General features: G+C 36.9%; 1 pseudogene; it reads right to left on the bottom strand.

Moving 5' to 3' along the window:
* Positions 1-47,498: 47,498 nt before the first annotated feature.
* Positions 47,499-48,256, bottom strand: LOC110299592 (large ribosomal subunit protein uL30-like 1 pseudogene; annotated as a pseudogene).
* Positions 48,257-72,089: the final 23,833 nt, after the last annotated feature.

Raw genomic sequence — 72,089 nt, 5'->3', positions numbered from 1 at the left:
TCCAACTCTCCGTAGCTCCATCCACTGTTTGGGTGTGAATCTCTGAATCTCTTTCCATTGGCTGGAGACTCTCAGAAGACAGTTATGCTAGATCCCTGTCTACAAGTATAACAGAGTATCATCCATATTGTTGGAGATTTGTTCTTGCCCTTTAGATAGGTCTCAGTTTGGGGCAGTCATTCTTGGTTGGTCATATCCTCAGACTCTGCTCTCTTTGTCTTTGCACATATTGTAGGCAGGACACATTCTGGGTGGAAAGTTTTATGAGTGGGTTGCTGTTCTACCCTCCTACTGGGAGTTTTGCCCAGCTACAGAAGTAGGCACTTCAGGATCCATATCCCCCACTGCTAGGAATTTCAGCTAGAGTCACCCCCTTAGGCCTTCCTGGGCCTCTCCCCAATGCAAGTCTCTGGCATGTCCTAGAGATTGCCCTGGTCTCCAGGTGATCTCCCTTTTCTTTCCCCTGTTCTCTCTATATGATCCTGCCCTGTCCCCTCTTAGACCCATTTCCCCCCAACCATCCATCTTTGCTATCTATTTGTTTCCCCTTATGAGAAAGAGTGAACTATCCTCCTTTGTGTTCTTCTTATAATTTGGCTCATTGGAGTCTGTTGATTGTAACATTCTTATCCTGTACTTTATGGTTAATAACCACTTATAACTGAGTAGATACCATGCATGTCCTTTTGGGACTGGGTTACCTCAATCAGGATGATATTTTCTAGTTCCATCCATTTACCTGTGCAATTCATATCCTTGTTTTTTATCAATCAAAATTCTTAACATAAAACTAGACACACTTAATCAAACAGACAGAAAATGGGAAATATCCTTGAACTCATTGGTAAAGGAGACAAGTTCCTGAACAGAATATCAATGGCTCAGGCACTAAGGTCAAAAATTAATAAATGGGACCTCATGAAACTGAAAAGCTTCAGAAGGGTAAAGAACACTGTAGAACAAATCAGCAGCCCACAGATTGGGAAAGGATATTCACAAACCTTACATCTGACAGAAGGCTAATATCCAAAACTTACAAAGAACTCAAGATGTTAGACATTGATGATTCAAATAACCAAATTATAAAAATGGGATACAGAGCTAAACATAGAATTCTCAACAAAGAAATGTTGAATGACTGAGAAACCCTTAAAGAAATGTTCAAAGTCCTTAGTCACCAGGGAAATGCAAATCAAACCAACTTTGAGATTCTACCTCACACCCACCAGAATGGCTAAGATGAAAACCTCAAAGGACAGTACATGCTAGCAAGGTTGTGGAACAAGGGGAACATTCTTGGTGGGAGTGCAAACTTGTAAAGCCACTTTGGAAAAATATCTGGTAGTTTTGCAGAATATGGGAAATAGTTCAACTTTAAGACCCAGCTATACCACTGCTGGGTATATACCCCAAAATACTCCCCAACATTACAAGGACACTTGCTCAGCTATGTTCACAGCATCTTTATTCATAATCGCCAGAAACTGGAATCAACCTTAATGTATCTCAACTGATGGATGGATACAGAAATGTGGTATATCTACACAATGGACTACTACTCAGGCAACATCTTTCATTTTTTACTTTAGCTTTAAATCATTTTCCATTTGGACTATAGTGCACTGCTGTACTGATTATAAGCAGAATTTACAATGCCATTTATTGTCAAATGGAGACACTCATCAGAATGAAAAGAGATGATAAAGGTAATTTTAAGCTAAAACTGCACTAAGATTTCTCAAACTCAGGGTCATGCTTATTGCAATGTAGGTATCAGGAAAAAAATGGAGATATAGCACTGTTCATTTACATGTGTACGCATACATACACAAGTCAATCATGTCACTGTTGTTCTTAGGTCTGGACTTACTGGTCCATATAGTTTCATTTCTCTAAAATAGACACTCATTCACTCCCTACTTTGGTCTCTTTCAAAATCTATTCTGACACATTTGAAGTAAATTTATACATTTTGTTTGTAGTATGGAGGATATCCCTAATGATGTCTCTCTTAACGCAGACTATATGTCTATGTTCATTTCAAAAGGAGATAATTATGCTTTATTATTCATAAGTTGATAACAAAAATACAAAAACTGAATTAATTTTCATCTTTTAATGATGTGGTGCAACTAAAGCTTAACACAGAGCAGTGAGACTCACTACAAAGCTAAACATATAATCCATGATCTTTCTATAAAACTAAATACGTTTCATTTTTGTATAGCCTTATGAATTACAGTGTTAAACAGTAATGTTGTATCAAACACGTCAATACTTAATATCACATAAATAATCTGAAAAAAAACAAACAATGAATGGGTGAAAATACATACTCAAACATATTTCTATCATCTATTTATTGATCTTTCTACCATCTGCAATGTAGACTCCTATTGAATATATATATCATCTGAATCTAAGATTAAACCTATTATGATTTTATTATCACAGTGGCCGAAACCAGTGAATAGTGATAGGAAAATACTGAATGTTGCCTCTTTGAACAAGATGTACACAATATATGTTGAAATAGAGATCCAAATTCTTGATAACTTTAATTATGTGTTAGGAGAGTTTATTGTTCAGACTTAATTTATATATGTGTATATGTGAGTGATTTCACAGTACTTATAAATATTGATCTACATTTTAGAATCAAAAAGGAAAGACAAAATTCTAAATTCACAGCTATACAAAATACTATAGAATGTAGATCACCAAATATACTTATATTTTTATTCACCTACAAGTGATGGACAAATGATAAGGAAAATCAAATATCAGAAAACTAGCCAATAACACAAAAGTAAAACATTATTAGCAACATATCCTAAGATTAGGCTTATATCTCAGAAAGTAATTCACTTGCCATGTAGCATGATGTCTGGCTTGAATTCATAGATCCCATGCAAAAACCAAAGGTACACAGTGACCTGTGCTTATAATTTCTATTCTGGGAATAGCAGGGTTAGAAACAAGCTGATGATTCCAGAGATTCATCGGCTCATCTGATTTCCCAGTTTCTTTCTCAAAAACCAATGAGGACAGCAATTGAGGTTACACCTAAAATAGATTTCTGGATTCCATATATAGAACACATACATGAATTTCTATCCATATGTAGATGACACATGTGCCCACTCACGAACATACACAAAGAAAAATTCGTTGTCACAGAGGTTACATTCATTTTACAACATATATTTATATAATAAAAAGAACTACTGAGAAATCTCTTGAGATGTTACAACATTGAATTCTGCCTATATTAATGAAAGTAGGAATACTGATATATATGATATATATATGAGTATATATATACATAATTTATGTAATTCAAACACATATCAATCTATTGTTCACTGAGTTTTATGCTACATGATAATCCTGGTGTCATCATTTTTGCAAGGGAATATTTGGAAATATTAAAATTTTAAATATATGTTCAAACAAGTTATTATTGTTAATTTATTAGAATATATATTTATATGCACCATGCATAATCAAGAAGTTCTATTATCATCATGAGAACCATAAGTGGCATTTCATGTATATCTATAATTATCTCTATGAATATTGTTTTTATATTATTTTACTTTTTATTTATGATTTCTATGAATGTAGAACTAATTTTTTGATAGTGAAACATCATTCTCTCTGAAAATCTTTTCCATTGCACTGAGACACGGACTAAGTCACCAGGAGGAAGCCCAGCCAGCAGAATAACCTTAGTATAATTCAGTGTTTGATATGCACCATGGGTAGGGAAATAGTGTCTAAATAGGTGAGTCCAGTGCAGACTTTGCTTTTCAACTCAGTGCTTCCACAGCTAATTATACATCTTTCAAATATCCCAGGAATAGCCGAGGCTCATAATGACCACTGTGAATTTTGTTTTCTTACCCAATATTGTCACAGTATTCTGATACAACCAGTTAAAGGATTTTATTTCAATTACTAAAATATCATCCTTCTCAGATGAAATGGAAATGTAGGGATCAGCTCTTTTTCACAAATCAACTAGACCTTCAAGTAGTGACCACAGAGCAGTGAATCAACACCAAACTTTCCTGTGTGCAGAGCACCATGGGAAGGCAAATGTCACACATTCCAGTTGCAGGAAATATGAGTCCTTTCACCTTAATTTCTTAAGTACCTTTTAGTTTTAGTGACTTAGGGCACCAGGACAAAACAAACACACACACACACACACACACACACTGTGATATATATATATTATATATATCCATGTGACCTTCAATTGTTTGGATTAGTGAAACAAATTCCAGAGAGATTTATCATTCCAACCTTCTTTGGGAATAAATGTTTTGAATTAGCTCCCATCATTGTCTCTGAACTAACCAGCAGCTCTGCCAAGTGCCTATCATCTCTTTGCCCTAAACTTACTGATACCACCTCTTACTCTTACTCGGGGATTCCTACTTTCACTCTGGAGTTCATGTACATTCACTTCTATCAAATATCAGGGAAAATTTTAACTGTATACACACTCCAGACTGTATCTCTTCCTGCCATCTAGATGGCCATAGAACCTACCTCTCACTCTAATAAAATGAGCCTCATTTCCCAGAAATATCTACTTTGATGCTCAAACTAAGATACAATATTTCTCCAAAGTCATGGCCTCTGTTTCTTCAATTTTGTTCCAGAAAAATAGCATACATTTAGATGTGTAGATCAACTACCAGATGAGAAAGATGACTCAACCTCAGAGGTCAGATTTCCAAAGCCAAGAGGTGTCTCTAAGCAGGAAATTTCCCCATAACCAGCTTCTTCACCAGAGCCCTAGTCAGGGGTGCCAGGGACATTTGCATAAAAATCTTAATATGTATATTTATATATAAATACATTTCTTTTGCCATACATTTTGGTTATTTCAAACTATAAGAAATATATTGCTGACAAATTAGCCTGCTTTCTTCTTAGTCTTGAAAGCCATATTTTAGCAAAGATAAATTAGATTCATACTTATTTATGATTATATCTGTTTTTCAAGGTTTGGGCCATGCCGTATCTGCAACCTTACCTACAAATGGCACTTTCTGTATTGCCTTTCTAGAAAATAGCAACTATGCTTTAGTTTCAAAAGGTTACTATGACCACAATGTTATAGCATGCTGTTATGAATACCTTGTTATGACTACATTGAAAACATATTTGTTTCAGGATGTTGTTATAAGGAACTTGTTATTCTTGTGTTCAGCTCTTGTAACCCTGCATGCTTTCATACCAAATCTGCCATTTTCTGAACTAAAAACCCTTATCTTACTCATGTTGATCTCACCTTTAGGGAGAGATGTACACATGAACATGCATACTACACACACCACACACCACACACACACACACACACACAATCATATAAGTGGGATTAACAATTGTGTTACAGATGATCCTCATGCTGCTCTAGTTCAGGCGATTACCAGTTGTCTTGGGGCTACCTGAATGTACTGGCTAGTTTTGTGTCAACTTGACACAGGTTGGGGTTATCACAGCGAAAGGAGCTTCAGTTGGGGAAATGCCTACATGACATCCAGTTGTGGGGCATTTTCTCAATTAGTAATCAAGGTGGGAAGGGCCCCTTGTGTGTGATACCATCCCTGGGCTCTATAAGAAAGCAGGCTGAGCAAGCCAGTGGAAGCAAACCAGTAAGAAACATCCCTCCATGGCCTCTGCATCAGCTCCTGCTTCCTGACCTGCTTGAGTTCCAGTCCTGACTTCCTTTGTTGATGAACAGCAGTATGGAAGTGTAAGCTGAATAAACCCTTTCCTCCCCAACTTGCTTCTTGATCATGATGTTTTTTTAAGGAATAGCAACCCTGACTAAGACACTGAAGCTATTTGCAAAAAGACTATGAGGTGGATACCAGTTAAGTTACATCAACACATGATTAAAACCCCATGTTTTCAAGATTGCCAGCTTCTTTTTCAACATCCTAATCTGATACAAAATCTAGGAAGTTTTAAAACAAAAGCCTTTTAGGCTTTTACATCTGCTAGTGGCCTCCTATTGATGGACTGGCTCAAAAAATTAGAGACTTGATTGGAATATGATAATGCAGCTGTTGTGAGCCAGGCAGCCACTGTCCTTCAAACTGACAATCTCTAAATTAGGGGGGCGGGGAGGGGGAAGACCATTCAAAGACTTTAAAACCCAGACCTGGAGAAGAGTTGGATTTTCAGCTTCCCAAGCACCCATTCTTCATGACTGAAGGTTCTTTTCTCTGTGTGCTTACTGGATGTAGTGTGTTTTCCTGATCACCAAAAATGCCTTTCTTCAACTGGTACAAGGAAATTCCTGAATTAATTAAAACCAGTCTGGATCTGTTAGTCAACTTGCACTGTTATATCATGGGGAATATCCACATTCACAGCAGGTCTTGACCAATCAATAACTTAAACTCCAAGCCAGTGAGATTTTTGGTACTGTTATAGTAAATTCAGCCCTTAGCTGAATATAGATAAATATTCAGTGATACATTCTTAAAATTGCATATTATTTAGAATATTATGGTGATATTCCTAACCCTAACCCTGTATTTTATAAGTAGTACATCTGTACATACCATATTCTCTAATTATCTTAGTTCATCTTTTTCAAGCAGTTTTAACTTTTTTTCAAAAAGAATCAAATAAAATAAATCAAATAAAAGTCACATCATTTCAATGGAGAATGTTAATAATTTTAGTGATCTATATATTTTCAAATAATTTTTAAGGAAATGATTCTATATCCAATGACTATAGAAGATTGGTTAACTGGTTAACCTGAGTCTGTTTAAAACAAGTTATAGTTTATTTTGCATTCATTTAAAATGTAATCATTTTGCTAAAATTCATCCTAAAATAATTTATGAGCTGATATTTAAAATATAAGAGCAAATTTTTATTAATCTTGAAAATTCTCTATTTCTCTGTCTGTCTCTCTGTCTCTGTCTCTGTCTCTGTCTCTGTCTCTCTCTCTCTCTCTCACATACACACATACACACAAACACAACATCCCTCTGTCCATACCTCCTTCCATCCCTTCCTTTCTCTTTCCTTCCATCTCTTTCTGGGACCTCATGTATCTGGGCTTGAACTTGATATGCAACTGAAAAAGAACTTGAATTTCTGATCTTTTTCCTCTATGTCCTGTATAGCAAGCTTGCTGTTAGGAGTCATGCCTAGATTTATTTGGTGTGGGGAGGTATAACTAGGTCTTCCTGCCTGTTAAGTAAGCATTTTACCAACTGAACTATATTGCTAGTTTACATTCCATTTATAGTATATCAAAGACACTTAATTCACTTTTATGAGTAACTTCTACTTAGGTTTAATGGAAAAGATCAAGAAAATTGATGATTATTGAGAAGACTGGGTGAGAAAAAAAATAAGAAGGACCCTCATTGAACACTGGCTCTCTTCAAAGGTAATGGTCCTTTATTTGCAATTTGTGGAGGTTTAGCAGTGTGGCCTTGCTAAATGCAGTATGCCACTTGAGTAATTAGAACATAAGGACTAGTGCTATTTACATTTTTTTCTACCTTCTGCTTTTGAGTTAAAATTATCCATCTATCATGCTGTCCATTTTGGAAATGTAAGCTCAAAAAACCCTTGTATAAGTTGCCTTGGTTATGGTGTTTTACAACAGAAACAGAAAAGTAATTAGTACAAAATTAGAGAAGAGAAAAGGTAAGACAAGTAAGGCAAGATGCAAAATGGTACAACCCTTGCCTTTTACTCACCCAAACATGTATATTAACACTACCTATGAGTTTAAGACCCGTGCTATGTGAGATGTAGCATATAAACAGCAGAGAGACATAGTTTCTATTACACAGCACCCACATGGACTTACATAACATCCTTGGTTTTGCTCACTGGAGCATAAAATAATGCTACACCATCTTCACTTGTTAAGAACTCAAAAATAGAGGTGACTGAGTTATATATGTTTGTGTTTACACAGATTTTTCAATGTCTTGTTTATTGGTTTATTGCTTTTGTTAATGGTGTACTGTATAATCAGTTTTCTTCAGAAATGAGAGCAAAAGCTTCCAAATAATTACATGTGAAAATGTATATGTGTTTTGTACTTCTGTCTGTCACAGATAATTCACAGCATTAAAGTAAGGAATGGGGCTGTAGAGATGGCTCAGTGGGTAAGAGCACTGACTGCTCTCCCGAAGGTCCTGAGTTCAAATTCTAGCAACCACATGGTGGCTCACAACCACCTGTAATGAAATCTGACGTCTTCTTCTGGTGTGTCAGAAGTCAGCTACAGTCACTTATTTATAATAATAAATGATTCTTTGGGCCAGAGCAAACAGGAACTGACTGAATGGGGCTGACTAGAGCAAGTGGGGTTGACCTGAGTGAGCAGAGGTCCTAAAAATTCAATCCCCAACAACCACATGAAGGCTCACAACCATCTGTACAGCTGCAGTGTATTCACATACATAAAATAAATAAATAAATCTTTAAAGTAAGGAATGAAAAATCATTCATCAATGCTATTACATGCATCAGAAACTAAGTCGTGGCTCCAAAGTCAGGGCAGTTATCAGTATCAGAAGCTGCAAGTCTATTGAGATCATTGTCAAGACTGTTAGATTCCTGGCTCTGTGACTTGTCCATCTATTTAGACTTTGTTAATTTGGCAAATTCTTTTGGAAAAACAACAAAACAACAAAAAACACAAACCTATTTCATCTGGCAAGAATCAGCTTGGCATTACAAGCAGATCCTCTTTTGGTAAAAGTAGTTATTTCTTCTACATTATCTTTCCTCAGCATTGTTTAAATGATCAGAAAACAGCCTGCTTTCCCTCTGCCATTTTTAATGGCATGTCACATTCTCATTTAGAGTATATCCTGTCACTTACAAATATAGAAGGAGGTGAGGATTATGATTACTTAAGGTCTTTTTTAACATTATATCAAGAGGTGTAGTATTAAAGCCATGTTAAAATCAGTAATAAATATATTAGTGTTCTAAATAATAATACTCTGCCTATAACATTTTTACACAAGAAATGCCATCTATGGAATCCACACTTTACTGGATCATTACCATCAGAAGTCAAGAGAGAGTGTTTATCTTAAGTATTTTGTAAAAGTATAATTAAATTTCTGGTGTCTTCTACAGTAGCCTTCACTATGTTACCAGAAAATGTGTGAATAGAGTGGAAATTAGAACTTTACAAATTAGATTCAAATTCAGAATGGATAAATTTATGAAATAAATTTTCTAAGTTCAGAAAAGATAAAAATTAATAGCAACACACAATTTTAATGCAGTATAGTAGAATAGGATAGGAATGATTTCAGGTAGGTATAAATATATATGGTTATAAAAAGTCTTTATTTCTGTCATTTGTGTCTCATAATTTACAGTCCAGGAAAGCATACATTATTTTGAATAGAGTTGTTGGTTAGAATCCAAATTGAGTACTTTAAGAATTGTTTTTTGTTAATCTTTCTCCTTTGTATATTTTCAGAAATGTCCTTTTGATGAAATTTATGTAATTTTTGTAAATCTTTTAGTATTGCATGTAAAATCTTTGAACCTATTAAAATTAATGTTTTAAATAATGAATCAAAACTTAATATAAGTTATAGTAATTCATCCTAACATAGAGATGTGAGATGTGTATCATAACAAAAGGAATTGACAAAATAAAGTACTTGGACATAAGAATGAACTTTAATTTTTATTGAGAAACTAAATACATTATTTTTTGAGTACATTAGTTTGTAATGCAAATGGCTCTCCACTGACATGTTGAATCCCTCAAATGTCAGCAATTGACTTTCTTGTGATGTTACTTTAGATGTGCCTGTAGTGGTTCTAGTTAAATGATTCATTGTTTTTTGAAAACAAAAGAATATCATTTCTAATGGAGAAAATGAACAGGTATAGTATTTACAACTTGGTACAAATTTGCAGTACACTCTTCTTAAAACGAAAGATTGAACAACATTTGATAGGTCTTTTTTTTTTTTTAATTTATACATGGCTTCTATTTCAAAAAGCAAAACTAATAGCATTGCATCCTAGATCAATAGCAATAATGTTGAGTGGCTGAAGGAATTCTCTCTCCATGTCTTTGCAAAGCAATGTAAAGAGATGGAGTGAGCAAGCACAGCTGGCAGTATGACAAGACTCTGCTTGGGTTGACATCACAACCTCAAAAGCACATTAGGAGCACTGTTTGTGCCAGAGATTGCCACCAGCTCTGAATTACAACAATATCACTATTCCATTACAGAGCTTGCTTTCCATCTCAACACATAAGGTTGATGGTTATATAACACTTTATCAATAAGTCTCTAAGGTATAAATCCATTTACCTCATAGAACAGGAGATATTTATAGCACAGGAAAGGCAAAGGCAGAAAAGTAACCGGGGGAATACATTCTGTAAGAAATTAATGGAACACTAACCTCTACTTTTCTTGTGGAAGCATAAATTACTTTCACTAATATTAAAATCACAGTGTGACAGAATATATACTAAGAAAAAAAATCCATTGTGACCAAATCTAGTAATAACTGAGTATAGCTGCAGTCAATGAGTTATCATTTAGTCAAGATCTTTAAGCTACTTTTAAAGCTAATAAAAATGAATTAATAATTAAGAAATTTAAAAACTATGTATGTTTATGGAGTACCAGGAGATATTTTCATATATGTATACATTATATAATGGCCCCATTAGATCACCATTATTCCTTCATGTGTTTTGTATTTGTTTTAATTTTTTTTTAATTTTAGCTAGCAGATGAGTATAAACTGCATATAATAACGGGTACTATTTGGTGTTTTATACATGTATCTGTATGAGTACACACATACACACACACACATACACACACAGATACACACACACACACTACATACCACACATCAACACTATTTTACTAAACTAGCACAATCACTAATTACAAGCTAAATACTTGTCCTTTAACCCACAAACAAGTGTAGTCATTACCCTCAATCAAGGAAATTTCTCTTTTTAACAGAGCCTATGCAGAAAACCACAGCTGATCAAAATGCAGAGTCATGGAAACCACTTCCAACTGAGACAGAACAGTCCTGCATTTATTGATCAGGGAAAATTATGGGGTAGGGGTATTAGAAGAGTGAGAATAAACAAACAAACAAACAAACAAGCAAGCAAAAGTTAAAAAGATAAAATTAGCCGGGCATGGTGGTGCAAACTTTTAATCCCAGCACTCGGGAGGCAGAGGCAGGCAGATTTCTGAGTTCGAGGCCAGCCTGGTCTACAAAGTGAGTTCCAGGACCGCCAGGGCTACACAGAGAAACCCTGTCTCGAAAACAGACAAACAAACAAACAAACAAAAAAATAAAATTAAAGAAGATATTTTTAAAATAAAAAAAAGAAGAGTGAGAGAATCAGGAGTTTTCTCAGGTTGCATCTTCTACTTATGTCAAAACTGTAATCACAAAATGTCACTAACATAACTGCCTGAACATTAATTAAAGACAACAAACAATAAGCATGCTAAAGTGGACAAAGGAGAGACCAAGCCTGCAATCCTACACAAATAAAGATAGGTAACTAAGACTTGCTGAGAGTAGAAGTAGTCATTCCTGGGAAGAATTCAACGATGGATTATCCAATACAAAAAGCTCAGACCTGAATAATACGTACAAGTAACGTTATACAGATTAAGCATGTCATATTTTGGGATATACATGTATACTAATATACACATATGCATATAATAATGATTATTGAAAAAGAGCCATGAATAGGAAAGCGGAAAAGAGATATAGATGAGAGGGTTAGGATAGAGGACAGGGAGGCATAACTAATATAACTGCTGGAAGGTTAGAGAAGGATTTTCTCCTAATGCTTTCAAGTAGGAAGCACAGTGCACTGCTGCTATAGGCAGACGCTACACTGTGAAAACTCAACAGAACTTTCTGTTATATCTGTTACTTAGTAAACTTTTCCAGGCTTGTGCCCCAACTCCTCTTTAGCTTCTTTTAAAATTTTTTATTAATTAAATATTTATTTACATCACACATGTTGCCCCACTCGCAGTACCCTCTCCCAGAGTTCTTTCTCCCTCCCCCTTCCAGTTGCCTTTGAGAGTGTGTCCTCCTCCCCCATATCCTCCTTCACTGGGACCTCAAGACTACAGTATTAGGAACATCTCTTCCACTGTGGCCAGACAAGACAGTCCTCTGCCACTTATGGGCTGGGGGGCCGGGAGGGGGGCTCAGACTAGCCTAGGTATGTTCTTTGGTTGATGGCTTAGTCTCTGGGTGCTCCCAGGGGTCCAGGTTAGTTGACACTGTTGGTTTTTCTATGGGATTGCCATCTTCTTCAGCTCCCTCAATCTTTCCCCTAACTTGTCCATACAGGTCCCCAACCTCAGTCCAGTGCTTAGCTGTTAGTATCTATATCTGTCTCTGTCAGCTGCTGGTAGAGTCTGAGGACTCTAGGCTCCTGTCTGTCCTCCTACAGCATGACATCAATAGTATCAGGAAATGGTACATGCCCATGGGATGGATTCCAAATTGGGCCAGTAACTGGTTAGACATTCTTCAGTCTTTGCTCCTTTTTTGGTCCTTACATTTAGACAGGAACAATTTTTGGATCAAAAATTTAGAAAGTGGGTTGGTGTCTACATCCCTCCACTGGGGCCTATGTCTAACTACTAGAGATGATATCTTCAGGTTTTATCTCTCCACTGTTGGGCATTTCAGTTATGGTCACTCACATTGAGTCCTGAGAGCCTCCCTATCCTGGGTCTCTGGGACTTTCTAGAGATTTCTTCCACTCAGCAGCCACATATTTCCTTTCATTTTCCTTGCATCTTGTTTGAATTTTGCTTTTCAATTTCTTTGATCAACCTTTTAGATTTCATGTGTCAGTGAGAATATGAGTGGTTTGTCACTCTATACCTGTCTTACTTACTGGTTATCTTCCTCTCCACCCATGCTGCATAAGACAGGGTGTTCTTATTTTTGATAAAATAACTTTGCCAATGTATGTATGTGTCTTAATCTTTACAACCAATCACCAGTGGCCACTCATTTAATTTGTTTCCATTTCTTGGATGCTATAAATAATACAGCCAAAAACATGGTATACAGATGTCTCTTCAACATAGTAAGCTCATTGATATTGGATATATACGTAGGAGCTGGATTGCTAGATAACATATATATATATATATATATATATATATATATATATATAATCCTCACACTGTTTTCCATGCAGATTATACCAATGTGTACCTATGTGATGCATAGGGAAAGAAAGAAAGAAAGAAAGAAAGAAAGAAAGAAAGAAAGAAAGAAAGAAAGAAAGAAAGAAAGAAAGAAAGAAAGAAAGAGAAACACAGAGACAGAGACAAAGTCAGAGACAGAGACACAGAAGGGAAGACAGATCCTTAAAGTCCATTCCTATGGGTTCTTTTTTCAGTAATGTTTATCTTGATCATTCACTATAAGAACAAAAAGCCATACATTGTCCTTTGCATTTTCTTCTGCTTATTTTGTGTTTCATGGCAGTGAAGTAACTTACCTTGCATTAATTCTTGTACCAATCCCATTAATCTGTTAATTAGTGAACCTTTGTACTAAGCAAAGGTGTTAGTAAATCCCAGTCATTCACATTCCAAGCAATGTCAGAGTGAAGACTAGAACCAAGTGGACGTTGACAAGCAGGTCTTCTCAGAACTGGACACAGTAGATCAGATAGTGTGCTTCTAGTGAATATTTCATACACATGTATGGCATGATGGACTATGATTGATGCTTAGCAAGGATAAGGCACTGGGCATTTAAATCTCTCTGTACTTTATATTGGTATTTGAGACTGGGAAGGTAGTAACTTTTTTTTTAATTAGGTATTTTCTTCATTTACATTTCCAATGCTACCCCAAAAGTCCCCCAACCCCCCCACAACTTCTTGGCCCTGGCGTTCCCCTGTACTGAGGCATATAAAGTTTGCACGACCAATGGGCCTCTCTTCCCAATGATGGCTGACTAGGCCATCTTCTACTACATATGCAGCTAGAGACACGAGCTCTGGGGGTACTGGTTAGTTCATATTGTTGTTCCACCTATAGGGTTGCAGAACCCTTTAGCTCCTTGGGTACTTTCTCTAGCTCCTCCATTGCGGGCCCTGTGATCCATCCAATAGCTGACTGTGAGCATCTACTTCTGTGTTTGCTAGGCCCTGGCATAGCCTCTCAAGGGACAGCTATATCAGGGTCCTGTCAGCAAAATCTTGATAGTGTGTGCAATGGTGTCAGTGTTAGACGCCTGATTATGGGATGGATCCCCTGATATGGCAGTCTCTAGATGGTCCATCCTTTTGTCTCAGCTCCAAACTTTGTCTCTGTAACTCCTTCCATGGGTGTTTTGTTCCCAATTCTAAGAAGGACCAAAGTGTCAACACTTTCGTCTTCGTTCTTCTTGAGTTTCATGTGTTTTGCAAATTGTATCTTGTATCTTGGGTATACTAAGTTTCTGGGCTAATATCCACTTATCAGTAAGTACATATCATGTGAGTTCTTTTGTGATTGGGTTACCTCACTCAGGATGATGCCCTCCAGGTCCATCCATTTGCCTAGGAATTTCATAAATTCATTCCTTTTAATAGCTGAGTAGTACTCCATTGTGTAAATGTACCACATTTTCTGTATCCATTCCTCTGTTGAGGGGCATCTGCGTTCCTTCCAGCATCTGGCTATTATAAATAAGGCTGCTATGAACATAGTTGAGCATGTGTCCTTCTTACTGGTTGGAACATCTTCTGGATATATGCCCAGGAGAGGTATTGCAGGATCCTCTGGTAGTACTATTTTTATTCTTTAAAAATATACTACAAGTAGGATGAGTCACTGTCAATATTAGTTTTCAGTATCAACTTCAGAAGTTGAAAAAAATATAATGGGACAAATCAATTCTTGTGGTGTAGCTCGTCCTAAGACAAACTTGTATGAATTCTCGGCCTCTGATTCCGGACAGTACCACATTCAGCTACAAAGAAAGCCCTAAAATCAGAATGAAGACCTAACTATGCTAACACTCAGCTTGACATAGTTAACAGGATCCCAAGTACAAATTGGTTTTGAAATCTTCATTGATTTTAAAAAGTTTTACTTATTGTTCAGAATTTTCTCATTCATCTTATACACTCCGTGGAGTTGCCCTTTGATGAGATTGTTTTATCGTCAGGAAAACTATTTATGTATGTGTATGTCATAGGTGCTAAGAGGAGACTCCTGACATGAAGAGTTCTTCATAACTAGCACATGTGAGGTCGCAAGGTGAGCACTGTGACATCCTGAGCGTGCGTTGTCAGGGTTACAGGCCTAACCATGTGTACTTACACTATTTTCATTCCCTATATAGAAAACAGAAGGGATATTAAGAGGGATTTTGGTGGAATATACACTCTAAATGGAAGCGTCTAGTTTTTCTTTAAACAGATTACTCAATATGTATCTCAGCTGTACCACGATCTTGTAAGAAATAGTATAAAACTATCACAGAAATCATTAAGGAAAATAAATGGATGTCTAGCAGTTAATATTGAATTCATTTTAGCTGCAAGCCTTTAATGTTTCATTGCATGGATTATTTTTATTGCAAGCTTTCAAACATGCAGAAAAGAGTAGAGGATATTATTACTTATGATCCCATAATCTTAGCTCAGGTAAAATAAGCATTACAACAGTACAATCACTGCCTTAGATAGTCTATGCAATTAATTGTTTTCTAATCCTTTTTTGCTTTTCAATCTACTCATATTGAAGTTGAAGTTTGTCTACAATACAATACAATATGATACTAGTTTTAAATATATATATATATATATGTATATATATATATATATATATATACACATTTATTTTCTTGTGGTTTGATTTTTATTTAAGGTCGGGAACAACAGAAATTCTAAACTCATGGGCTTCAGTGGTAAATTTTTACCATCCTTAAGGCATCCAGAGAATGTCAAGCAGACAATGAATTTTTTTTATTTTTATTTATTAGGTATTTTCTTCATTTACATTTCCAGTGCTATCCCAAAAGTCCTCCATACCCTCCCCCCCCCACTCCCCTACCCACCAACTCCCACCTCTTGGCCTTGGCATTCCCCTGTACTGAGGCATACAAAGTTTGCAAGACCAAGGGGCCTCTCTTTCCAATGATGGCTGACTAGGCCATCCTCTGATATATATATATATATATATATATATATATATATATATATATATATACTGAAAGGACTCTGATACAGCTGTGTCTTGTGAGGCTATGCCGGGGCCTAGCAAACACAGAAGACAATGAAGTTTCTTAAAAGTATGTCAACCTATAAAGTGACAATACTCTATTTGATCTAGTACTAAAAGAGGCAAGGGAGATTTTTTAAAACAATTTATCTTGTGCACATACCCCTTACTGTCACTTTGAAAGGTACATTGCCATTTCACCATTACTCAGTAGAGGCTTACTCTTTAAGCAATCTTATCTGTTGATCATGGAAAATCAACTGACTTTATTCTTGCTTTTTATCTTTTTCCCTTGGTTCTATAGATTTAACATAGAGCTTTATTACACTTGCTAATCAAGTGATCTGTCACTAAGGTATGCATACATATGTCATTTCCATGTCAAGTGGCATGCTTCTACATACAAAGGGAACCAACAGTGCTAAAATGTGGTCTTTTTATATTGTACAGAGTTGAGAACTGAGTGCTTTAAAAAATTGCTCTGGTTGAGAACAACACTCCCATACAACAATGTTCTCTTCTTTTTATGGTTCCTAACATGTCCTTTCTACCAAAGAATGCAGGAAGAACATTATAATAAATTATTTTAAGAAAGGTCAATAATGCATTTGACTCTTTTCTGCACTGCTAGTCCTCTACCAGAACTTAAAGGTATTTACATATTTTAAAATAAATTCCCATTTTCTGTGCTTTGCTCTGTGGTTCTGAAATAAAGTTTTCAAACTATGGGTTCTATTTTTTGAGGGGTTGGTATTGATTTGGTGGGGGGTGTGATTAATATTTCTACTTAGAGAAAACTGAGAATATCTAGCTTTCCATTATTATATTCCATGATACATTAGAGTATATCATATATTGAAAAATAAGTATTGTTTCCAGAAACTTTGTTGGACATATGCATATGGAATAGTGGGTAGGCATCCTGGGTCTTGTGAAATGTAAGTCTAGGGTGAATAATCTGTGTTAGAATAAAGACTTTTATTCACAGAGATGCATTTATTTTTAACTTAACTCTAATAACATGGTACATTTTATTTGACAGCTTGATATTCCTTTGTATTCTCCCCATGGGTATCTTCCATGATTTAAAAAAATTCAATAGCAATTATTCGACATCAAAATGTCATTATCGCTGCTCATCTTTCTAATTTTGTTTGAAGAGTCCTTGCTTTCATAGTATTTACATTCCATCAGCGCTTTCTTCCTGTTCCCAGCGCTTTCCTTTCTAAGTGTCATTTTTGCCTACTGTTCAAGAATGGGTCAAGCTTGGAATGAAAGGAGTTTATTTAGGATTTATTCTAATTGACAATAAATGGCCTGGGGATTTATGTGCTGCAGCTGTCCCTTATTAGATCATAGTTCAGGTCATCAAATTAAACTAAGCTGTCCTAAATTCTGTACTGTACAAGGAAAGAAAAGAAACCCATTAGGCCCTCTCAGAAAGCCCTTTAGAGTGAATTATGTTGACGGCCTGTGTATAGAGTGAGCTAGATGACAGCAATGCTGCTGCGCCTGTCACTGCCACTCATGCTCATGCATCCTGCTTTGGGCAGGGGCACAACTGAGGTGCATAATGGCCTGGCTGTCAGCTTTAGGTCAGAAGGTCAAGGTGCATGGGGTGAGGTTCTTTCCAAGCTTTCAGCATGCTGTTCTGAGACTTCCGTTCCCAAAGTCTGAGTGTTATGAATTATGGAATGCTAGAGTTGTGTCATGTTCAGGTATTTGCCTCACTGTCTACTTGAAAACCATTTTACTTATATACAAAGTTCTGTAGGTGAAGCCTTTAGGAGATGTATCCAGCCTTATTTTGGTTGTAGGAATGCTATCAGGCCCTGACAATAAGTAAGGAATTTAAGATTAAAATCTAAATTTCTGGCTGCCATATTATTTAATACTTTTACAATTGTTTGTAAAAATTATATATATATATATGTATATATATATATATACATATATATATATACACATGTATGTATATATATGTATGTGTGTGTGTCTGTAAGTGTAATAATTTAAATATAAGTTTGTTATGGTGTATCTCTAAAGTAATTTGAAATTTCTATCCTTTTCTAGTATCCTTTGTAACTGCTACTGTCAGACAGGAGCAAAATCTTAGAGAAAGAACTATGTGGATTCAGGGCAGAAGGAGAGAGTTAAGAAACATGTTCAGATTTTCTCTAGTGGGACTACAATAAATGAGAACAACCAAAACAGAACTTTGAGGTAAAGTCTGGGAACACATTCAAGTGCTACCAAAGCAGCTGTTAGCAGAGTCCTGGACAGTTCTGCTATATGAACTACTTGCAATGAAGGGAAGAATGCAGTGTGCCTGGCTTACTGTTCTCACTATTGCCCAAATACTTCCATTTAATGCAGCTAACAGTTTTAGGAAAAAGGCCTTGTATTTAGGATGGTCTGATTATAGTTCAATATAATGATGGCATAAAGTCAAATAATCTTGTTAGCTGAAATTGGTTAATAGTCCAAAACAGTATACTGAATAACTAATTCTCCTTTGCTCAAGGTAAGCCGTGTAGTCACTGATGCATAATTATGATGTCACATGAAAAGCTAAGATTTCATTTGAGTGAACCTTCAATTCCCATTACAGTTAGAGAAAACATATAAAATCATAATGGAGTTTCCTTTTAGATTTTGTATGCCTATTTTAGTAGTACACACGCACGCACACACACACACACACACACACACACACACACACACTCACTCACACACGTTCTTCTTTGTCCATGCACTGGGATGTAGAAGCCCAGGAGAACGTGATTCTTGTCTATAAGACTCCCCTGAAACTTTCTCACTGACTTCCATATAGTTAGGTTGGTATAGAACTTATATTCTGTTTTATTTTATCCATTCTTAAATATATCTATCCTCAGTACTAAGCTTAATGGCAATGACTTACTTCTTACATGGATACTGGCATCTGCACACAGGTCTTTTACCTGCAAATCAAGAGCATTTACACACTTGGCTATATTTCCAGCATTTTTTTTCCATTAGAATATCTTAGCAGGTATTCTTGGTGGTTCAACTCAGTAAATCAAGTTAGAACCTAATTTTATACTGAATCATCATGGCAATTTTCAAAACCTATAACCATAACAAAATCATAGAACATATTGCCAAATAGCCAACACTATTTTGAACTGACTTAAACCTATTTGATTTTAGTTTGGGAATATCCTAAACATAAATTTGCTTTACATTTTTTTTCAATTTTCAAAAGAAGTTCTAATTTATTCAGTAGAAAAACTGTATATCGGCCCAAAGAATAACAACAAATTCACAGAATACAACTGGAGTACAAAGTGTCATGAAATGTTATTGGCATTAATGTATCTGATCCAATTGGACTGAATTTTTTTAAACTGTTACACAGTCTAAAACAGTACTTTTAAACTGTTCAAAATGTAAAATCTTATAACTCATTTTTGAATGCATAGTATTTTAGATCTTGTTTCACAAGTACTAGATTTCATTTTTTTCCTCATTTTCAAAATATGAAAGACTCGTTTCGGTACTGGTGCTTTTATTGGGCGGGTGGAGTGTAGGTTGCCCTGTGTTTGAACTCTGAATGACCTCTTTCTTCACAATGCCAAGATTTGTGGCTAATAGATTGTCAGCATGGACTTGAGCATTCTTGCCACTTGTGAAAATAAGTATTAGTCCAGAGTAAAGTGCAGTTGAATTCATAGTCAAGGCTTTTTTATTTGGGGGTCACAAAAGCTTCTGCCTCGATAAGTGACTATTCCCAACTTTTTGTGATACAAATATGTCATTTATTTAAAAAGGCACCGAATAGTGAGGGAGGGGAAGCTCTCATGTGAGTTTTTTAATTCTTTTTTTATATTAGATATTTTCTTTATATACATTTCAAATACTAACCCAAAAGTTCCCTATACCCTCCCTCTGCCCTGCTCCCCTACCCACCCACTCCCGCTTCTTGACCCTGGCATTCCCCTGTACTGGGGCATATAAAATTTGCAATACCAAGGGGCCTCTCGTCCCAGTGATGGCCATGAGTTCTGGGGGTAATGGTTAGTTCATATTGTTGTTCCACCTATAGGGTTGCAGACCCCTTCAGCTACTTGGGTGCTTTCTCTAGGTTCTCCATTGGGGGTCCTGTTTTTATTCTTATAGATGACTGTGAACATCCACTTCTATATTAGCCAGGCACTGGCATAGACTCATACAAGAAAGCTATAACAGGGTCCCTTCAGCAAAATCTTGCTGGCATATGCACTAGTGTCTGGGTTTGGTGGCTGATTATGGGATGGATCCCCAGGTGGGGTATTCTCTGGATACTCCATCCTTTTGTCATAGCTCCAAACTTTGTCTCTGTAACTCCTTTCATGGGTATTTTGTTCCCTCTTCTAAGGAGGAATGAAGTATCCACCCATTGGTCTTCCCTCTTCTTGATTTTCTTGTGTTTTGCAAATTGTATCTTGGGTGTTCTATGTTTCTGGGCTATTATCCACTTATCAGTGAGTGCATATCTAATGAGTTCTTTTGTGATTGGGTTACCTCACTAAGAATGATATCCTCCAGATACATCCATTTGTCCAAGAATTCCATAAATCCATTGTTTTTAATAGCTGAGTAGTAATCCATTGTGTAAAGGTACCACATTTTTTGTATCCATTCTTCTGTTGAGGGACATCTGGGTTCTTTCCAGCTTCTGGCTATTATAAATAAGGCTGCTATGAACATAGTGGAGCATTTGTCCTTATCACCAGTGAGGATTTATTCTGGGTATATGCCCGGGAAAGATATTGCTGGATCTTCTGGTAGTATTATGTCCAATTTTCTGAGGAACCTCCAGACTGACTTCCAGAGTGGTTGTACAAGCTTGCAATCCCACCAGCAGTGGAGGAGTGTTCCTCTTTTCCCACATCCTCACCAGCAAATGCTGTTACCTGAATTTTTGATCTTTGCCATTCTGACTGGTGTGAAGTGGAATCCCAAGGTTGTTTTGATTTGCATTTCCCTGGTGATTAAGGATGTTGAACATTTTTTCAGGTGTTTCTCAGCCATTCAATATTTCTCAGTTGAGAATTCTTTGTTTAGCTCTGAACCCCATTTTTAATGGGGTTATTTAAATTTCTGGAGTCCAGCTTTTTGAGCTCTTTGTATATATTGGATATTAGTCCCCTATCAGATTTAGGATTGGTAAAAATCCTTTCCCAGTCTGTTAGTGGCATTTTTGTCTTATTGACAGCGTCTTTTGCCTTACAGAATCTTTGCAATTTTATGAGGTCTGTTTGTCAATTCTTGATCTTACAGCACAAGCCATTGTGGTCTGTTTAGGAATTTTTCCCCTGTGCCCATACCTTTGAGGCCTTTTCCTACTTTCTCCTCTACTAATTTTGGTGTCTCCAGTCTTATGTGGAGGTCTTTGATCCTCTTAGACTTGAGCTTTGTACAAGGAAATAAGAATGGATCAATTTGCATTCTTCTACATGATAACCTCCAGTTGTGCCAGCAACATTTGTTGAAAATGCTATCTTTTTTCCACTGGATGGTTTTAGCTCCCTTGTCAAAGATCAAGTATGTGTGTGTATTCATAGGTGTGTGGACTCCATAGGTGTGTGGATTCATTTCTGGTTCTTCAGTTCTATTCCATTGATCTACCTGTCATTGTACCTGTACCATGCAGTTTTTGTCACAATTGCTTTATAGTACAGTTTAATATCAGGCATGGTGGTTCCAACAGAGGTACTTTTATTGTTGAGAATAGTTTCTTATCCTAGGATTTTTATTTTTCCAGATGAATTTGCAAATTGCCCCTTCTATCTCAGTGAAGAATTGAATTGGAATTTTGATGGGGATTGCTTGAATCTGTAGATTGCTTTTGGCAAGATAGCCATTTTTACTATATTAATCCTGCCAATCCATGAGCATGGGAAATCTTTCCATCTTCTGAGATCTTCTTCAATTTCTTTCTTCAGAGACTTGAAATTCTTATCATACAGATATTTCACTTCCTTAGTTAGAGTCATGCCAAGGTATTTTATATAATTTGTGACTTATGAAGGGTGTTGTTTCCCTAATTTCTTTCTTAGTTTATCATTTGTGTAGAGAAAGGCAATTGATTTATTTGAGTTAATTTTATATCCAGCTACTGCACTGAAGCTGTTTATCAGGTTTAGGAGTTCTCTGGTGGAATTTTTTGGGGTCACTTATATATACTATCATATCATCTGCAAATAGTGATATTTTGACTTCTTCCTTTTCAATTTGTATCCCCTTGATGTCCATTTTGTCGAATTGCTCTGGCTAGAACTTCAAGTATTAAATTGAACAGGAAGGGAGAGAGTGGGTAGCCTTGTCTAGTCCCTGATTTTAGTGGGATTGCTTCAAGTTTCTCTAGATTTAGTTTGATGTTGGCTACTAGTTTGCTGTAGATTGCTTTTATTATGTTTAGGTATGGGCCTTGAATTCCTAATCTTTCCAAAACTTTTATAATGAAGTGGTGTTGGATTTTGTCAAATGCTTTCTCTGCATCTAATGAGATGATCATGTGTTTTTTTGTCTTTGAGTTTGTTTACATAGTGGATTACGTTGATGGATTTCCATATATTAAACCATCCCTGTATCCCTGGGATGAAGCCTACTTGGTCATGATGGATTACCATTTTGATGTGTTCTTTGATTCGGTTTGTGAGGATTTTATTGAGTATTTTTGCATCAATATTCAAAAGGGAAATTGGTCTGAAGTTCTCTTTCTTTGTTGGATCTTTGTGTGGTTTAGGTATCAGAGTAATTGTGGCTTCATAGAGTGAATTGGGTAGAGTACCTTCTGTTTATATTTTGTGGAATAGTTTGAGAAGAGTTGGAATTAGGTCTTCTTGAAGGTCTGATAGAACTCTGCACTAAACCCATTTGGTCCTGGGCTTTTATTGGTTGGGAAATTACTGATGACTGCTTCTAATTCTTTAGGGGAAATGGGACTGTTTAAATAGTTAATCTGATCCTGATTTAACTTTGTTACCTGGTATCTGTCTAGGAAGTTGTCCATTTCATGCAGGTTTTCTAGTTTTGTTGAGTATAGCCTTTTGTAGTAGGATCTGATGATGCTTTGGATTTCCTCGGGTTCTGTTGTTATGTCTCCTTTTTCATTTTTGATTTTGTTAATTAGGATACTGTCCTTGTGCCCTCTAGTTAGTGTGGCTAAGGGTATATCTATCTTGTTGATTTTCTCAAAGAAAAAGCTCCTGGTTTGGTTGATTCTTTGAATAGTTCTTTTTTCTTTCCATTTGGTTGATTTCAGCCCTGAGTTCTATTATTTCCTGTGGTCTACTCCTTTTGGGTGAATTTGTTTCCTCTAGTTCTAGAGCTTCTAGGTGTGCTGTCAGGCTGCTAGTGTATGCTTTCTCTAGTTTCTTTTTTGGAGGAACTCCGGGCTATGAGTTTTCCTCTTAGGACTGCCTTCATTGTGTCTCAAGTTTGGGTATGTTGTAGCTTCATTTTCACTAAACTCTAAAAAGTCTTTAATTTCTTTCTTTATTTCATCCTTTGATCAAGGAATCATTGAGTAGAGTGTTGTTCAGTTTTCATGAGAATGTTGGCTTTCTATTATTTATGTTGTTATTGAAGATCAGCCTTAGTTTGTGGTGATCAGATAGGATGCAAGGCGTAATTTCAATATATTTGTATCTGTTGAGGCCTGTTTTGAGACCAATTATATGGTCAATTTTGGAGGAGCTACCATGTGGCTCTGAAAAGAAGGTATATCTTTTTCTTTTAGGATAAAATATTCTGTACATATCAATTAAATCCATTTGTTTTATAACTTCTGTTAGTGTCCATGTGTCTCTGTTTAGTTTCTGTTTCCAGGATCGGTCCATTGGTGAGAGTGGGGTGTTGAAATCTCCCACTATTATTGTGTGAGGTGCAATGTGTACTTTGAGCTTTACTAAAGTTTCCTTAATGAATGTGACTGCCTTTTTATTGGAGCATAGATATTCAGAATTGAGTTCATCTTGGTAGATTTTACCTTTGATGAGTATGATGTGCCCCTCCTTGTCTTTTTTGATAACTTTGGGTTGGAAGTCAATTTTTTTTTTTTTTTTTTTGAGACAGGGTTTCTCTGTATAGCCCTGGCTGTCCTGGAACTCACTTTGTAGACCAGGCTGGCCTCGAACTCAGAAATCCACCTGCCTCTGCTTCCCGAGTGCTCGGATTAAAGGTGTGTGCCACCACACCTGGCTAGAAGTCAATTTTTTTTGATATTAGAATGGCTACTCAAGCTTGTTTCTTCTGACCATTTTCTTGGAAAATTGTTTTCCAGCCTTTCACTCTGAGGTAGTGTCTGTAATTTTCGCTTGAGGTAGGCTTCCAGTAAGCAACAAAATGTTGGGTCCTGTTTGTGTACCCAGCCTATTAGTCTGTGTCTTTTTATTGTGGAATTGAGTCCATTGATGTTAAGAGAAATTAAAGAAAATTAATTGTTTCTTACTTTTTTGTTGTTGTTAAAGTTGGGATTCTGTTTTTGTGGCTGTCTTCTTTTAGGTTTGTTGAAGGATTACTTTCTTGCTTTTTCTAGGGTGTAGTTTCTGTCCTTGTGTTGGTGTTTTCCCTTTTTTTATCTTTTGAAGGGCTGGATTCATAGAAAGATACTGTGTGAATTTGGTTTTGTCATGGAATACTTTGGTTTCTCCATCTACAGTAATTGAGAGTTTTGCTGGGTATAGTAGCCTGGGCTGGCATTTGTGTTCTCTTAGTGTCTGTATAACACCTGTCTGGCTTTTATAGTCTCTGGTGAGAAGTCTGGTGTAATTCTACTAGACCTGCCTTTATATGTTACTTGATCTTTTTCCCTTACTGCTTTTAATATTCTATTTTCATTTAGTGCATTTTTTTGTTCTGATTATTATATGTTGGGAGGAATTTCTTTTCTGGTCCAGTCTATTTGGAGTTCTGTAGGCTTCTTGTATGTTTCAGGGCATCTCTTTCATTAGGTTTGGGAAGTTTTCTTCTATAATTTTGTTGAAGGTATTTGCTGGCCCTTTAAGTTGAAAATCTTCATTCTCATCTACTCCTATTCTCCATAGGTTTGGTATTCTCATTGTATCCTGGATTTCCTGGATGTTTTGAGTTAGGATCTTTTTGCATTTTCATTTTCTTTGATTGTTGTGCCCATGTTTTCTAAGGAATCTTCTGCATCTGAGATTCTCTCTTCCATCGCTTGTATTCTGTTGCTGATTTCTTTCCTAGGGTTTCTATCTACAGTGTTGTCTCACTTTGGGGATTTTTATTGTTTCTACTTCCCTTTTTAGGTCTTGGATGGTTTTGTTCAATTCCATCACCTGTTTCGTGGTATTTTCCTGTATTTCTTTAAGGACTTCTACCTCTTTAGCAGTGTTCTCCTGTATATCTTTAAGTGAGTTATTAAAGTCCTTCTTGATGTCCTCTAGCAGCATCATGAGATATGATTTTAAATCAGAGTCTTGCTTTTCAGGTGTGTTGGGGTATCCAGGACTGGCTGAGGTGGGAGTGATGGGTTCTGATGATGGTGAGTGGTCTTGGTTTCTGTTACTAGATTCTTATGTTTGCCTTTTGCCATCTGGTAATCTCTGGAGTTAGTTGTTATAGTTGTCTCTGGTCGGAGCTTGTTCTTCCTGTGATTCTTTTAGCCTCTGTCAGCAGACCTGGGAGTCCAGCTCTCTCCTGAGTCTCAGTGGTCAGAGTACTCTCTGCAGGCAAGCTCTCCTCTTGCAGGGAAGGTGCACAAATATCTGGCATTCAGACCTGCCTCCTGGCTGAAGATGAAAGCCTGAAACAGGGCCTGTCCCAGAAGCTGTGTTGCTTCTGTAGTCTGCACTCTCACCTGCTCAGGCTAGTCTCTGAGGGATCCGGGACCCAAGATGGCTCCCCCAGGTGCTCTGGCAGAGCCCTCCCAGGGAGACACCTCCTCTGTCAGGGAAGTTGCCCAGATGTCTGGAGCCCACGACGGGGTTTGTCCCAGAAGCTGTGTTGCTTCTGCCTGTCCCAGAAGCTGTCTAGCTTCTGTAGTCCGCACTCTCACCTGCACAGACTAGTCTCTGAGGGATCTGGGACCCAAGATGGCTTCCCCAGATGCTCTCATATGAGTTTTAAAGCAAGACAACAAATGCTTTAAAATACACATAAGACATGATTATAAAATCCACTAACTGAAGAATCCCAACTGAATCAACAGTAAATGCCATGTGTTATCAAGATAACTATTCTCCTTGTTAATTCCCTCAGGTGTGTGTCACTATACAAGAAACTGTAGGCTGATGGGAGAGAAAGATATCAAGTTCCTTTCTTTCTTTCTTTCTTTCTTTCTTTCTTTCTTTCTTTCTTTCTTTCTTTCTTTCTTTCTGTTTTTGTTTGTTTGTTTGTTTGTTTTTGGCTTTTCGAGGCAGGGTTTCTCTGTATAGCTCTGGCTATCCTGGAACTTACTCTGTAGACCAGGCTGGCCTCAAACTCATAAATCTGCCTGCTTCTGCCTTCTGAGTGCTGGAATTAAACAAGTTTCTTACCCAGCAGCATTCTTGTCATGCTACATTACTGACCTTCCAGGAAAGACATGTCCATTGGTGCAATAGTGGTATAAGTGTTGCGAAGGCAATAACCATTTTCTGATTGAACTTGACGTCTGTTTCATAGGATGGAATTTTATACTCAATATTGCAATCCTGGAGAAAAGTTCAATTCTCAGAGGTCATAATCCCTAGGATAGAACTTGATAGTCTTATTTTCTTAAATGTCATGTTGTTAAATTGTCTTCTAAGTATTGATGCTTATATCCATAGAACCGGTCTGTTCCCAATATCTTCCCCTTATCCAATATGCAGCTGTGTAGAAAGAGACACTTAAAGTGCTGAGAATAAGGTTAAATGCTTAGGCATTCTGTACATCTATATTAATCCAACTGCCATGAAGGCTCAGGGTAACATAATAGAAGAGGGTGAAAAAGAGTAAGGTTCAGATAATGACAAAGAGTACATGGGATCTATCTTCTGAACATGCTATAACTATCAAAATCATAATCTCACAGCAGCTTTGGTTATGTGAAATGATCCAAGATCAAGTTGGACAAATCTTGGCATACATTAGTGATATTCTCAACATGTGGCTTTTTATGGTTCTTGTTTTACTGAGTATTGCTTTGTCTATATATAGCTCTCAGTGCTACTGTTATGTTTATGTCTACAAAAGGATAAAACTGATTGATTGGCTTTGATTTTCAACTGCTGTCATAGTCTATGTTACCCATAGGGTGGTTTAATCTTAGTCTGTTAACTGATTCACACTCTTCCTTTCACTGTGCATATAGGACTTTTATTTTCTCTACCACTTTTATGGTACTTCTTCCATTTTTCTTACATTTTAATGAATAAGTTTATTTAATTGTATTTCATTTATCTTAAGTTTTAGACACAAGGTTTTTATGAGTAGCATATGTAGTACATAATTAGATCATGGTCATTTAATACTCATATACTTAAGTGACTAAAATTTTTGGCTGGATTTTGAATAAATATTACTCTAATGTGTAGGATCCTGGGTACACACCTAGAATACTGGTTGCATAGGAATGTTCAAGTATTCCCTAATATTAAGTAAGGCTATGTAAACAAAAACATTAATAATTTACCTCTTTCATAAACTTTACTATATTAGATGTATAAAAAGGACAAAATTAACTGGAAAATTCTGAGAGGGACTTTTATATCTCCCTCATCTAAACAGCTCTGATAAATCAGAATATTCAGAAGGGGAGAAGTACACTCTCAGAGATACAAAGTTTTTGGAAAAAAAAAAGAACATAAAATAGTCCATATTTCTGCATTTATTTTCCCTCTTTAAAAGATAGCCAATGAGATGGTCAGTAATTTATAGCACTTACTGCTTTTGAAGAAGATAGTGTTTCCTTTCCAAGCACACATATCAGGTGGATCATACCAGCCTTAACTCCAGGTCTAGGGCATTTGAACCCCTCATCTTGCTTCTAAAGGCTACTGCAAACACCTGATGCATATAAACTTGGGCATGCTGACACACATACACAAATTTAACAACAACAACAACAACAAAACATATCTGTAAGTTTGATTTTCTCAAAGTGAACCATTTTGTAAAAGTAGAATATAGAAGGTATTGCCTTCCAGTTAAGATTGCAGAAAGCTATACCATACTTTGGCTATTATGTAAATAAATAAAATTATATTTTATTTTATAATATTGTTATGAAAAGATCACCATCTTAACTCACTGTAATTAAATTTTAAAAAATTGTAGCTATTCTTATTGTAAGAAAGACAGTGGTATCTCTTACTGTTAATATAAGAATAAACAAAATCCAGAGGCTGCCTTTCAAGAAACTCAAATTCACTAAGACTTGTTACTAAATTTGCATAACTGTAACATAAGGCCTATTCGGGTAAATATTTTACTGGGGAAAGTGGGCATAATAATGTAATTTACATTGAGGAATTTGAACTACATCAGCAGAGAAAGCATCAACTGCAAGGATGGGCTGGGCTGAAACAGGCTAATGGAATTTGCAATGGATAGCAATACTCACTTACTGAACCTATAGTATAATATTTTTTATTTCGTGGAGGCTAAATCAGGCAAAAAAGAAACATCTCCAGATGTTTCAAGTGGAACTGCATGTACTGTTCTGAATAATTTGTTTAGAATACAAACCACTGAAGGAAGAAACCTACAGAGGACCATCACAAAGCCTGCATGTCATGAGCAAAAGTAGAGAAGATAAATGTTGAATGTGTAAGCAGAATCTGTCTCTGTAGTCCTGACAGCTTGCTGTATTAAGGTGAGTGTGTCAGACAGAAATGTATAGGTCTTTATGCAAAGCTCCATGTCAGCTAAGGATCTCATGTTTTGCCAGAACAGGTGCTGATCTCATAATCAAGGAGAACACTAGCAAGGATTTTGAGAGTCTTATATCTACTGTTATCTCTGAGCTTGTTTCTTTTGTAGAAATTTGTATATCCTTCTGTTTGCTGCATAATCCAATAAAGTCAGCATATGCCTAAGGATTCTCTAGCTTGGTTCCTATCATGTTCAATAGCAGTCGTTGTGTTTATACAAGTGCCCTTGCTTTGATACTATTGTGTTCTTGTTGACATCAAAAATGTTCCCTGATTATTTCTGATCTTTTTCTCAACAGTGTTATAAAGCTGTTGGTCAGATATCGATAATTTCAGCATTTTAAAAATCTGGTTCTTTAATTAATCTCTTGGATACCACATGGACATAATTAGCTTCAGGGATATGTGTGTTTAGTGGCTAAATATACAAATGTTTGTGTCAAGACCACCAAGATTTGCAAGTCCACTGAATACCTTTGGATCAGTGACCCAACTACACTTAGACTATTCCTGGTTTCCAGTAGAGAAGATAAAAGTTCTGATCCCTAGGCCTACAGGGATGTGTTTTATGTGGCACCAGTATTGTGAGTGTGCAAAAGAAAGAAAGTCTGTAAAACAGTGAGCTTCTAGCCGAGTATGAAAGAAGTAAAAAGCACAGAAGATAGCTCTCACCCACAGATTTCCTTGTATCCATAATTCATGAGAAATATTCTCCCATCATTTAAATTGAAACCACAGGCCAATAGAATGTAGGAAATGAAACCAGCGGCACTCACATCTTATCCTGACCCTTGGGTTAAATGTCTGACCTTAGGAAAGCATTTCAATTCCCTCCAGTGTTTCAATTTGTTTATATGCAAATAAGGGGAAAAAGAGACTTTTCAGAAGAGGATATTTCACATAGTGACTGGCATAAAAATAAATTTTACATGTGTATAGCAACTACATCCATCATTAGCTTCATTCTTTTCTAACCTAGTTTATTAGTATATTAATTATACAAATAATGTATTTCAGCATATTTTCTAGATTGCTAATATATTTAATGTCTATTAATCATGTTCTTTCTCATTACCTTCATTTGCTACCTCTCCTTTTCCCTTTCCTCTAATGCCCTCCTATCATTATCTTTATTTATCTGACTATGTTTTTAAAGAGACTATAAGTAACTTCTGTCAAACCAGGAGGGGGACAATGACTGGACTGTAAAAAGGATTTAAAAATTATAGTTTGAACATGGTGTTAAAAAGAAAAATGGAATAATGGATTTTTAAAAGTATTAAATGCATTAAAAGTCAAAAAAGAATATACTCCATCTTTTCTTTTAAAAAATATTTTATGTTTTGCATTTATTGTGTATATTAATGTATATCTGAACCTGTAGAGGTCAGGAGGTATTTGGGAATCTGATTCTGCTTTCAATTTTATTGAGGCAGTTTCCCTCAATGTTTCTATCACAACACTGTGTATTCCAAGCAATCTGGACCTGTGCCTTTCAAGATCCTGATAAGCTCTATGTGAGCTTATCAGGATCTTGAAAGCTACATTGGCCAACCACTGTACTGTTTTTGTGGAGGTTCTTTGGATCAAAATCAGATTATCAATTGTGAGCTAGATATCTTTTTACCCATTGAATGATCTTGCCAGTCTCCTACTTTTATCTTTGAAAGATCAAGGTTTGGGGTAGAGAGATGCCTCAGTGGGCAAAGTGCCTGATAAATAAATGTGGAGACCAGAGTTTGAATCTTCATCATTCATTAAAACAAACAAACAAACAAAAAAACTGCAAGTGGTTGTGAACGTGGATGATAGTAGTGTTTGTTGTAGAAGGTGCAGGTAGTAGGATTACTTGGGCTTGCTGGCTAGAAACCCAGTTCAGGTTTAATAAGAGACCTGGTCCTGATGGAATATAGTGGAGAATGGCGAGAAATATATCCAAAGATCTGCTCTCTTCCATATGGACAGAGCGTACCATTCAGCAAGATCCCAAGTGCACACATGCACATTTCTCCTCTCCTCTCCTCTCCTCTCCTCTCCTCTCCTCTCCTCTCCTCTCCTCTCCTCTCCTCTCCTCTCCTCTCCTCTCCTCTCCTCTCCTCTCCTCTCCTCTCCTCTCCTCTCCTCTCCTCTCCTCTCCTCTCCTCTCCTCTCCTCTCCTCTCCTCTCCTCTCCTCTCCTCTCCCTGTCTCTGTCTCTCTTTCAGTCTCTGTCTTTCTGTCTCTGTATCTCTCTCTCTCACACACACATCTGGGGACACACACACACACACTCACACACACACACACACCATGCATGTCTGGGCTTGATATTCTTCGAAAGCAATCCACAAAGGGGGAATAGCTTATACTATTGCTATCTGACTCATTTTTTTTTAAACTTATATGAAGAGTTTTTAAATAGCCATATAAGTTGAGCCTTCAGCAAACTGCAGCAGGGACTGGAGATGAAATTTGACTATTGGTGTTTTGAAAATATATTGCCTTTTTAAAAGTAAAACTAAGTTGAAGGTCAATGATTTCTATCTCATTTACTAATCTCCCTTTCCTAAAACTACCCAGAAATAAATGGTGCATGGTTTGATGACATCTTAGACAACAATTTAACACTACATGCTGAGTGCTGCATGGATTTTGATATTTTTTTTTTGAAAAATGTTAATTTCTCAATATCAGAAGATATTTAGTCAGTTATGTATAAAGTTATAATTACAGATACAAATCATTACAATGATTGGTTGTCTTTTAAGGTACACAATTATATGACTGTGGGAAGAAAATTGGAGCTTGAAACAACTATTTAAATATATAAAAACATAAGAATTTCTGCTTGTTTGCACCCATTTACTACTAAGCATTTTCTTTAAATTGCCACATTTCCAGATTCTTCTGGTTTTATGTCAGGCACTATGTTCCTCATGAGCCTTTATTTTATAACATTTACTATTTATAGAGATAAGAACAACTTAAACTTGATTTGTGGGGTAAATGGTTTTTATGCTACTTTATTGAGTCATGATACCATGTAAATTTCTAATAACATTTAAATTCAACCTAACTGAAGAATAAAAGATTAATTCTCAATTTAATGTCTATTGAGAGGAAGCAAGGAGAGAATGGTCATTCTTGGGCTATACAACATCTTCATATATTAGATATTTGTTACATCTAAAAATTATTGGAGGGAGATATGATTTAGCAAGGATCAGCAATTGAGAACACAGTCACAAAGATCTATTTAACATACGTTGGAAATTACTAAGTTTTTGATCCAGTTAGATGGAAAATTTAAACCCTACTTTTTTGTAATTCCATAAACCAGAGCACCTGAATCCTGTTATCTTTAAACCTTAATTAGCTAAATGGAAAGGAGGTCAGAGACCTAATTTGGATAATGAGGGTTGAAGATAAGGATGGAAATTTCTCAAGTAAAACCTCTGCATGCAGAGAAATAAGGTCTAATAGAGACAACCCAGCTTTCCAGATAACCAACTTTTCCAGAAGTTGAATACAAATACAGTTCACAATGAAATTAGAAATCAGTTAACGGTAGATGAATTTAATATGTAGAAAAGATAAGAGGCAGGCTCATCTCAACAGACATGAGGCAGCATGCTCCTTTTAATCAACTAGCCTTCTGTTTTCTTTACCTATCTATGCTTTATTTGAAAGGTTCATACCATGTGCATTTGTAATATGTGGCCTTTTCTCACGGGCAAGGTCACTGTGGAATACAAACGATTTTGTATCTAATGTGCTATTACAATAAATATAGGAAAAGGGGCTTTCCTTCTTGTGGGTCCTTGTGGACTTGAGTCTAGTTATTCTTGGTTCTCATCCAGAGTTCTTACAGTATCCTGTGTCCCAGTCTGCAGTGTGTTTATGACTGTTTGTTGCCAAATTTAGATGATCAGCTTAGTAGTTGATATGGTTAAAAACTATCCTGGGAAATAAGAAAAATAACTTGAATAATTGAGCTAGCCCCTTCCTTATTATTTGTAACTACATAATTTTCCAATTAAGAAAGAAAGAAAGAAAGAAAGAAAGAAAGAAAGAAAGAAAGAAAGGAAGGAAGGAAGGGAGAAAGAGAGAAAGAGAGAAAGGAAAATATGAACATACATTGTTTTATGGGAATCTCATGTTTATTGACAGAAACAAACATTGTGCAGTGATTAAAACAGTAAAAGAGAACACAGAGAAATATGATGTAAGCTGAAATCTGGATTCAGTTAATCAGAACTAATGCTACGAAATTTTTCTGAACGAATCAAGAAAGTCCTCTCAATATATGTATTCTAAATGGAGTGTTGCTGTGAAAGGAAGAAGGCCTTCAATTCAATAAGAAATCTCCAGATGGTAGCTCTTTAGGTCTATCAACCACATCTACCTCAAGACACTTAGTGTGTCTTTTTGATTCAATCCTAGCAAAGCACTCAAAGAGAAGCATCACTTCAGCCTTAGTTCTACAAGAATAAACATAGGTATTATTTCAAACTCAGACTATTTCAGTGAATCGAGCACAGTGCAACAATTTTATGCACTATAAGAAAGAGAAAGGTGTTGCTGTTCTATTTGTCAATCCTCGATCTTACAGCACAAGCCATTGTCAATCCTCGATCTTACAGCCATTGGCTTGTGCTGTAAGATCGAGGATTGACAAATGGGACCTCATGAAACTGCAAAGCTTCTGCAAGGCAAAAGACACTGTCAATAAGACAAAAAGGCCACCAACAGATTGGGAAAGGATCTTTACCTATCTTAAATCAGATAGGGGACTAATATCCAATATATATAAAGAACTCAAGAAGGTGGACTCCAGAAAGTCAAATAACCCCATTAAAAATGGGGCTCAGTGCTGAACAAAGAATTCTCACCTGAGGAATACTGAATGGCAGAGAAGCACCTGAAAAAATGTTCAACATCCTTAATCATCAGGGAAATGCAAATCAAAACAACCCTGAGATTCCACCTCACACCAGTCAGAATGGCTAAGATCAAAAATTCAGGTGACAGCAGATGCTGGCGAGGATGTGGAGAAAGAGGAACACTCCTCCATTGTTGGTGGGATTGCAAGCTTGTACAACCACTCTGGAAATCAGTCTGGCTGTTCATCAGAAAATTGGACAAAGTACGACCGGAGGATCCCGCAATACCTCTACTGGGCATATATCCAGAAGATGTCCCAACCAGTAAGAAGGACACATGCTCCACTATGTTCATAGCAGCCTTATTTATAATAGCCAGAAGCTGGAAAGAACCCACATGCCCCTCAACAGATGAATGGATACAAAAAAATGTGGTACATTTACACAATGGAGTACTACTCAGCTATTAAAAAGAATGAATTTATGAAATTCCTAGGCAAATGGTTGTACCTGGAGGGCATCATCCTGAGTGAGGTAACACAATCACAAAAGAACTCAAATGATATGTACTCACTAATAAGTGGATATTAGCCCAGAAACTTAGTATACCCGAGATATAAGAGACAATTTTTTTAAACACATGAAACTGAAGAAGAACGAAGACCAAAGCGTGAACACTTTGCCCCTTCTTAGAATTGGAAACAATCACCCATGGAAGGAGTTACAGAGACAAAGTTTGGAGCTGAGACAAAAGGATGGAACATCTAGAGACTGTCATATCCAGGGATCCATCCCATAATTAGCCTCCAAACGATGACACCATTGCATACACTAGCAAGATTTTGCTGAAAGGACCCTGATATAGCTGTCTCTTGTGAGACTAGGCCGGGGCCTAACAAACACAGAAGTGGATGCTCACAGTCACCTATTGGATGGATCACAGGGCCCCCAAAGGAGGATCTAGAGAAAGCACCCAAGGAACTAAAGGGAACTGCAACCCTATAGGTGGAACAACAATATGAACTAACCAGTATCCGGAGCTCTTGACTCTAGCTGCATATGTATCAAAAGATGGCCTAGTAGGCCATCACTGGAAAGAGAGGCCCATTGGACACACAAACTTTATATGCCCCAGTACAGGGGAACGCCAGGGCCAAAAAGTGGGAATGGGTGGGTAGGGAAGTGGGGGGGGGGTATGGGGGACTTTTGGGATAGCATTGGAAATGTAATTGAGGAAAATACGTAAAAAAATATTAAAAAAAAAGAAAGAAAGAGAAAGGTGGATTTGGCAGACTGGAGGATTTTAGTTGTTATTGTAGCAAAAGCAGACTAATACAAAACAGCTGATATACTTGCTGAGTTTGACACTTTAGCATCTTGTTAATGACATGATAACAAGTTAGCCCCAAGTTATCTGAAGAATTAATGGTTATAGAAACAAGTTTTGATCTAAAATTGTTTTATCAGTTCATTGTAAAGCAGTACTGAAACAAAACAAAAGTTCGCTGAACTTTTCCCAGCTGACAAGTGGCGTAACTGAGATAAGAACACCGACGTTCTGCCTCTAAAGAGTCTGTGCAGAGAAGAGTTCTACCACACAGATGCTACCGCAAATGTGTGACTTTACATGAACTCAGAATCTGTTTTGTGGCTAATTTTAGATGAAATAGTTACACAAGTGAAAAATTCATAGCAGGCTGAAGAAAATGAGATCAGAATGCAGAAAGCTGTAGAAGTGAACAGTATTACTCCATGAGGAAGCAGTCTCAAAACTTACTTCAACAGGAAATTTGCCATACCTCACCTAGTTCTGTCTGATTCCATAACTAGGACTTGATTTTATCCAAGCAAGTCTGAATTTATCTCTGTTCAGAGCAACCAAATGAGGCTTAACTAAGCCAAATGCTTTAATGACATTGGAAATACATTTTACATGGCACCAGATGTTGAAATGAAATAATGACTAAAAAGTAATGTTTAAGCAGCAATTTTCAGACATTAAGAATTATGATTATTCATAGGAATTTAAAGTGAAGGGCAACTACAAATTTGATAACTTAGTGTGTGTATGTTTTATTTGAAATTTTTAGTAAGGTTACCACTTTGGAAAGGTGGGGATGGGTTATAGTGGGAAGTCAGAAATTATATGAATACAGGAAGAGTGGAGCAGAATTAATAATGAAAATATCATGTGACTATCATTAGACACCACAAATATGTGTGCCGTTTCTTTCTAAGTAAATGACAAAACAGACCAAGAGAAATTAGCCATAGCACTTAAAATAATCAATAGTAATTATTTGACAAGAACTCTGGGGAAAGCAAAAGTAAAATGAATTGTACTTTGAAAATGGATATAAGGGGAAAGCAATAGAAAAACAATAATGTCAACAGCAGTGAAATATGCTTTTCCTTGTAACCATGTGAGATAATTCAAATTATAGCACTAGGTATTATTTATTTTCTATGAAATGTCTTTTAAAAAGTAGATCAGTATATCAATGGATGTGGAAATGTCTTCACATATAAGTTATAAACACCTGAATATCAAGTGCAAGGTTTTTAATATTTTGAGTGAACCTCATCACCTAAGCACATTTTATGAAAATTAAGACAAGCTATTAAAGATAAGTGAATATTTCATTGCATTTAAACAATATTTTGAGAATTTCATATAGGATCACTTTATTTATATCATCCCACACCTGTTTTCCTCTGTTGAATACTCCATCTTAAATTCATGAGCTCTTCTTTAATTTTTTTCATACATGTATATATGTATATGTGTACAAGATAATGAGTCCACTTAGTATGACTCATATTTAGTATTGACCATTTGTTATGTCTATTATTTTTATTAAGAAAACATTATTGATATATGTTTACAATGGTATTTACAATTGTGTATATAAAGACATAAGAAGACACATGGTTTCTTTTTATTTATTTATTTATTTTCCACTCCAGATTTTATTAACCTCCTCATCCACCCCCCTCACTGTTCCATATACTATACCTCTTCCCCATCCCCTGGTCTCCACAAGGATGTCCTCACCCCCTACTCCCCACCCCACCTGACACATGTGATTTTTTTTTTCTGTAACTTTATTTTTTTTGATTTTTAATATTTTTATTACATATTTTCCTCAATTACATTTCCAATGCTATCCCAAAAGTCCCCCATAGCACCCCCCACTTCGCTACCCACCCATTCCCATTCTTTTGGCCCTGGCATTCCTCTATATTGGGGCATATAAAGTTTGCAAGTCCAATGGGCCTCTCTTTCCATTGATGGCCAACTAGGCCATCTTTCGATACATATGCAGCTAGAGACAAGAGCTCCGGGGTTCTGGTTAGTACATCATGTTTTTCCAACAATAGGGTTGCAGATCCTTTTAGCTCCTTGGGTACTTTCTCTAGCTTCTCCATTGGGAGCCCTGTGATACATCCAATAGCTGACTGTGAACATCCACTCCTGTGTTTGCTAGGCCCCGGCATCGTCTCACAAGAGACAGCTATATTTGGGTCCTTTCAGCAAAATCTTGCTAGTGTATGCAATGGTGTCAGCGTTTAGAAGCTGATTATGGGATGGATCCCTGGATATGGCAGTCTCTAAATGGTCCATCCTTTCATCACAGCTACGAACTTTGTCTCTGTAACTCCTTCCCTGGGTGTTTTGTTCCCAATTCCAAGAAGGTGCACAGTGTCCACACTTTGGTCTTCATTCTTCTTGAGTTTCATGCCTTTAGCAAATTGTATCTTATATCTTGGGTATCCTAAGTTTTGGGCTAATATCCACTTATCAGTGAATACATATTGTGTGAGTTCTTTTGTGATTGTGTTACTTCACTCAAGATGATGCCCTCCAGGTCCATCCATTTGCCTAGGAATTTCATAAATTCATTCTTTTTAATAGCTGAGTAGTACTCCATTGTGTAAATGTACCATAATTTCTGTATCCATTCCTCTGTTGAGGGACATCTGGGTTCTTTCCAGCTTCTGGCTATTATAAATAGGGCTGCTATGAACATAGTGGAGCATGTGACCTTTTTACCGGTTGGGACATCTTCTGGATATATGCCCAGGAGAGGTATTGCTGGATCCTCCAGTAGTACTATGTCCAATTTTCTGAGGAACCGCCAGACTGATTTCCAGAGTGGTTGTACAAGCTTGCAATCCCACCAACAATGGAGGAGTGTTCCTCTTTCTCCACATCCTCGCCAGCATCTGCTGTCACCTGAATTTTTGATCTTAGCCATTCTGACTGGTGTGAGGTGGAATCTCAGGGTTGTTTTGATTTGCATTTCCCTGATGATTAAGGATGTTGAACATTTTTTCAGGTGTTTCTCTGCCATTCGGTATTCCTCAGGTGAGAATTCTTTGTTTAGTTCTGAGCCCCATTTTTTAATGGGGTTATTTGACTTTCTGGAGTCCACCTACTTGAGTTCTTTATATATATTGGATATTAGTCCCTTATCTGATTTAGGATAGGTGAAGATCCTTTCCCAATCTGTTGGTGGTTTTTTTGTCTTATTGATGGTGTCTTTAGCCTTGCAGAAGCTTTGTAGTTTCATGAGGTCCCACTTGTCAATGCTCGATCTTACAGCACAAGCCATTACTGTTCTCTTCAGGAATTTTTCCCCTGTGCCCATATCTTCAAGGCTTTTCCCCACTTTCTCCTCTATAAGTTTCAGTGTCTCTGGTTTTATGTGAAGTTCCTTGATCCACTTAGTCTTGACCTTAGTACAAGGAGATAGGAATGGATCGATTCGCATTCTTCTACATGTTAACAACCAGTTGTGCCAGCACCATTTGTTGAAAATGCTGTCTTTCTTCCACTGGATGTTTTTAGCTCCTTTGTCGAAGATCAAGTGACCGTAGGTGTGTGGGTTCATTTCTGGGTCTTCAATTCTATTCCATTGGTCTATTTGTCTGTCACTATACCAGTACCATGCAGTTTTTATCACAATTGCTCTGTAGTAGAGCTTTAGGTCCGGCATGGTGATTCCACCAGAGGTTCTTTTATCCTTGAGAAGAGTTTTTGCTATCCAAGTTTTTTTGTTATTCCAGATGAATTTGCAGATTGCACTTTCTAATTCGTTGAAGAATTGAGTTGGAATTTTGATGGGGATTGCATTGAATCTGTAGATTGATTTTGGCAAGATAGCCATTTTTACAATGTTGATCCTGCCAATGCATGAGCATGGGAGATCTTTCCATCTTCTGAGATCTTCTATAATTTCTTTCTTCAGAGACTTGAAGTTTTTATTATACAGATCTTTCACTTCCTTAGTTAGAGTCACGCCAAGATATTTTATATTATTTGTGACTATTGAGAAGGGTGTTGTTTCCCTAATTTCTTTCTCAGCCTGTTTATTCTTTGTGTAGAGAAAGGCCATTGATTTGTTTGAGTTAATTTTATATCCAGCTACTTCACCGAAGCTGTTTATCAGGCTTAGGAGTTCTCTGGTGGAATTTTTAGGGTCACTTATATATACTATCATATCATCTGCAAAAAGTGATATTTTGACTTCATCTTTTCCAATTTGTATCCCTTTGATCTCCTTTTGTTGTCGAATTGCTCTGGCTAGGACTTCAAGTACAATGTTGAATAGGTATGGAGAAAGTGGACAGCCTTGTCTAGTCCCTGATTTTAGAGGGATTGCTTCAAGCTTCTGACCATTTACTTTGATGTTGGCTACTGGTTTGCTGTAGATTGCTTTTATCATGTTTAGGTATGGGCCTTGAATTCCTGATCTTTCCAAGACTTTTATCATGAATGGGTGTTGGATCTTGTCAAATGCTTTTTCCGCATCTAACGAGATGACCATGTGGTTTTTGTCTTTGAGTTTGTTTATATACTGGATTACGTTGATGGATTTCCGTATATTGAACCATCCCTGCATCCCTGGGATGAAACCTACTTGGTCAGGATGGATGATTGTTTTGATGTGTTCTTGGATTCGGTTAGCAAGAACTTTATTGAGGATTTTTGTATCAATATTCATAAGGGATATTGGTCTGAAGTTTTCTATCTTTGTTGGGTCTTTTTGTGGTTTAGGTATCAGAGTAATTGTGGCTTCATAGAATGAGTTGGGTAGAGTACCTTCTGTTTCTATTTTGTGGAATAGTTTGTGAAGAACTGGGATTAGATCTTCTTTGAAGGTCTGATAGAACTCTGCACTAAACCCATCTGGTCCTGGGCTTTTTTTAGTTGGGAGACTATTAATGACTGCTTCTATTTCTTTGGGGGATATAGGGCTGTTTAGATCATTAACCTGATCTTGATTCAACTTTGGTACCTGGTATCTGTCTAGGAACTTCTCCATTTCATCCAGGTTCTCCAGTTTTGTTGAGTATAGCCTTTGGTAGAAGGATCTGATGGTGTTTTGGATGTCTTCAGGATCTGTTGTTATGTCTCCTTTTTCATTTCTGATTTTGTTAATTAGGATGCTTTCCCTGTGCCCTCTAGTGAGTCTTGCTAAGGGTTTATCTATCTTGTTGATTTTCTCAAAGAACCAGCTCCTTGATTGGTTGATTCTTTGAATAGTTTTTCTTGTTTCCACTTGGTTTATTTCACCCCTGAGTTTGATTATTTCCTGCCGTCTACTCCTCTTGGGTGAATTTGCTTCCATTTGTTCTAGTGCTTTTAGGTGTGTTGTCAAGCTGCTAATGTGTGCTCTCTCTAGTTTCCTTTTGGAGGCACTCAGAGCTATGAGTTTTCCTCTTAGAAATGCTTTCATTGCGTCCCATAAGTTTGGTCAATTTTGGAGAAGGTGCCATGAGGTGCTGAGAAGAAGGTATATCCTTTTGTTTTAGGATAGAATGTTCTGTAGATATCTGCCAGATCCATTTGATTCATAATTTCTCTTAGTTTCTCTGTGTCCCTGTTTAGTTTCTGTTTCCATGATCTGTCCATTGGTGAAAGTGGTGTGTTGAAGTCTCCCACTATTATTGTATGAGGTGCAATGTGTGCTTTGAGATTTACTAAAGTTTCTTTAATGAATGTGGCTGCCTTTGTATTTGGAGCATAGATATTCAGGATTGATAGTTCCTCTTGGAGGATTTTACCTTTGATGAGTATGAAGTGTCCCTCCCTGTCTTTTTTAATGACTTTGGGTTGGAAGTCAATCTTATCAGATATTAGAATGGCTACTCCAGCTTGTTTCTTCATACCATTTGCTTGGAAAATTGTTTTCCAGCCTTTCATTCTGAGGTAGTGTCTATCTTTTTCTCTGAGATGAGTTTCCTGTAAGCAGCAAAATGTTGGGTCTTGTTTGTGTAGCCAGTTTGTTAGTCTATGTCTTTTTATCGGGGAGTTGAGTCCATTGATATTAAGAGATATTAAGGAAAAGTAATTGTTGTTTCCTGTTATTTTTGTTGTTAAAGTTGGCATTCTGTTCTTATGGCTGTCTTCTTTTAGGTTTGTTGAGGGATTACCTTCTTGTTGTTTCTAGGGCGTGGTTCCTGTGCTTGTATTGGTTTTTTCCTGTTATTATCCTTTGAAGGGCTGGATTCGTGGAGAGATAATGTGTGAATTTGGTTTTTTCGTGGAATACTTTGGTTTCTCCATCTATGTTAATTGAGAGTTTGGCTGGGTTTAGTAGCCTGGGCTGGAATTTGTGTTCTTTTAGTGTCTGTATAACATCCGTCCAGGATCTTCTGGCTTTCATAGTCTCTGGTGAAAAATCTGGTGTAATTCTGATAGGCTTGCTTTTATATGTTACTTGGCCTTTTTCTCTTACTGCTTTTAGTATTCTATCTTTATTTAGAGCATTTGTTGTTCTGATTATTATGTGCCGGGAGGTATTTCTTTTCTGGTCCAGTCTATTTGGTGTTCTATAGGCTTCTTGTATGTTCATGGGCATCTCTTTCTTTAGATTTGGGAAGTTTTCTTCTATAATTTTGTTGAAGATATTTGCTGGTCCTTTGAGTTGAAAATCTTCATTCTCATCCACTCCTATTATCCGTAGGTTTGGTCTTCTCATTGTGTCCTGTATTTCTTGGATGTTTTGAGTTAGGATCTTTTTGCATTTTACATTTTCCTTGATTGTTGTGCCGATGTTCTCTATGGAATCTTCTGCACCTGAGATTCTCTCTTCCATCTCTTGTATTCTGTTGCTGATGCTCGTATCTATGGTTCCAGATTTCTTTCCTAGGGTTTCTATCTCCAGTGTTGCCTCATTTTGGGTTTTCTTTATTGTGTCTACTTCCCTTTTTAGGTCTAGTATGGTTTTGTTCATTTCCATCATCTGTTTGGATGTGTTTTCCTGTTTTTCATTAAGGACTTCTACCTGTTTGATTAGGTTATCCTGTTTTTCTTTAAGGATTTGTAACTCTTTAGCAGTGTTCTCCTGCAATTCTTTAAGGGATTTTTGTGCTTCCTCTTTATTGTCTTCTACCTGTTTACCAGTGTTCCTTTGTATTTCTTTAAGTGTGTTATTAAAGTCCTTCTTGAAGTCCTCTATCATCATCATGAGATATGCTTTTAGATCCGTGTCTAGCTTTTCCGGTGTGTTGGGGTGCCCTGGACTGGGCGAAGTGGGAGTGCTGGGTTCTGATGATGGTGAGTGGTCTTGGTTTCTGTTAGTAAGATTATTACGTTTACCTTTCGCCATCTGGTAATCTCTGGGGTTAGTTGTTGTCGTTGTCACTGTTTAAAGATTGGAGCAGAAGCTGTGTTCCACTCACCAGCAGTCTCAAAATCCTGTGGAGGGGGTCGTGGGTAGCTGGCAGTACCCAGGTGCTGGTCCAGCCGGAAGAGGCCTGTGGTCCTACTCAGGCCGGTTTTCTGCTTCCCTAACTAATGCAGTCTCTGGTCCGGCACGCAATTGGATTGGAGCAGAAGCTGTGTTCCACTCTCCAGAAGTCTTAAGATCCTGTGGCGGGTGTTGTGGGTAGCTGGCGAGTGTCAGCCGACCCTGCGCCCTAGCTACTCTGGTGCTTTTCTGACCGGAAGAGGCTTGTGGCCCTACGTAGGCCGGATTTCTGCCTCCCCAACCAAAGCAGTCTCAGGTCCCGCGTGATTGGACTGGAGCAGAAGCTGTGTTCCACTCACCAGAAGTCTTAAGATCCTGTGGCGGGTGTTGTGGGTAGCTGGCGAGTGTCAGCCGACCCTGCACCCTAGCTGCCCTGTGCTTTTCTGACTGGAAGAGGCTTGTGGCCCTATGTAGGTCGGATTTCTCTCTCCCCAACCAGAGCAGTCTCAGGTCCTGCGTGATTGGACTGGAGCAGAAGCTGTGCTCCACTCACCAGCAGTCCCAAAATCCTGTGGTGGGGGTTGTGGGTAGCTGGCGGGTGTCAGGCAACCCTGCGCTCTAGCTACCCCGGCGCTGATCCGGCCGGATGAGGCCTGTGGCCCTACTCAGGCTGGTTTCTGCTTCCGTAACTAATGCAGTCTCAGGTCCCGCGCGCAATTGGATTGGAGCAGAAGCTGTGTTCCACTCACCAGAAGTCTTAAGATCCTGTGGCGGGTGTTGTGGGTAGCTGGTGAGTGTCAGCCGACCCTGCGCCCTAGCTGCCCCGGTGCTTTTCTGACCGGAAGAGGCTTGTGGCCCTATGTAGGCCGGATTTTTCTCTCCCCAACCAGAGCAGTCTCAGGTCCTGCGTGATTGGACTGGAGCAGAAGCTGTGTTCCACTCACCAGCAGTCCCAAAATCCTGTGGCCTTTCTCTAACTTTAAATTCACTTCAAGTCTTAAGTCCTAATACAGAACTACTTTAATTATTGCAACCAGGAAGGGTTTGATAGAGTAGAAATGAAGGCTATAAAGGATTGTTAGAATACACACACTCACACACACACACAGGCACACACAAGCATACACACACACACACACACACACACACACACAGGCACACACAAGCATACACACACACACACACAGGGACACACGAGCACATGCACACACAAACACACACAGAATGGGGGATCTTGTCCTCAAATTCATTTATTTCTTGCTAACTTTACTACTTATGCCTGTGTTATTCCTTCTAATGTTCCTACCTTTTGGTTGGATGGGTTCTATTCCTGTTGTATCTCGTTGAGTAGATGCAGCCTAAACCAATCAAAATGCTCAGAAAGCTTCTCTTGCTTCATTGTTTATAGCAATGGATTTCTGGGCTCATCTGTGTCTTCATCCATTTACATTCACATCCATGGAAAACTTCCTTTCATATCAGTATTTCACAGAGTGAGAATAAAAGTCTGTAGGCTTTCCAAAGTGGTCTCAGAAGTTACAAAGCAATGACCTATAATTTGACTTGACTAGGTCAAGTCAAAGAAAGTCATTGGGACATCTTAGTCACGGCTCAATCTGCTAGTGAGAGATGAATCAAAGTATTGTTTAATGGAGACAGTCTTGGGGTGGTAGCCGTGTATGATGCTATTGGTAACTCACACTATAGATTTAATAGCACTTACTGATGACCTGCTTATCTGTAGTGGTATAAGCATATCACACCAAGAAAATAACAGGCTCTCCCTCATCTAAAAAATGAAAAATACAAAAATACTCTATAATTTTTCATCCTTTCTGGGAGACTACTGTGCTAAGGTAGCACAATACAAAAAAAATGACATAACATGAATCACAGGATATATGCTCAACCACACTTCCTGTTTCTGTTGCTCCTTTATAAGATACAAACAGGAACATGCAATCAGAAGATAAATCTGCACAAAATCATTAATCTTCACTTGGACATAGGATGAAAACTTGTCTGCAACTCTGTTTTCCACTTCTTTACTTTGTGTTGTCTGTTTACGTTTGCACTCAAGCACGTTGTGGTCTGAATTAAGAATGATGCCTTATACGATAATGTATTTGGACTCTTAATCTGAAGTTGGTGGCACTGTTTGTGGACATTTCCGACCCTTTAGAAGGCAGAGCCTTTTCTGGAAGAAACATGACACTGGATACAGGCTTCTACATTTCCCTTCTCTACTTCTGTGTGAGGTTGGTATATGAGTTCACAGCTGTGATCATGCTACCATCAATATCTGTTACTATGTCATCTCTTCCACTATAGACTCCAGCCCAATGGAGTCTTATAAGCTAAAATAAGCATTCTTCCTTAAGTTTCTTCCAGCCATGGGATGTTATCAGAGCAACATGAAGAAACTAATATACTATGTTAGACACTCAAAGAGAGTTGATCTAGGCCCTAAGCCTCTTCCTGTTCAGTTCTACTTTAAGGCTGAGACACAAAATTATAAACTTTTATGCACCTTAAATTCCAGAAAAAGAAAGGCTACAGGCCAGAGTGGATATAAATGTGTATATATATTTGTCTTCTATTTACAACTACTAACTTGATTTTTTATTATTATAATTTCAATACAATGTCAAATGGTTCACAGAAAAAAATCTTAAAGTAACAAATACTTTTAAATGCTTACTTTTAATTTTATGTTTGAGAATGTTGGTTTTCATATATTTATGAGATCCACTTCTATGTCTACTGTCCATGGAGGGGAGAAAAGCAAGTCAGATCCCATAAAACACATAAACTGAGTGTTTGTGAGCAGCATGTAAGTGCTAAGAGGTATACTTATATCCTTGGAATGAGCAGAAAATGCTTTGAACTCCTGAACCATCTAGTGGCCCACATTTTTTTCAAAGGACATTAAGGTATAATCCAACTGATAAAACAATGAAAATCTCCATATGCTGATGTAGTGTGCATTTCTTTATCAGATTGCCAAACTTGTCCAACAAAAGTTTGCAATACTGAACCATATACTCCATAATGGTAAGAACTCGACATAAGAACACATGAATCTTCCATTATTTTCAGCAGGGATATACAATTTGGTCAGAGGCAAAAATGGGTATAATGCTTTTCTCAGATGATTATGCTAAAAATATAAGCAGTCGTATTTTAACAAAAGCAACACTGGTGGGTTCAGGTAACTCTTGAATATATTATGTTTCTAACAATGCTAGCCATAAATCGCGAAGAAAATATATCAGCATCCGCTCTAAACTTAGGAATAATATATGCAATATATCAGCATACGCTCTAAGCTTAGGAATAATATATGCAAAGGGTTTTGTGCTTTTAGGAAACATCATGGTGCTATTATGCTCTGTCACTTTATGTTGTAGGAATTCCCTCTTTGAAGTCTAGAGTGGGTTTCAAACAGAGTGCAATTTTCACTAGTTTAATGCAAATGAAAAGTGAATGCATGATTTATAGGAGACAGAAAATTATATTTCTTATGTATAAGAAGTATATTCCCTACATATTTGGGTCTACATAAATATTTTTAATGACACAGGAATGAGAAAGGGTGTTTATAAAATGATATGGATTACTTGTGAGCTCCAAAAAATTAATGATTTTAAAGTCTTAATTTGAACTTCCAATAGTTTCATATTTCAACTTTCGTTGATCACCAGAAAATTCTTACATTTACATATGTTTTCATACAATTTCATTTAATTTCAATTTTCTGGCACATTTCACTATGCAAATTAGATAGAAAAACTTACCTTTTGGGTTTCTCCTTTTTTCTTACCATGGCATATTTGCTTCTTTGTTTTGAGTCATGGCTATCAGTCTTTTCCTACTTCCTCATGCTCTCAATTATTCTTTTTTTTAAATTCATTCTTCTCTCTTATATTACTTCCTGACCACAATTTCCCTTCCCTCATTCTCACCCCAACCTTCCTTCTCCCCACTACCCCCAGAGATATCAACTAAACATCACATATCAAGTTGCAATAATAGGCACCACCCCTTCATATTAAGGCTAGATAATGCAACCTAATAGGAGAAAAAGGTTTCCAAAAGTAGGCAAGAGTCACAGATAGCCTCAAATCCTACTGTTAGGAGACCCATAAGAATAAGCTATAGAACGATAGCATATACACAGAGGGCCTAGGTCATATGCATGCAGACTCCCTGCTTGTGAGAGTTGTCTCTGTGAGCCCATATAAGCCCAGGTAAGTTGATTTTGAGGGTTTTCTTGTGGTGTGCTTGACCCTTTGTCTCTCATAATACTTCCTCCCCATGTTCCTCAGGACAACGTGAACTCTGCCTTATGTTTGACTGTGGGTCTTTGCATCTGTTTCTATCAGTTGCTGCATAAAGTCAATTATGATGAGTATGCTAAGCTCCTGCCTATGAGTATAGGAGAACATCATTAGAAATGATGAATGTTGAAGCTATTTGCCCACCCAACATTAAACACCAAGATATTAGGCAGGATGAGCAGGGTAATTCTTTCTTCCACAGCTTGAGTTTTTTCATAGACAGACAGCTAATGTGAATAATCACCCCCTTCCATGGATTGTGCTGTGGTAAGTGTCTCCAATGCTCACACCTTAATGTCATTCTCCAGGCCTCTTCCTTCAGTTTCTGATAGCAGTAAATAATCATCTCTGAAGATATTTGATAATTTTAAACAGCAAAAACACTTCCAAAGCTTGCTTTTGGAAAACCTGCTCCTGCTTCAGCTGAGCTGCTGAAGGAGCTGATTGATCCGATCTCCCCGGTAGCCAGGTGAGCCCATCTCCTTGAGGAAATGGACTGTTCTTGGTAGCATGGCAGGCCACAGAGAGGTAAAAAGGGCACAGGAATAAAGAGACCTCCTGGAAATACTTCCCAGGGAAGGCAATTTCATGGATGAGGTCTTCTAGGCAATGACACGAAATCTCCCCAGGTGTTCCTCGATCATTGTGTTGTACGTCAGAAGGCCTGTATTATCGTTAATCTTTGCTTGTCCACGTTTCAAGATGAGTTCCTAGACAGACTTCAGATTTGGAAATCCCCAGGTCACATTAGGCTCCACTATGTGCAGTATTCTTAGACTCTGAGGGGTGACCTTGACAAAAACGCCACTTCAGGCCAAGTTTCATGACGGTGCTATTTACCAATAAACTCACTCCTTCAGTTCTTTCCATGTGTATGAAGAAGGCCAAGGAATGTTTATCAAGCACCTCCAAAGCACGAGACCACCTCTAGTCACTGGGCACGCACCTTGTCACGTTGCTGCTGCCAGGAACCGTGTATGAAAGATTCTAGTGGTCTAAACCTGAATTGCTTCCTTTTTTTTCTCTCTCTCTCTCCTTGTCAAAAGTGCCTGCTTTGTCTGAGTGGCTTAGAGGGCTTATAAGCCTTCCTCTTTTTCAGGAGATTTTCTGGAACCAAAGAGATCTTTTTTCTTTCCCCTTCCTCCACCATCTTTCCGGTGCTTCAGCAACTGCTCATGAAGACTGATTTTTAAACAGTCTGCGTGAGTCCACATGAGCCCTGCTTAGTTGATTCAGTGGTCCATGATCTCTTGGTGTCTTCCATCCCCTCTGACTCTTACACTTTTTCCTTCCAATCTTCTGTGAGGGGAAGAACCCAGCGGATACCTCAAGTCAGATTTTCATACAGTATATGGTTATGGATTTCTGCACCCTCTTCCATCTGCTGCTTAGTGGAACAAGATGCCAATCTTAGGTCTCTGGGCTACCTAATCTTTGGTTCGTGGCCATCCAGGCAGTATAGAACATGCGCTCCCTCTTGTGGTGAGTTAAATCAAACGTTGCTTTGCCACTCCTACAAATTCTATGCCACCATTGCCCCAGCACATCTTGCAGGCAAGATAGATTGTAGGACGAGGGTTTTATGGCTGGATTGGTGCCCAGGTTTATCTTTCTGTAGCTTGAAAAGTACATTTCTATGCCAAAGAGATATTCAAAAGTTATTGGAGTTGTCCTTTCAGAGTAAAGCAATCAAAGTAAAATAAAAATACATGTCATTGCATCTATGTTTCCATAAACACTTTTTTACTAATAAAACTATAATTATGTTCATTTGAGTCTAAGACTTACAAATAACAGAGGCTATACTTGCACACATGAGACTTGGCTTTCTCATTTTACACTTGTCTCCTCTGCTACAGAAAAATAGGGAAGGCTTATTATATAAAACCTCCTTTTATCCATCTTCTTTTTTTTTAACTATTCTTTCTTTCTGTTTTTAACCTAGCTTTAAATGTAGTATTTCTTCAATTATTAACCCAAAACTTTCAGCTAAAACAAAGGTTAAACATGTAGGTTGCAATCCATTTGGGGGTCAAATGACCCTTTTACAAGGGTCACTTCAGACTATTAAAAACACAGATATTTACGTTATGATTAATAACTATAGCAAAATTACAGTTATGAAGTAACAAAAAATAATTTTATGGTTGGTGGTAACCATACATGAGGAACTTTATGAAAGTGTTACAGCATTAGGAAGGTAGAGAACGACTGAACTAGATTAAAAAAAAAGGATTCAAAGCAGAAGTCTAGACACAAACGTTTCAGATCAGCCTTTCATATCGACAGTACTCTGAAGTGGAAATTTCTGGTTTCTTTGGAGATTCAGTTGTGTCTTGTGATGTTTACTGTATGCTGTTTTATGAAATAATGTTTTGCTGATGCAGACACTTGAGAGGACATATGGTGCTTGGAAAGACTGTAAGTAGAACACAACTGACAGTAAATATTGTTCTTGCATTGGTTCTCCTTGCAACACTTGGCAGATCTTTTCATTTCATGAATTCATAGAGAGAAATGCACCACAGAACTTCTAATGGTATTCTGGCTGCTTCTTGACTCTTCTGCAGACTCATGCCAATTCAGCAGAGGATCGTCATGATTTCTTCCGGGTCTAGCCTCTGCTAATGATTCATGTTAGGTGTTTGCCTATTGGACTGAACTGCTGTTATGATTTGTGTTTGATGTTTTTGACTGGACTGCTGGAATCCTGGTAATGAAGTTAACAACCACCCCAAAGAACTACTCCTTAGCAGGTCTACATCTCCCTTGTCCTACTAACCATCTCTCTCCTCCTTAGCAGGTCTACATCTCCCTTGTCCTACTAACCATCTCTCTCCTCCTTAGCAGGTCTACATCTCCCTTGTCCTACTAACCATCTCTCTCCTCCTTAGCAGGTCTACATCTCCCTTGTCCTACTAACCATCTCTCTCCTCCTTAGCAGGTCTACATCTCCCTTGTCCTACTAACCATCTCTCTCCCCTGACTTTGGCTGGTGGGCTAGAGGGGAGGCTGAATTGTTTAAGAACACTTATTAAAGCATGTTTTGAAAAATCTAAGTGTACACTGCACTGCCTACATGATTCAAGTAGAACTGATCAAATTTTGTACATACATGTATTAAAATGAATTTTCCTATAATAAATGATGGAAATAAAAGCTATTTCTCATGCTATGAGAATTAAGTCATATTACTTCTCCCTTTTGAGAAGTTAGCTGGAATTCTGGAGGCTGGGATCTGATCTCTGTGTTCCTTGGCACACAGAGGAGCGTACTGTACACAGGAAGCTCAGAGCACTCTGCAGGTCATTTGGGACACTCCATTGTTTTAATTTTTTGTAGGTTTGAAGACTCTGTAAGCTGTAGTTAAGGTCTCAGTGTGTTGAATGAGACTACATGATGCTCCCTTTAAGACTCCACCATTCACTTTTGAGCTGACTGTTCTTTGTCTGAGAAAACACACTGGAGCTGTCTGTCTCTCACAGACTGTTCAGGCAAGGCTGATCCCGCTTGTATTTACTGCTTACTTAGGTGACTATTGTTTAAATTTTCATTAGACAAACCATTTGAAAAGAACTAAATGCTGATGATTACAATGTCTGCACTACATTAAAATTGTTAATTTGCAGCAGTAATAATTTAGGATTTTAATTATGTCTGAAAAGCAGATTTAGAAATGTAGTTGGCATGATTAACGTTAATCTGTCCTGTAACATTTATTGAAAGCAATATATCCAATGTAATTACAGTGCATGTCAACTAACCTACTCTCTTGTTTTTAACATATGATCCCTTAATTTGCCTGATTAAGTTGACTTACCATCTGTTAAGATTCTTGTTGTGTCATTTTCTGTGGGCTTCTTGTTCCTTATCAGCACCAAGAGCTTACCTAGTGTCCTTTACATTGATTGGTGGAAGTCATTTATCTGATGTTTATCTTTTATAGTTTTCACCATGTTGAGCATCATTTCTTTCTCTATTCTTATCACCTCAAGAGTCATAGAATTCTTGTTTCATGAAAACTGCACATGTTGCCAGGACTCAGGAATGTGTTGTCATAACAGACATGAAATCAATACCAACCTTGTTGTCCCTGGGCTGTATTCAGTTAAATGGAATACCATATTCAGCTATCACCTCTATAGCAAGAAGACTACTTTTGATTGTATTTTGTATTAATCTGCTTTATTTTCCTCCATTATGTATCCACAGTAAAGACTCTGAATATATTATTAATTCAATTTAAGGAGTGTTCAATTTCATGAGGCTGCTTTTTATCTCCTTATGAATAAACCTGAGGCATCATCTTTGTTGAGCACTACTAAACTACCACAAATTACACTTTTAATGCTACTGGCTCTAGAGTCAGTAGAATCTATGCATCTAGTTGATCATTTTTTTTGATACAATGAAATTAATATGTAAACATTTATTGGATTTCTGAACTATTCTTACCAACTTTTTTATCTTAAATTTTATATGTTAAACTTTATAATCCCTGAGAGCATATAAATATAGCCTAACAATACAAGGTATAAAAATATCCCACTAAATCTAAAACAATGGATTTTAAAGAGTGTCAAACGCTTTTGTTTAAAATATGCATTCCACTTGGTAGTACTGGAGGTAGAGTCCAGTCCTCCTATATGTTAAGCCAATGTTCTACCAGGGACTACATCACCAGCCCAAGATTTACCTCTTTACTAGGAATCATACTAATACTAATAATACTAACTCTTTACTAACTAATAGTACTTACTCTCAACTGTTTTCCATGTCAATTTATAATTACATACATCTTTTTTCCAGCCTCATTTGCTATATCGTTTATGTCATCAGCATAGTGCTGCTATCCCCTTCCAGCTAATATCATGTCAGGAACTTCACTACTCTTCCACTTGTTTTTATGCTGACCTTTAAAAGAAGCATTTTATTAAACTTTGTAGTCACGTGGGACTAAATATTCCACAAAGAAATTATTTTAAACCAGCTAGTGACTTTGTATATAGCTGTTTAAACTGTACTATATACAGAGAAGATGACTTACATAATTATACTATGAATTTATTTAAGGAGTCAGAGTTCCAAGTTAAAGTAAACCTTATTTTCTAGAAAGAAAGGGCAGAGGTTCACAGAAAATAGATAGGTTCAAATATGCCATTGATTTTTACTTAAATGCGTATTCCATTATTCTTTCTTAAAAGTGTGGCTTTAAGCTGTGGAGATGATTCAGAGGGTACAAGCCTTGCTTTAATAGCATGATGACCTGAGTGTAAATCTCAGACATGCACATAAAGGCTCAGGAATAAGTCTGCATGCCTACAATGCCAACACTGAGGTAAAGGCCAGGCAGATTGTTTTGTTTTTTTTTTTTTTTTTTTTTTTTTTTTTTTAATTTGCTTGCCAACCAGCCTAGCCAAAACTAGGGCTTCCAATTGAGTTAAAGAATCTACCTCAAGCGAATAGGTAAAGAGTGGTAGAAGACATCCAATACTCATATTTAGTCTTTGTGCACATAGGCATGGGCACTACATTCATTTATACACTATGCAAACAAGTAAAACACATATATGTGTTCACATACAAACATGGAGAGAGAGAGAGAGAGAGAGAGAGAGAGAGAGAGAGAGAGAGAGAGAGAGAGAGAGAGAGAGAGATCAAGAAGGAGTAGGGTCCTAGAAATTTGTTTTAAGGTATGTTCCAGTCATTGTTGCATTATTGGTAACAACTGTTTAGGAAATACCAGTTATATGATTCCAGACTCAAACATCATGAGCCATGCAGCATGTGGCATGACAGTGCTCAGGTCATTCTCACATGGCAGCATTATATTTATTACTTTTGAGTCACAAGAGTGATAGTAGACTTTGGCCAATATTTGCAGCATGTTTCAACATGTACATTCACTACAAAGAAGGAACCTTGAATTTGTGTGTTTTAACTTCAGAAATTTTATCTCTGAAGATTCAGATTTATTAAATACAGAACACTGTAAAAAAAAGTCTCTTCGATCTCAATGCACATATTTCTTCAGAAAGATGTTTTTCTTTGCAATTATTTAACATTGCAATTAATTAAAAATAGCAATTATTTAGCTCCAGAATAAAAGTAGTGGCTTCATTAATATTGTTTGTAGCACTGCATTACTACAGAGGAAGCATGGAATTGGATAATCCATGAACATTTTGTTCAGCAATGACATCAGAATTTTGAAGCTTAAGTGATTTGAAAGATAAAGTATATTAAAGCAAATGCTATCATAGCTATGTATTTTCAAACTTGGCATTTCCAATGCATTCCCTTAGAATTTTAAAGAAGTATATTTACTGTGTGCATGGTATTAATTTTAAATTGTTGTTTTCTCATGCTCGTGTTTCCTGGTATTAACGGAACAGTTTCAAATATCCATATAAAGATAACTGTCTTTCAAGAGGATAGTATAGCTTTATTTAAATATTTTTTTACTTTGATATACACATTTAAAGCACTTTTTTAAAGATATTTTCTTCATTTACATTTCAAATGCTATCCCCAAAGCCCCCTATAACCTATCCCTGGCCTGCTCCCCAACCCACCCACTCCCGCTTCCTGGCCCTGGCATTCCCCTGTACTGGGGCATATGGTCTTCACAATACCAAGGGCCTCTCCTCCCATTGATGGCTGACTAGGCCATCCTCTGCTACATATGCAACTAGAGACACATCTCAGGGTGGCGGGGCTACTGGTTAGTTCATATTGTTGTTCCTCCCATAGGGTTGCAGACCCCAGAGGAATGGTTACAGAAAATGTGGTACATTTACACAGTGGAGTACTACTCAGCAATCAAAAACAATGAATTCATGAAATTCTTAGACAAATGGATGCATCTGGAGGATACCATCCTGAGTGAGGTAACCCAATCACAAAAGAACACACATGATATGCACTCACTGATAAGCAGATATTAGCTCCGAAACTTAGAATATCCAAGATACAATTTGCAAAACACATGAAACTCAAGGAGAAGGAAGACCAAAGTGTGGATACTTCACTTTATTTAAATATTAAGTACCTCTTTTTATATTTGCAATTAGTGTTCATTTTTGAACTCTATTACAAAAAAAAAAAGAAAGAAATGGCAAAACCAAAGGAAAACTCAAAAAACATGCCTGCATTAAAAGACTAAGATATTTAGTTATTCTTTTGAACACTTATATGCACTTCTCATGTGCCCATGTAGGAAAACTTGGTACTTAGTAATTGTTGAGTGACTGTTGAATGGTGCATCATCCTTGCATCTGGTCAAATTTGAGATATAGCACTCTATTTCTTATAGCCAAGCTGAAAGGTTTATGACTATTCTAAATTCACTAAAGCATATTAGAGTCCCTATGCTAATGTTAGTTTAATAAATTATCTTCTGTGCATATATCATATTTGAAAGACACTGGTGATAATTAGACACATTGGAATTTAAAGATGGGAGACTGTTGGAAGGTTGGAAGATATACTGTCTTTGCCCATGAAATTAACATTCAAAGTTCAGATGTCAAAGAGATGCATTTCCCAGGCACAAATCAACTCCCTATAAATGATCCTGAGAGGCATATTAAAGAAAGGAAAGCAAATATATGTATGTGTGTGTATACACACACACACACACACACACACACACATATATATATATATATATATATATATATACATATATATGCTTTATATATATATATATGGCACAGGAAATTACATTTAACTAAAAGCATGTTTAAGATCAGCATTAACAAATTAGTAGGGAATGGATCACTCCTGTTTTACACTCTCAAGCACTTAGTGTAGATGGACTTACAAATCACATTATCATCACATTCTGTACCTTCATCAGATGTCATAGCAACAGCTGCACCAGTGACTTGGAGAGCGCCAGAGGCTAACAGAGACATCTGTTTGCTGACAAGCTCAGATCAAATGACAAATGGTAGACAGAGACATCAGGGCTTGGCAAGGTCAGAGGCCTTAGTTATTTGGTAGTTTCAGTTGTAGACACAGAATTTTTCTTCTTTTGATGGACAGACAGGAAAATGTCTAGCATAAAGATAGTTAATAATGATTCTATAAATTAAGTATGGTTTGGAATGGAAAATGGTCCTCTTGTGATGAACAGGTGTTTGTGGAAATATCAGAGTCTGTATCTATTTTCTTTGTGGTTTGAAAATAACTGCAGATGTTTATTTTATTCTGATCAAGATAGACTAAAATGTCACATAAGTAATCTAGTTTTAACAGCACAGAGTAGACTTTTAATTCTAACTTTAAAGCAGTTACTTACCTAAAATTAGTCCTGTTATTTCAAACAAGCAAAGGCAAATTTTTATGGGTCTCATTCACTGAATTTTTTTTATTATTATTATCATCATTATTGTTATTATTAAAAACATTAATATCATTTTATTGTATATGTTCTAAATTTGATCTATAACTCTCAGCACTCAACACTGACATTTTAGTGAAAATAAACATATACATCTCCATTTTCTGCTTTCAGTCATTTTAAATTACTTTTTAAAATTCAGTTGAGAATCTAAAATCTCTATCAAATTATTTCTGAAGTATATTGTGCTATTCCTCATTGTATTGTTCCAAAATGGCTGAGACAGATGTCTTTCTCAGTGCTTAAAGAATGATGCAGAAGCCTTTTTAAACGAGTTTTAATTTTGTTAGTGAGGGATCCTTGATAATTAAGAAAGATTACATGGCTTTCCCGCAGAGAGGTTCTTTATCTTTCACAGTCCATGGGTTACTTTTATAATATTTCTTGGTTATTTCATCCTTTATTTCCACATGTTTCTGTGTTGATTCTGATACTAGTAATCTTTATTGACTCTAATGTAATCAATATAATTCAATGATTTATTGATCCTATTAAGGAGCAATTAATAGTGACATCCCCTGTTCTAAGAGGTTTATTACGTGCAGATGAGCTTATCAATTGAATGGAGACATGCACTTAGAATTTCACTCTTTCCCCTATATCTTAGTATTTATGTATTTACCCAGTCCATTAAATCACAGATGTATAGCATAGGTTTAAAGCAAATAACGTTTTTGATCATTTCCAATTATTTATCTATGAATGGGTTTTCTTTAGGTATTTGTCACTTTTTGCTTCCTGCACTGTTTTCAGATTTGTTTTGCTTTATTCTTTTTTTTTTCTCTGTGGTCTGAACTTTTTTTTAATTAGGTATTTTCTTCATTTACATTTCCAGTGCTATCCCAAAAGTCCCCCATACCCCCCCACTTCCCTACCCACCCACTCCCATTGTTGTAAGAAAAATAGCCTCGTTTTTTTCATTAGTAAGGTAATAGCACACTTTGTAATTTAATTTAAAATCAGCCTGATGAAAAATCTTGATTAATACTAGGACCTGGGCATAGAAATATAATCAATGCCTTAACATATTCTTAAAACTAATTTTGACCTTAAATATTTCAATAATATTAGTGTGTTAGCTGAATAGTAAAGTAAACATGAAATGGTGCTTAGAGTCATTTATATTTGGGTGATTTTAGAAATAATTTATTTCCATGCAATCCGTAAAAATATGCTTTTCATATCTTAGGATTTACTTAGTTGCCTTTACGTCATACTTACTTTCAACAAAATGTGATTAAACTATTAGATGTGCTATGGTCTTTATCCTGTGTATCTTGTATTTGCATTTACGTATCTGCATTAGTCAGGATTCTTTAAAGAAACAGAACTGATATAATTAATTGTGTGTATAGTTGTTTGTTGTTGTTGTTGTTGTTAATTGGCTCATACAATGTGTTCTGGACAGTCCAAGACCAGTTTTACTCTGAAGAGGACTAGAATCTGGTAGTTGATCAGTCCATTCAGCTTGACGTGTCTGTAGTCCCAGTATGATGCTGAAGAAGGATGCCTGTAGAACTGCTGATCTTCAGCTTGTCCTTAAAGATGAAATAACCTGGTTCTAAACTTTGTAAGAGAATGCCACAGTGACAGGGTAGGTGAATTTGCCATCAGTAGTGAAAGCAAGAGTTCAGTGTGCAAACCTTCTTCCCTATGTCCTTTTATCTGAGCTGCCACCAAAAGTTGCCACCCACATTTATGGAGGGTCCTCTCACATCAAATCATCTGACCAAAACTGTCTCTCAAGCCTTTCACAGACTGCCCACTGGCATGTGTGTTATATATCCAGTCATGTGGTTTTATATCCAGTCAAGTTGTCATCAAGATTAACCCAAAGAATGTTCTAAGCTACATTGCTTTTTCACCCATGACAATATGTTTATTGCTTTGGTGATTCCAATACTTTGGGGTTTTTTGTTTGTTTGTTTGGTTTGGTTTTTTTTGTTTGTTTGTTTGTTTTTGTTTTTTCGAGACAGAAAACTCGAAACTCACTGGAACTCACTTTGTAGAGCAGGCTGGCCTCGAACTCAGAAAACCGCCTGCCTCTGCCTCCCAAGTGCTGGGATTAAAGGCATGCGCCACCAGGCCCGGTGATTCCAATACTTTGAATACTCTACTTAAAACCCTTAAAATATAAACGAGAAAAAATGTAGTTGTGCAGAGGTTGAATGACTATCATGACTAGAGTAAATACTTGTCTTCTTTCGTAAGTAAGTCTACGAGGACAGTCACTTTTACTTCCCTGTTTTCTCTCAGAAGCCACATCAGTTTTCACGTGATTTCCTTTACTCATAATATGACTAAAATCTTATTAGCTCTGTTTTGTACTACACATAAGGTTGTATGAACAGCCTTGCATAGTTTATGATTTGAAAGTAAGACATTTTCTGTCCTATTACTCAGTTATTTGGTAATATATTTAATACAATTGAAATATATTAGCATTTCATTTATATGTTTTAATTTCTGTTCAGGAATATGCATGTGTTGCCTTCATATACCCATCTAGGCACCAGTATGTACAGTTTCTGAGGAGGCCAAAAGAAACAATTGGATCCTCTAGGCCTAGGTTTACATAAGGTAGTCAGCATCTAAATGGGTTCAGGGAGTACCCAGAACTTTTAATTATAGACCCAACTCTAAAGACTGAAAGTTGAAATGCAGTCATATTAATGTCAAATCCTGAGATTAATTCTGGAAAACAGAAAAGGCATTATATGAGAAAAATAAAAAGAAACAGAGTCTTAATTTATTATTAACCAAAAAAAAGCCCTAAAACATGCTAATGTGGATGTCTATTTAATTATTTATTTGTGACTTGCCAATTTAAATTTTAACAAGATTTTTATAAATCGAATTTTAAGTGCTTATAGAAAGAATACTTGAAAACAAATCATAATTTATATACATTTATAATTATATATACATTTAGAAGTAACATACAGTCACTAGAAATTGTAACTCAAAAAAAAGCCACAAAACAAAACAAATAATATTTGAAGAGTGTCTCCTATAAATAGTTCATTTACCATGCTCAGAAAGTATTTTAAATCAGTCTGAAAATATTTTGTTCAAAAATGTTTTTCAGATAGCTGACTACTATTTAGAAAATATAAAAATGTGATTATTATTATAATCTCCAGAATTTAAACAATGAGTTTTTTAGAAAAAAATATTACTATTAATGTAGCACACACACACAAACACACACACACACACACAAGCCCTGAGGCACAGGCTTCGTGAAATCTGATATGAAGACCTTCTAATTTCTACTTCTTGAGAGAAAAAAAAAATCAGTAAAGTTTATTCAGAAATTCAGAGAACATTCATGAAAGTTTATCCGGCATGGTCTAATAACCTTATTGCTTACAAAACACCCCATAAGATCAATTTATTCATGGGAAAGTTTATGTTGGCTTTTATATTTGGAATCTGTAGCTCATAGTCATTTGGCACCAGTACTTCTGGTTCTAGAGTGGGCAGTACACTGTTACTGGAGTGGGAGACAAAGGAAACTCCCATAGCTAGAAGCAAAAGAGGAGAAGGATTTGTCTGTGTTTCATAGACTTCTCTAAAAGAACATCACAATCGACCCCTACCCCAACACTGATTTTCAACAAGTCATGTTGAAAATAAACCCTGTTGTGGAATGAACTTTCAAAAAGCTGAATACTCAGGGTTCCCAAAGATTGAACCACCAACCAAAGAGCATGCAAGTGCTGGACCTAGCCCTACCCCCAACATATGCCAAGGATGTGCAGTTTGGTCTTCAAGCTAGTTACCAAAGACTAAAGTTGAGGTTGGGGGGTGGGTAGTTACCCTTACTCTGCTGCATGACTCTTTTTTTTTTTTTTTCATTTCATTTTTTATTAGGTATTTTCCTCATTTACATTTCCAATGCTATCCCAAAAGTCTCCCATACCCACCCCCCCACTCCCCTACCCACCCACTCCCCCTTTTTGGCCCTGGCTGCATGACTCTTAATACTGTTTCCTTAACTGAGCTGCTTTGTCTGATCTCAGTGGGAGAAGACTGCCTAATCCTGCAATGACTTGAGGTGCCAGGGTGGGCTGGTACCCAGGGTGAGGGAACTTCTTTCTCAGAGGAAAGGTGTGTTGGGGAAGGGGCCATGTGATGTGGAGACTGTGAAAAGAGAGGGGCTTTTATAGGGATATAAACTGAATAGATAGATAGATAGATAGATAGATAGATAGATAGATAGATAGATAGATAGGAGAAAGGGGAAAATGTAACAAGAAGGAATAATTAAGCTTAAATTTGAACATTATAATTTTCATTTCTACATAAAACTCATGAATATGGCACATGCAGAAAATATCAAATGGCCAGTCCTAAACATATATACACGTAACATTATAAAGGCTGAGCAGCTTGTATTTATGTGTGTGTGTATATATATATATATATACACAAGAATTAAGAAACAAGAATAAATAGATCATGGGTTTGAAAGATGGCAAGGAGGGATTTATAGGAGGATTTGGAGGGAAAAAGGAAAAGGAGAAATGGTGTAATTATAATCTCAAAAACTCAAGAAAAGAAGAAAGAAAGAAAAGAAAGGAAAGGAAAGGAAAGGAAAGGAAAGGAAAGGAAAGGAAAGGAAAGGAAAGGAAAGGAAAGGAAAGGAAAGGAAAGGAAAGGAAAGGAAAGGAAAGGAAAACAAAAGAGACTAGGAACAATAACCATAATATCAACAGCGGCCATCTACAAATGAAAAACAATTATGAGCTTTTGTATTTTGATCAACAATATTTTGTGTTTTATAAATAATGTAAAACGTTTGTGTTTTATAAATAATGTAAAACTTTTGTGTTATGTACATCATGGAAGAATTATTTCTATTATAGTGATTTGCCAACATCTACTTTTTATTGTAAATAGCTATACCATATAATAAAGATGAATTCCAAAGGAGTTTGCCTGTTTTCCATAAATTAAAAATATACATATTTTTATTTTATTAATATATTTATTTCTTAAGGTACATCATAAATTCAGTATCTTAACTTCATGAATAGGAAGGACCAAGGGTATATCCCAATGTATGCCAGTACCAAAGAATGCTTTTTTTAACCAACATCATAATTTAAAATGCACTTGTTTTTAAACTGTCATTGCATTCTCTTGATTCACCATTTCTTATCAATTTGAAAAATCTGTTTATTTTTCATCTGGTTGCCTAAAACAGATTGTATGTGAATATTTATAAATTTTACAGTTAACAGCCATAAAAATGTGACATTCCTTTCTGTGAGGTGAAGTATAAGCTATTTACTGGCTTGTTGCATCTTCTACTTCTGCATTCATTACCTTAATACTTGTCTTGCTTGATCCATTTGAAATTACCTTCAGTAGATGTGATTTCTATTACCTAGTATAATATAGCCATCACAAAATGTCATCTCACATGATAGAGCTGTGAGTTGGCTACTGAAATAAATAATACATGCACTTATGAAGAACATAAATAATGATTTTCCAATGCAAATCTGAATGTTAGCAGAATTCTGCGGCATATTAGTTGCCACTTTTATTATTCTTTTCTAGTAGGTAAATATATCTGAAAATGTTTGGCACCAGCAAAGATATTAGTCTCAAAATATCATCTAAATCTAAGCATTATGCTATCAACTAAATTGCAGATTCTACAATTTGATCATTTTTCAAGTATGCATTACTGTTTACTCCTTTCCTGGCAACTTGATTGGGTTCTTTTGGCAGATATAGATTGTTACCTATATACAGGGACTGTATTAAGGGCTAAATTAGTTCTCTGTACAAATCGGCCTTGTCTGTGGCTTCTAGTAATTCACCGTGATCTGAATACAAACTATCTCTAGTGGGGAAAGTCCAGGATGTATGTAGGCAAGATCTACAAAATGCAATAATGTAAGGATCTGAGTAAGACTGTGTAAGACAACTGCAGTTGAGATTTAACTGATGCTTAAGCAGGATTATGGGAAACTAGTCATGGAAGTAGTTGGTTTTAAAAGCCATAAGAAAATAATGTGGTTTATCCCATGGCTAGCCACAGAGGAAGAAGGGGTAGGACTACCTTGCATGGCAAGCTGAATTAATGCCCTTTAGTTATAAGATGTTTAGTATAATACAGAAAATATGTAAATTCATGTAGTTTCAATTCTGCCTCTACTGAAAGCATAAATCAAATCATTTAACGCTTGTGAAACTGATTTTCCCCATAGGATTAAAATAACTGCCCTGGAATTAAATGGCTGGTGAAATGATATATGTTTTCAACGTGAACTATCAAATGTAGTGATATGATCATGGAAAATGGTCACTAGGGGGAAGTAAGTATTATGGCTGCCCTAAAGGGAAGATGTTCTGAGTTTGTTTTAAGTGGCTTGTCCAGGAGAATGTTAGTGAGTGATGGCACAAGAAAATTACCATCAGTATTCTTTGGTGATCATGTCTTTTCCTTTTGGAAAATGGCTCCCCAAGATTCTCAGTGTAGTTTGTAGTTCTCAAAACGAAGAGAAGATGATTTTAGTCCTTCATACAATTTGATTAGTCTTTGTGAATTCCACTGATACACCACTTTCATGTTTGGTGTCATGAAAACAATGTTTGGTGAGACTGTGAATGTCAGTGTGGGTAAGGATGAAGGCAGAGCAGTGCAACTCTATTCTAAATTCCTTCATTCGCTTTGCACCTTTGCTTGCATATTGTTTTCTTCTTTTTCTTTTTCTTTTTCTTTTTCTTTTTCTTTTTCTTCTTCTTTTTCTTCTTCTTCTTCTTCTTCTTCTTCTTCTTCTTCTTCTTCTTCTTCTTCTTCTTCTTCTTCTTCTTCTTCTTTTTTTTTTTTTTTTTTTTTTGAGACAGGGTTTCTCTGTGTAGCCCTGGCTGTCTTGGAACTCACTCTGGAGACCAGGCTGGCCTCGAAATCAGAAATCTGCCTGTCTCTGCCTCCCAAGTGATAGGATCAAAGCCGTGTGCCACCACTGCCCAGCATGTATTGTTTTCTTGCATGAGTCTATTTTTGGATTTTGTTGATGCCAGCTATCCTTTAAAATTTCAAAATAATCATATTTTTTCTTTTGTATATCATAAGGTCACAGTAACGTGTTGATACCAAATCATGAACGAGCAAGAACACATCTTAAGGAGGCTTTTTCCTGTTAAATCAAAATGGAGATAAAGAGCATTCCCCTTTGTCCTCAGCAGCACTGCCCATGCAGAGGAACATATATGATGCTTTAGCACAACCTACCTCACCCCCAGATAGAAAAGCCAAGGCATTTCAACCACTGTATAGGCCTCAGTGAGAGATACTAAACATGCAGATATACTCCAACCTTTAGGACACCACTCCTTGCCTTACATGCTTGCCTCATATTGATTGAGGTGAGACTATGGAAGTTGCTGCATGACTGTTTATAGACACAGAAGGCAATACTCATAAATTTATCAAATACACATGTGGGGATATCAAGTAGGCAGGACTGTATTTATAAATAAAGGAGGCGTTGCTGCTCTGAAGGCTTGGGTTGGTGGAAATTATGGTTCTGTAAAGAATACAACCGGATTGTTTTTAAATCTCATATTCAGAAGAGATCTTATCTCTAACATAGATGTGCACATTAGGGCACTAAAGACAGTCCAAGATGATAATACTGGATTTGCAATATTCTAGTTCCAAGGAAGAAATATGTGGACATATGTGTGTCTTTGTGCATGTGGGTACCTAATAAGGATGAAAAGGGTTTCAAACCTCATGAAGCTGGAGTTCCTGCTAGCTGGGAGCCACCCTGAGTGGGTGTTGAGAACCAAACTCCAGTCTTCTTGAAAGAACAAAAAAGGCTTTTATTTTCTGAACCATCTTCCTAGGCCTTAGAATATTGCATAAATCTTCTATTATGAGCTTATCTCTCTCTCATCAAACTGAGCCCTAACTGCTGCCCAACAACAGCCTCATATACCCCACCTTCCTTCAGGCTTGCCTCTGTCCAGCATTGTGTCTGTATAGATGAGAGAATTTTCCTTCCAGACTTTTTTTTTTTTTCTTTTCTAGGTTTGACCTAGTTACTTGCTATCAGCTGAGATGGCAACCTTTCTCCATATCTTCCTGTTCCTCTAACAGAACTCCAGAGATGAGAATAAAAAAGATAAAAGAAACAATGGAAATGTACTACTCAAATCTCTACAGGTAGTGAGTACAAGGTCAACAGCAGTTTGTCAGCTTGTCTCCATTGCTGCCTTTGAAGTGCTATCTAAATCTTGCTTCCTCTACAGAGGTGGAACTGTTTGTCTTCATATAGAAGAATAGCAAAAGTAAACAGTTACTTTTATGAGCACTTTTTTTTTTAACAGGGGCGTTAATCATTAATAAGGAAGGGTGAAGTTCACAGGATCTAAACCTCTCCCACTAGCTTTCTTTTCCAAAAGTGTTACACTAGAGAACAAGTTTCTAGCAGCTAAATTTTGAGGGACATTTTGTAATTGTACCACAATCCTTTCAGTAAGCTATCTCTCTTGCCAGCCACTCCAGAATAAATTAGATACATATCACGTTCTTCCACAGAATGACATATGTACTCCCACTGTAGAAGAGACTATCCTGTCAGATAAGACTCCCTGCACATTTCTGTTCCAAGCAATATCCAGATGCTAGAGGTAACAGTCATGTTCTGTCCAGAAAGTCACCCCCAGCTACAGACTCCAAACACATTAAGCACTCACTCTGTGAAAAATGATTGCAAGATAGTTCTTTAAAGACAGTAAAACTGTAGATATTTTTCTTCACAGTAAATTTGTCCAGTATTTGGGTCAAATTGATTGATGTATATGATTATGTATTACTTAACAGAGAGAAACATAATAGATTAATTGTTAACATGTTTAACAAAACTGATAATGTTCTTGTTTTGTCTAGGATGTATTGTATAAAATAGTTGCAATTACAACTACATGTATGTGGAAAACAATAAATAATTCTGCAAAACAACTACAACAGCTTCATGGGTGGAAACATGTGAATAGTACCATCCATGTCCTCATGTGGTACAGGATCAAGAGAGAGAGAGAGATGTCATGAAATAAACATTATGCAATAAGCGAAAAAATGTAGATCTCTGGTTCAGTTTTTCAAAACTCTATTCAATGTCTGCTTCTAATTTGCTTGTTTCTTTCCTCAGTTTCTGTGTGAGCTGTGTTCCTCTCAGGATGGCTGCATATGGAGCTGCTTCAGATAAAACCTCCATAGCTCAGAGCAGCAAAGTGGCTCCCCTCCCATACTTGTCGTCCACTCCATGCCTCATGCATCCTGACCAGATGCTTACTCTTAGCTAGGAGTGGGTTGCTGAGAGAAATATTCAACTCCAGCCTTATGTAACTACTGGCCATCTGTCTTGCTATTGCTTTAAGAGGCTGGCAATTCAGTTTCCAGGAATTTCATTCTCAGAGCATACATTCAATAAAAGCATCGAAGATCTTTAGATTAGCCACATTCTGCCAGATTGTTCTTACTGGAAATGCATTGAGAATTAGTGACCCAGTTACAATATAAAGTCAAAAAATGGCACTGTCATTCATTTATGCAGATGAATATTTAACTTCTTAGTATGTATGGGGCACACCATATATTTATAAATATTAACACGGTGCCAGCTCATTATAACTTTTATTGATACCTGCGTGGACTTTATTAATATTATTTTTTCCACTTGTGTGGAAGCTATAATACATGTTACTCCACACATTGGAGGACTCATATTGGTTTTATTTGTATTTATAAACAAAGTTTAAGTTTAAAAACAATATCATAGTTGATAGCATACAATAACTCTTTTTACTAGATTTGAGGCAGGAAACATAAACTGTGAAATTAATTGATGTTTGAGGATAGATATTCTTTGAACCTCTGTGTACGTGGTACTACTTATGTGCAATCAAAAGTCACTGAATATGAGGTAAATATGACATTGTTTTCAGATGGTGGAGAAAACTGATATGCATAATACAAACATCATCTACCTTTGCTCTTGTACATATGTAATTCTGATATTAGATGCAGGGGATCAAGAAGGCCATATATTTGATAAATGGTGACCTTTATTACTATGAAGAAACTTGTTTTCCACAACAACAGTATTTATCTTTCTGTGATATTAATTTGAACACCAGACTATATTTTTTGTTCGAGCCCCCTTTCCTCTGCTTCCTTTAAAGGCCATTTCTTTGTGTGTGTGTGTGTGTGTGTGTGTATTTATTTCATTTACATTTCCAATGCTATCTCAAAAGTCCCCCACACGCTTACCCCGCCCACTCCCCCACCCACCCACTCCCATTTCTTGGCCCTGGCATGCCCCTGTATTGAGGCATATAAACTTTGCACGACCACTGGGCCTCTCTTTCCACTGATGACCGACTAGACCATCTTCTGATTCATATACAGCTAGAGACACGAGCTCCGGGGGGTATTGGTTAGTTCATATTGTTGATCCACCTATAGGATTGCAGATCCCTTTAGCTCCTTGGGTACTTTCTCTAGCTCCTCCATTGGGGGCCCTGTGATCCATTCAATAGCTGACTGTGAGCATCCACTTCTGTGTTTGCTAGGCCCCTGCATAATCTCACAGGAGACAACTCTATCTGGGTCCTTTCAGCAAAATCTTGCTAGTGTATGCAATGGTGTCATCGTTTGGAGGCTAATTATAGGATGGATCCCCGGATATGGCAGTCTCTAGATGGTCCATCCTTTCACCTCAGCTTCAAACTTTGTCTCTGTAACTTCTTCCATGGATGTTTTATTCCCAATTCTAAGAAGGGGCAAAGTGTTCACACTTTGGTCTTCGTTCTTGAGTTTCATGCATTTAGCAAATTGTAGCTTATATCTTGGGTATTCTAAGTTTCTGGGCTAATATCCACTTATCAGTGAGTACATATTGTGTGAGTTCTTTTGTTATTGGGTTACCTCACTCAGGATGATGCCCTCCAGGTCCAACCATTTGGCTAGGAATTTCATAAATTCATTCTTTTTAATAGCTGAGTAGTACTCCATTGTGTAAATGTACCACATTTTCTGTATCCAGTCCTCTGTTGAGGGGCATCTGGGTTCTTTCCAGCTTCTGGCTATTATAAATAAGGCTGCTATGAACATAGTGGACCATGTGTCCTTCTTACGTGTTGGAACATCTTCTGGATATATGCCCAGGAGAGGTATTACAGGATCCTCCGGTACTACTATGTCCAATTTTCTGAGGAATCGCCAGACCGATTTCCAGAGTGGTTGTACAAGCTTGCAATCCCACCAACAATGGAGGAGTGTTCCTCTTTCTCCACATCCTTGCCAGCATCTGCTTTCACCTGAATTTTTGATCTTAGCCATTCTGACTGGTGAGGGGTGGAATCTCAGGGTTGTTTTGATTTGCATTTCCCTGATGATTAAGGATGCTGAACATTTTTTCAGGTGTTTCTCAGCCATTCGGTATTCCTCAGGTGAGAATTCTTTGTTTAGCTCTGAGCCCATTTTTTAATGGGGTTATTAGATTTTCTGGAGTCCACCTTCTTAAGTTCTTTATAAAACCAGAGACACTGAAACTTATAGAGGAGAAAGTAGGGAAAAGCCTCAAAGATATGGGTACAGGGGAAAAATTCCTGAATAGAACAGCAATGGCTTGTGCTGTAAGATCTAGAATCGACAAATGGGACCTCATAAAATTGCCAGGCTTCTGCAAGGCAAAAGGCACCATTAATAAGACAAAAAAGGCCACCAACAGATTGGGAAAGGATCTTTAGCTATCCTAAATCAGATAGGAGATTAATATATATAGTCCATTTCTTTAAACCTCTTTTTATCATTATATTAAAAATGAAGGCTAGAAATGGGTCAAGATTTTCTCCAATAGATCCCTCTCTTAATTGTCTTATGTGTTGTTTTAGCTAAGTGCATCACTTGGTATTTGGTTTATGTTTGGCTTCATTCTTCCTTTTCCTTCTTTTTCTTTGTACTCATAATAAACTACAAATTGCTTTTGATGATATTTTTATCTCCTTCATTGGTTTAGAACAATACCTCTTCGTTTTGATATTTAACTAGTTTGTGGGGTTCATATTCTCCTACAAATTATCATTATGACAACTCTTTTCAACTGATACTATACTACACTATGTGCAGAAAACCCTTGAAATGCAGAACTTTCAAAGCCTCTTCCTGAAATTAGTGTAAGAAAGCCACACATCTTATGTCATAATTTTCATGTTATTTCTGATAACTCTCCTGGAAATTATTTACATAACAAAAATCAATTTACCCATCTATTTATGTCAGAATTCACAAAAGATAGTGAAATGATTGTATAATCTCTCCAGAAACAAGATTTAAAGAGATATTAAACAATTTACAAGGAAGTGTCATTAAGGAGATGGCTCAGTGGTTAAGAATGTGCACTTTTCATGTAGAAGATCAAAGTTCAGATTCCATCATCAACCTGAGGTAGCTCACAACCACCTGTAACTCCAGCTCCAAGGTGATTGTATGTCTCTGGCCTCCTCTGCAGGCTCCTGCATTCATGTGCAATAAACCCTACACAGACACACATGTAACTAAAAATAAAATAAATCTTTAAAAATTGTTAAAAGAAGCATCACATATTTAGAAAGAGGAATGATGCTACATGAGATATTTAATATTAAAATTAAGACAGCTATAAGCAAAACATCATTTTTATGGAATCATTGTTTGATTATTAATACTTATAGTTGTTAGGCTCATATAGGACGGTTAGGGTTAGTGTTCTACAGCATGTGTACGTCTCAGCTTCAGTGTTGACAAGGAAGGTGACAAGCTGCTTCAGATGCCTCTGTAGACATTCCAAACTGATAATAAGAAATGAAGCAATGTCTATTTTATTGCCCCATCTGGAGTGAGATTCAAGCACCTCCCTTGTGCCCTCCTTGTTTCTTAGCTACGTTGGGTCTGTGAATTGTGGCATGGTTATCCTGAACTTTGTTTTGGCTATTGCCCACTTATAAGTAAGTTCATACCATGTGTGACTTTATTGGGTCAGAGTTGCCTCAACCAGTATATTTTCTCACTCCATTCATTTGTGTACAAATGTCATAATATCTTTGTTTTTAATAGCTGAGTAGTATCCCACTGTATAAATAAATCACATCTTCTTGATTCATTCTTCTGTTGAGGGACATCTAGTTTTTATTCCAGTTTCTGGCTATTGTAAATAAAACTACTATGAACATAATTGAGCAAGTGTTCTTGAGAGGAAGTGGAGCCTATTTTGGGTATACGCCCAGGAGTAGTATAACAGGGACTTGAGACAGACCAATTTTCTGAAAATTTTTCAGATTATTTTCCAAAATAGTTGTACATGTTTGCACTCCCGCCAGCAATGGAGGAAACTGTTACTTTTACACCACATCCACACCAGCATGTGCTGTCACTTGAGGTTTTAATCTTAGATACTCTAATGGGTATAAGATGGAATCTCAGAGATATGTTTGCATTTTTGTGACGACTAAGGACATTGAATATATCTTTAAGTGCTTCTTGACAATTAGAGATTTCTTCATTGAGAATTCTCTGTTTAGCTCTCAACTCCAATTTTTTTAAATTATTTGTTTTGTTAGTGTTTAATCTCTTTAGTTCTTTATATATTTTTGGTTATTAGTGCTCTGTCATATATTGGGTTGGTGAAGATCTTTTCCCATTTTGTAGGCTGCCATTATGTCCTGATGATAGTAGAGGGAGGAAACTGGGTAGGAGACATGGTACAGAGAGGAACAAGTGTTGGGATGAGGTGTTGGGAGAGCCGGGGTGGTAGTAGGGAGTGAAGGGTGGGATAGAACAGAAATAGGAAGGGTAGAGATATCACTGGGACAAGTAGGGGACCTGGGACAGGGGGGACTCTTGGAATTCTATGGGGGGTGACCCTAGCTGAGACTCCTAGCAATGGGGTGTATGGATCCTGAAGAGGCTACCTCCTGGCTAGACAGGACTTCCAGTGGAGGGAGGGGAACACAAACCCACTTACAAAATCTTTGACACATCCTTTGTACTGACTATAAGATGTCCAGGGGGAAAGAGTGAGGAAATGGATAAACAATGGCTGGCACAACTTGAAACCCGTCCCATGAGAGAAATCCAACCTACTCTTGACACTATTAATGATACTCTGCTTTGCTTGGAGACAGAAACCTGGCATAACTATCTTCTAAGAAGCGTCATCTATCAGCGAAAAGAAACATATGCAGAGACCTGCAGCCAAATAAAAGGTGTACCTTGAGGAATCTTGAGGAACAGTAGAGGGAAGGATTGAGTAAGCTGTAGTGATCAAAAAACAGAGCAATACCTACAGAGTAAACTAACCTGGGCCCATGGGGCCTCACAGAGACTGAACCACTAACCAAAGAGCATGCATGGGGTGGACCTAGGTTCCCTATACATTTGTATCAGATATGCTACTTGGTGTTAATGTGAGATCCCTAACAATTGGAACAGTGACTGAGGGGGGGACGCAACACCTGATTCTGTTGGGTGCCCTGCCTGCCTGTTTTCCATGGGATAGGATGAGTTTAGTCTTTCTGGATTTGATGTGAGGAGAGCATGGGTGACAATGGGGGCACAGGGTGTAATCATGGGAATGGGAGGAAAGGAAGGAAAGGAGACTGCAATCAGGATTTAAAAAATAGACTTAATGTCAAGGTAAATGTTCCTGTGTATTTTCAATCAAACTACCTCTAATACATATTATATTTATGTATTTTTAACTACAAATGTGAATCCTTAGTAGATCTGACTTTTTGCTAAATGTTCTTTATATGAGACACTCTGCCTTTATAATTTTCTACTTTGTTCAGTAGAATACCACTGGAGTAAAACAAACATTTATACCATGGATAGAAGCCCATTATTAAAAAAGATTCTTTTGATCCCTGCAGGAAGAAACTTATCACTTAAAATATATCTTTTATTTGTTTAAATTACATCATAGGCAATATAGCAATGGTAACATCAATAACATCAAATGCACTATGAAAAACCACTATGTAATTATAAGATACATGTTGAACCAAGTGGGATTTGTCATAAGGGGGCAGAGACTTTCTTCTTCATGGAATTTTACCCATTTATCAACAAAACAGTATTTGTTTTTTAATAATTAAAACTAAATAGATTATGATTGTTCTTAGACATATAAAAGTATATTTGTAGATAGTTTCTGGTAGTGAATTTTACAATCTAGATTTATGTAAATTCACTAGGTTTTTTCCATGTAAAAGTGCTTTGTATTATGGTTTCAGCAGGATTAGAACTTGTATTTGTGAAGCAGGAGTACATTGTGCCATCTCTGAGCTAATGGTATGTGTTATCAGTTATCCCTTTCAATGAATTTTTTCCATTTTGAATATTTCTTTTAGTTTACAAAATTAACAATGGTACTATAACAAAAATAATTTTCTCTATTGAAAAGAAGTAATAAGGACATAAAACGTTATTTGACTTAGAGTTTGAGAGGAAAACTAAGACTGAGAGTTAACCTAAAACAATTACTTAATAGGGATTTATTGAACATTGCAATTTTATAAATATTAAGATCCTGTATGCCCTCCCATGAATCTTCTCTCTCCCCATTACTAATACCCTACACAGCTACAAACAATAACAGGAAGATGACATCGGGCTATATGTTTAACATATTCATAGTCTGCCACTTTTAAAGATACCTGTGCCTCTGAACTACTGTTCACTGCTAACACAAATTCCCCCTATTACTGTTGCAGTCACACCACAGAGATTATCTTTCCCTAGGGATCTTTATGGCCTCACAAGAATCCTCTGTGTTCATTCATCCATTCTATCTTTATACTCTTATAAGTTAAGAAATTTTATGCAGTGCAATAAGTGGCTAAATATATTAGATTTAACATAAGTTTTAGATCTATCCTAAATACTCTAGGGAGAGCTGTCATAGCTGTTGTTGAAATTGTGTTTATAAATACAGTTTTTTTTTTTGTTGTTTTTGTTATGGTGTAACATAGTTTTTCCCCCATTCGTGTATGGAGATGAAATTCAATTGGTCATGGTTTTATACCATCACAGATAAAGTTGGTATGTTCAAGTTTTGAAGTGTCATAGTTTTGATTCCTCTATTTCTTTTCCTGGATCATAGGGTTGACAAATTGTGATGTAAACAGACAAAAGGACATACATCAGAGTATCTGGATAGCTAATACGATTCCTTGTTACCCATTCGCCTGGGCTCTATGCATAGCTTTTCAAATTAATAGCCATGAGAAATTCACTGAAAACAAGCAAATTGAAATAGTAACAATCTGGTTTTACAGACTGTCAATTCAGTGTACATTAGCTATTACAGTCTTTAAGAATTTGGGCACACATAAGGTTAAATATTTTCCAGAATAATTGTTGAATTTCACCTCACGTGAACTGTTCATCCTTGACTACATCATACTGTCTATAATTTACTACTGTTTTGTTTAATTTTAATGATCTTTAGAAGGGAGCAGATTTAATTACTTAAATCAATATTAAAATTATTTATACAAATTGACAATCAAACAAACTTTATTGAGAATAGTA

The sequence above is a fragment of the Mus caroli genome, unplaced genomic scaffold, assembly GCF_978045245.1.
Source record: "Mus caroli unplaced genomic scaffold, Mus_caroli_1 scaffold_10, whole genome shotgun sequence".
Classification (NCBI taxonomy): domain Eukaryota; kingdom Metazoa; phylum Chordata; class Mammalia; order Rodentia; family Muridae; genus Mus; species Mus caroli.
Note: the sequence above shows the minus strand (reverse complement) of the source record. Positions and strands in the feature narration are given on the sequence as shown.